This window comes from Equus asinus, chromosome 5 (genome assembly GCF_041296235.1).
Source record: "Equus asinus isolate D_3611 breed Donkey chromosome 5, EquAss-T2T_v2, whole genome shotgun sequence".
Lineage (NCBI taxonomy): Eukaryota > Metazoa > Chordata > Mammalia > Perissodactyla > Equidae > Equus > Equus asinus.
In genome coordinates, this window is record NC_091794.1 from 89,828,084 (window position 1) to 89,900,172 (window position 72,089).

Genomic DNA, 72,089 nt, shown 5'->3' on the forward strand with positions numbered 1-72,089 from the left:
CCAACTACCCAAACCAGGGGTTTAAAATTTCTTAGGGAAAGAACACTAATATTTACTACGTATAGGGCACTGAATGGTTGGCCTTACTACATGTCAGAACTCCTTCAGTTCACCAACCACTGTAACGTGTACATTATTATCATCTTCCTCCCTAGATGTGGAAATTCATTAAGTGATTTGTTTTAGGTCAGTAAACAAAGCTCATGGATTGAACTCTAGGTTTGCCAGGTTCCATGTCCTTTGTACTACAAGACAATATCCAGGCATCTCCTAAGTATGAGGAATACTCCTTCCTTAAATTAAAGCAGGAGAGTAGAATTAAAATGTTAGGTTCCGGCGACACATGAACTCAGGCTTGATTACTAACCATACTAACTATGTGATGCTGGGAAGTCACTTAACCTTATTAAGTTTCAGTTACTACTTCTGTAAAATATGCTATTACTGGACAATTGTTTTCTGGATGCCCACTATCCACTTCCCTTTCCTAATAACACTGTGACTTCCTTTTGAGGAATTAGTTTTTTTGGGGGGGGGTGAGATTAGTCCTGAGCTAACATCTGCCACCAATCCTCCTTTTTTTGCTGAGGAAGACTGGCCCTGAGCTAACACCCGTGCCCATCTTCCCCTACTTTCTATGTGGGACACCTACCACAGCATGGCTTGCCAAGCTGTGCCACGTCCGCACCTGGGATCCGAACTGGCGAACCCCAGGCTGCTGAAGTGGAACGTGTGAATTTAACCGCTGTGCCACTGGGCCGGCCCTTATTTTATTTATTTATTTTTTTACTGCATACTGGTCAAGTATTGGGACATGTGACTCAGGCTGACATTACCTCCCTAGAATTCGAATCTTGAGTAGAGAGAGAAAGAAACCAACGTGGCTAGAGTTTACTTATTCCAGCAATAGTGCCTAAGCAGCTAGTCCTGGCTTCAGGACCATTCCTATGGTCTACCACTACCGTTTCCAGTTCTCTGCAGCCACCCTGGTTCCCAAGCCAGATTTTCTAGCCTTCACACTAAATCTCTGAGCTCCTGACATCCTTACAATCAATTCCTTTTTATCTACATTAGCCAGTCACTTGGTTGCTCACAACTAACGAACTCCAAATGAAATACTGCCTCACCAGGTTATTGACAGGAGAGAGTGGGATTCAAAAGCTATAAACAGACACTATCTGGTCATTACAAGTAAATTCACTATGGACTGTAAACCAATATATAAGCACGGTCATGTTGTAAATATGGTAGAAATGACATGAAAGAAAGATTTGCCCATTGATCACCTCCCAAGCCACCTCCTGGCAAAACTGTTTTATAGTTAAAGTCTCACATCCTTAATAAAAAGCCACCTTAACATACCTGACATGGGTCTTCACTACCCATTCTACTCCAGAAAATGTCTCAGGAGTTTTCAATTACCTGAAAATGGAGAAGCAAGAGATCAGTCGTTTGAAGAGGGAGTTTTAAAGACATACAAAATAAAAGATAGAGATCCTGCATGCAGTTTACACATTACAGGAGAGAGACATGCAACTTTAAAGAAATTTTAAGTAACATTTCATTGTGAATATCAATATGGGGGACCTAGAGGGGCTCATCTTTGTACATTTTAAAATAGCTGAGCAGAAAGCTTTACTTTGGGGAGCAGCAGGTCTAAACTACAGTCATTGAAATTTTACAATGTGTCATTTAAGATGTCAGACTTTGTGCCCAGGTTACATTACAGTTCACTTGTGATGGGCAGGATTATTAAGAGTTATGGCTAATTTATGCGGCAGCATATGGTTTTTCTTTTTACAGCTATTTTTATTAAACAAGTTTTGCAAAGTTTTAACATTAAAATTAACAGCTAAAGAATTGTTTATGCAAGTTGCTGTCACAGTTTATGTAAAAGAGAAATATGTGCTATTAAAATCAGACATTTAGGTTACCTTTGGTTTTTTGCGATGCATGTTAGCTTTACACATCCTGATTCTCTTGCGATAATTTTCCTTTAAAAAGGGGGGTATAGAGTGATCTCTTTTCATCAAAACAAGACATAATGCCCTGAAAGCTGACTTCAAACCATGGTTGAAAATTCAGTTATTTACACTTTATCACAATCTACAAATACATTTTTTTGTTGGTGTGTTTTAAAAAGAAAAAAAATGTCCATCATGCACTGCTGCAGGCAGCTTGGCACTTCATACAAGAGGATTTTTCACCCCCGAGCAGTTTAGGTGGCTCCCTTAGGGAAGGCATGAGAACCTGAGAATTAACACAGAGGAGTGGAAACAGGGTCAACCAATTCCATCATTTCCTCTCTTGGTCTCTCAAGAGGGAGTTCAGGGCCAGCCTAGCATGCCAGATCCTGCCCCCGCCCAGCTGACTGGTTAACAGCATTTCTGGGATTGGAAGGGAAACCCTTAAGGGAATCCAGGGTTTGCTAAATTGTTTTATCAAAGGCAGGTGGTGCTATCCCTTTCCAAGCTCACAGAGATTATTTCGTGTCACTCTTGGGGCCACCTAGGGCCTTTACAGAAGGTGCAAACTAGAGTAGCTGGCACTTTAAATACTGAGGCCTATGGATGGAAACCATTCCAAGTTTCGGCTTAGTGGGCTTTCTCTCTTCAGAAATTAGAGTTGTGATAGGATTGGATAAAACTGTTTTCAACAACTTCCAGGGGGTGAAAAAGCTTTTCAGGTTATTTTTAAACTAAAACTTAACAACTCCATAAACTTTTTTTTGGTAAACTTAAAATAAAATCCCCCCCACCACTTTTAAGAATGTCTCCAACTTTTAACAAGCCCATTAACTTTAGAGTTAATTTAAATTTATTTGAAAGAGAAAACTATTTTATTGTCCACCCAAAAAAATGACAATTCATCACATTTACTTTGATTAAAAAAGGACTAAACTTTATTGACAAACTGCTGCAGACATTTTGACATAAGTTTAAGCTACCTATTTAGGCAGACTTACACATGTAGCATTTAATCTTCCAAGAACAAAATGGGAGGACGGTACAAATCCAATTAGGACTTTAACTTATGTACAAAGTGGATTTTGATTCCTTTTTCGTCCAGCTGCAGTGTCCCTTTTTATATCATGCTAGTGTTGAGACATACTTGACTGACTACCTTTCAACAGTTCAGTATTGACAACCGTCAACTTAAGAAAATCATCAGCTTTTGGCCCCCGTGTCCAAGTGAGCTTTTCATGGAGTGCAGAATCTCAAATGGACAAAATACTTTGTCTTTTTAAATACTGAAAATTTTAATTATTAGTACTATTACTGAAAGATCATGGCTAAAAAGCTCTGCATCAAATTCAATTCAGGTGGCCAGCCCCTCTCCCCCAATCAGCCTCTTCAAAACCTACTCCCCACTAAGTATCTCTCAACACTGTATGTCTGGGGCTAGATTTCAAAACCCACATAATGAAAAAGTCAGTTTTACAAACCTAATTTTGTTGTTTTTTTAAGTCAATTAACGTTAAAAATTGCATCAACTATTTAATTCATGAGGATCTTTCATATTAAAATTTAACCTTAAGATTCAACCGCCATGTGCTTTTAAAGGAAACGTTTTTAGAGACGTCTGAGCTCACTTTTACATGGTGGCACCTACTGCCGTTAACGTTTGTGATTTTAAATCTTAAACAGCCCTGAATTTTGAAATGTAGCCTAGTTTGGGATTCTGCAACTACAACTTTACGGGATGCCTCAAATCAAAACTAAGATAAAGTTAACAAGCCTTAACTTCAGAACCTTTAAGCAAGCAATGTCACTTTTGAAACTAACAGGTTTGTGGTGTTTTTTTTTACTCAACTTCTTTTTTTTATTATAAAAGGTACATTTCTGTTTATATTTAAACAACAAAGAAAAAAGCATCTACACACTTAAAAAATTAATTCGATATTCCTAAATCTATTTTAACTCATTTTAAAATACTACATACAGAAGCCAGAATGCAGAGTTAAGAATGGAGTAAGGTGGGGAGAAGAAGGGGACCACGAAGAAAAACACTTAGACAATTACTTGTCTGTTGTGGGTAAAGCAACAGGAATCCTGGGAGATACAAGAAATCAGTAACAACTTTGCTCATAAATGATATTTTCCCCTCATGTTTGTTTTTAATAACGTCCATATGGGTGCTCTCTGTATGCTCCCTTCACTGGCCTAGCTGGAGGGGCCTTCAGCGACGGCCTGGTCCCATTCCAGTCGTCTTGGCCTGTAGAGAAAGCAACAACAGTTATAAACTATGTGCCAAAGGCATTTTGGGATGAGCAGGGGCAAGTCATCCAGTAAAGATCACCAAAAAACACTGCTTTGCTTCCCATGTCTTGCCACTTCCCAGGTGGTCTTTGTTTTTCACTCTGCTTGGCCCTCCTGAGCAGCTTAGGCAATTTCCCAACTGTAGGGCAGCTCTGAGTGGACGGACAAAAGGAAACATTTCAGAAAGGGCTTAAAGTAATCTCCAGCAAAGAGGCTCCCCACAGGCAACATGATCTATACTCCAGTCCCTAAACCTCGATAAACCCAACACTGCTTGAGACAGTGAGGAAATCCATCTTGGTGGGTCTGCAGTGCCCTTTCCTGTTCCCACAGTAATCTAGCAGACAGCTTCAGGTAAAGCGACAACATCTCGAAGTCTTTCAAATCAGAAGGAGGTAGCTCCCTTTCCATCCAACAGCAAGTCTGGCTTCCCTGTGGAGAAGTAAGCAAGGGGCACATTTCATGAGGCCCCCTACCACAGCAGAGCTGGTCTACCGCTCTGGTGGAAGGAAGTAAAACCAAATTTGTTTACAGCACTGATAAGGAGAATTTATTATCTCCTTTCTTATGCCACAAAGTCCAGAAACACCAGACAACATGGCTGAGATTCTCAAATGGTTTTCCTTTGTGACAGGAAAAAGCCTGAGGGAGACGATTACTTACTTCTAGAGCTGACCTCTTATGAAAATGAGTTTTATAAGCTTCATAAGTTTATTTGTTCCACTCACCCCCATACTTTGTCCATGCCAGTTCATTCCTTAAGTAGTTCTCCAGCTGCCTACATTCACAAACATCTGCCTCCATCACTATAGGTCTAAAGCCCATGAGTGGATCTAAACTCGCACAGAACCCTATCTAAGCCTGTTTATACCCTTAGTATAATAGATATGTCCATCACTGTCCAAGTCGCTTTTGGGTACCAACAAGACAGTTTATTTTTCTAATTCTGTTTATAAAGGCAGAAATCAGAACAGATGAACTGTGGCAACATCATACCAGGAGCACAAGGAGCAGCCTGCCTCTTTCAGTCCAGTCTTTTCTCCAGCAAAACAGAAATGCAATTTAGTCAAACACATACAGAGGCCTCATTGTGCTGCCTCACGGATGGAGGGAAATACCCGGGGGCAATCATACTGCCCTTCTAAATAGTGGCATATGAGCAGTGCAGTGTTACTGATGGCACCTGTCCAGTACCATTTAGCTGAAACTGGTAAAAACTGTCTCCCTGGACAAGCAGCTGATTGGCTACTACCTACTGTGCTGAGGAGTCGAGCTGTTTGTCTGTCAGGGGGAGGCCCTAAGAAGCTCTCCCTTTTCCAGCTAGGGCTAAGGTGAGACTGTCAACTAGTATCTCAAGATGAACTGTCAAGTGCCGAGCCTCTTGCCAAGGACTCTGGAATTCCTTTAGGTATGCTGAAAATACCTCACATTTAAAACACTGCTCTCTGCATCCACTGCCACGTGGCACTCCCTCTGGGGCCCATTAACACAGAGCCATAACTGGCTCTTGAGGACACTCTTGAGCAATATGTTTTCAACCAAACCTCAGTGAAGGCAGTTTGGTCCTGCTGCCATTCCAGCCTCTAGCTCTCTTGGGATCAAGTACTTAGTTGAGATGTCTCCAAGACAATAAGGAGTTTGGTGCCAGTACTGAGCTGAATTGGCCCCTACAGCCTCTAATCTGAACCTAACAGACACTCTTCTTGCCCTCAACTTGCTCTGGCTAGCTACCATCTAGGTATCTAGATCCCTTTCAACTACTATGTCCTCTACATTGAGATTCTCTCCAATGAGATCCAAAGTTATTTTTTAAAATGAGGTGGGGCAGAAGAGTAGAGTTGGATATGATTAAATTCTTATTATCCACCAATATGGCCTAGGTATCAGCAGCAAAGGGCCAGCAACATAACTCAGGCATAGCCATCTCCTGGCCTAAAGTAAGAAAAAACATCAGCTTAAAAGTCTTCTGCTGCAACCAGGCCAAGCTGGACCTGAGCCCTGGTTTAGGACATGTGCATAGCACCCCTGCCTCACTTTAGGAGTCCCTCTTTCTACTACACACCCCAAAATTTAAATAAGAGGAGGACTCCTATTGTCATATCTACCAACATCTTGGCCTTCTAAACGTTTCCCCTTAGGTATATGACTGTCTGACCCCCAATAACCCAGTCACCAGCATTCTCTCAGGCACTTACTTGCACATTCTGCCCCACCACAGAAATAAAGACATACCATATGCTTCATAAGAATCTTGAACCTCCCCATGTCCATAGTCATAATATTCTGAGTCCCTGAAAGCCAAAGACAGGGTGTTAGAGAGCTATATAGCAACTACGTTTCAGTTTCACCTTTCTCCCAAATACTTCCATATTTCAGTCATTTTACTGTGCATGTAACACAGGAAAATGCTCACTCTGCCCCATCTCCAAACCACAAAATATTTCCACACATGCATATACTACGTACTCATAAAAAAAACTGTGACAACTATACCAAAGAAAAATGGATACCACATAATTTAAAGTGAAAGGGCTCAATCCAAAATTTGCCATCTTAACCACAGTGTATATACACATATATTCATAGGGCTCACTGGAACAAATAAACAAACATAAAAAGAACTGTTTTGTCCCCACTATAGAATGAGGAGACTCCCTTTCAATGAATCACCGATAAGACACATACACACATACACAAAAAACATTTTTTAAGAAAAGTGCAGAAAAGAACCTAAGTTATGGTAGTGGGATTCTAGTTTCCTTTTAAACTTTTATGCAACTTTAATGTGGCTGTGGTATTTTTTAATAATAAATCCAAACAATTTAAAGGCATTTTCCCCTTTGTTTCTATGTAGTTACAGCTCAGGAATTTTTCATCTGCTAGTCCCAGATTCTGCACTATAATTTAAGGTTCACAGTTATACAAACTTGCAGACCCAGGTATGTGCCTTACAGATGTTAAAAGCAGAGATACCCTCAAAAGGTGAGCCTTATTCTTCCTTAGAGGTGTGCTTACCTAAACCTCTCAGTTCCTCCAACTCCCTCCGCCCACCCCTAGGACATGAAACAACACTTATTGCCTGACTCACCCTTGGCTCTGGCTGTAATAGCCTTCGTAGCCTTCGTAACTCTGTTCTGCATATGTGTCATCATATCCCTAGAATGAACAAAATGCAATACAAAGTCAGAATCACAGAGCGGACGGAAGACAACTATATCCCATGCGAGTGCAGCAGGCTCTGGATGAAAAGAACAGGAATTCCCCTCCAAAATGTTAACACCTGTTGTGGAATAGTCAAGACAGAAAGGATTATTTTTTAAAAACTGAAACAAAACAACCAATTAAATAAAAAAACCCCTTCAAGTGAGGGTGGGAAATAAGGTATAAAGTTGAACTTCAGTATTATCAGTAGAGTAGTGGAAGACCCTTAGTAAAACACTGTACATCAAGCCCAGCTTATTTCCTGTTTAATCTACCTACACATAGTAAACCATGGTTAAAATGGAAAAATCTTATCATAGTTTAACATTCACTGCAAGAGAAGAGGGAAGATTCTGTATCTTACAAGCAGTCCCTGCCACCTACATCAAGGCCAAGTTTGACACCTTCCTCTGGCAACCTTCTAGGTATTGGGAAATGGTACACTGTACAAACTTACATATTCTTCATATGTTTCTGGTGCAGGTGGTGGAGGCAAAGGTATTCTCTGGATGCCTGCTGTCCGTGCTCTTGGTGCTGGAGCACCCCTCACAGTAGGTGGGGGTGGCACTCCTCGAGTCACAGTGGCACCTCTGGTGATGGCTCCTCTCACTGGTGTACCACGCACCAAAGCCCCCCGAGGTGGTCCAACACCACGGCCCCTGCAAAAAGAAAGTTTATTTTAAATGGAGATTTTTATGAATAGGCTACTTTTGTGTTCACATTTGTTTGCAAACTCCGGAGCCAGACAGGTTTTATGATGTCTTAGATAGACCATTATTAAAACAAAGAGAAATGTAGAGGTGGGTAAAGGACCCACACTGGAAGACACTCCAGTTCCCACAGTGGACCTGTGAATGTCTCATCAGTGGACTGCCTTGCAGAGTCTCAACACTCCTTAGAAGTCAGTCAGAAAAGATAAAATTCTAAAGTGAGAGACCATTTAAAAATGCTAGAACTGTCCAAAATCAAAAGACAAAAGTTTTGGCAGGACTGCTGCACTTGACTATGGCCAAAATGCCCAAGATCTAGAATTCCACCCTTGATATAACATACAAATCCTGAGACCCCATTCAAGTTGGAGATAAGAGCATCACTAAGAGAGAGATGCTATTAGCAGTCAAATTTACATCCTATTTCTGATAGTCTCCATTATTTTTACCTGGGAACAGGTGGAGGAGGTGGTGCAGCTCCCCGGCCTCTCACTGGCACCCCACGTCCGCGAGAGGGCTCCGGTACTCCATTCAGGTAGGAGAGCTCTAGAAACTGCTCCTGGCAGATATCGTCCATCATATCCTGAGAATGAAAGATAATGAGGAGTGTTGTACAATATCTCCACCTTCTGCTGAGAAGTCATCTAGCCCACATGAGCCTTGGAAACTAAGAATAGCTTTGTTTTTTTGAGGAAGACCAGCCCTGAGCTAACATCTGTGCCCATCTTCCTCTACTTTATATATGGGACACCTGCCACAGCATGGCTTGCCAAGTGGTGCCATGTCCGCACCCGGGATCCGAACCAGCAAACTCCAGGCCGCCGAAGCAGAACGTGCGCACTTAACCGCTGCACCACCGGGCCGGCCCCTAAGAACAGCTTTGACAGTCCAGATGAAGACTCAGGTAATTCATTCTCTGAAGTCAAATGGCAGCCTACCTGTCCATCACTTTGAGGAAAGTCTTGCTGGCAGACGCATTATTCAGATGAAGCTCTTTACGATGTGGCCCCTGCCTAGCTCTCCAGGTATCACCTCCTTTCAAGCCATGCTGAACAACCTGTAGTTCAGAACCTGGCGTACTCTTACACAACCATTCCTGCAAATAGTTTCCTCTTCCCAGAATAGTAAAAGCCACTACCACTAATTAAGCTCTGTGCACTGGGCACTATATAACAAGCTTTATAGAGATTTTTCAGTTTAATCTTCAAAATAACCCTGAAGTAAGTAGGCAGATCTTCCCATTTTATAGTTGGGAAAACAGATTCAGGAAGTATTAAATAACCAGCCTAAGGACACAGAGCTACTAAGTGGCAGACTAGATGTGAATTCAGAATTACCAGTCTCCCTCAAACTTGTCTTGACGCCAGAGCCTCAGCACCACCCTTAGAAGCACACAACCGTCAATCACTGAGAATATAGTGAGGGCACTGTATTTTTGGGAAGAGGCATTAGTATAATCAGATCCAAAGACTGAAGATGAAAAGTCTAAATAAGAACTCTAACCCTTCAATGAAATACATCAATGAGTGTTTCAAGACGAGCAATTAGTTCTTGACAGCTAGATTATGAAACAGATGAGTGCCAAAATAGAAACTTAGAAAAAATACTTAACTTTATCATGAAATATGATATATTTCTCTTTTGCTTTCAACAGTTTCCTTTATACCCTAAGCCTGCTTATGTCTGCTGGTATGAAGTGTTAAAAACTTTAATAACTATATATAGTCTCTATTCTTGTTTTTCCTTAAGATTATTTTGTTTCTTATTTTCAGAACAGTGTTCCAAATTCTTTAATCCACCAGTACTCCTCTAAGTGAAAGTATGTTTTCACAAATTTACAAATCTAGGTATTCTGAAGTAACATTTTACTTTAAATACACTTTACTTTAAATATATTTTAATCATGTTCATCTGTAAACTTGAAAACATATCAATATTCAAAAGTTTTTTTTTTTTGAGGAAGATTAGCCCTGAGCTAACTACTGCCAATCCTCACCTTTTTGCTGAGGAAGACTGGCCCTGAGCTAACATCCATGCCCATCTTCCTCCACTTTATACGTGGGACACCTACCACAGCATGGCTTTTTGCCAAGCATTGCCGTCTCTGCACCCAGGATCTGAACCGGCGAACTGTGGGCTGCCGAGAAGCAGAATGTGCGCACTTAACTGCTGCACCACGGGGCCGGCCCAATATTTAATTTAACTATTATTATAACAAAGCCAGAGAATTTTATTAGAGGTCACAAACACTGTAACTTTTTCATTTCATATATACAGTTTTAATACAGGTGAACATTTTTTTTTGAAAGATTTTATTTTTCCTTTTTCTCCCAAAGCCCCCTGGTACACAGTTGTGTATTTTTAGTTGTGGGTCCTTCTAGTTGTGGCATATGGGATGCCACCTCAGCATGGCTTGAAAAGCAGTGTCATGTCCGCGCCCAAGATTCGAACTGGCGAAACCCTGGGCTACTGAAGCAGAGTGGGCGAACTTAACCACTCGGCCATGGGGCCAGCCCCCCGGTGAACTTATTAAAAGACTCACCTATTTACTAACAATTTAAGTTCTGTGAATTTACTGAACATTTATTACTGTATTCTTATGACATCTTTCCTAACAAGCCTGCAGGAAACAGATTAGATGCCCCTTGAGTCCAATTATTACCAAAGCAAATATCACCCCATTAGCTAAAATGCCACATGTTGAATAATTCCTGGTAAATTATATCTCACACATGACAGTCAAGACATGTTCTAACTTTCCCAAATTAAGGACTTTATTATGAATTGCATAAAGAATACTCTATTATCTATCATATTTACACATTTTTTATATCATCTATCATATTTACCCATTTTTCATGAAATGTTGCTATTTTGTTGGACATGGACTACAACTTGAAGAAGTACAATGAAACCTATGTTTCTACAGTTCTCTTCGTTATCATCTAAAATGTATTTTTAAAAATGTATCGAAAGGCATTAAAGTCTTCACTAACTTGGAAGGCCAAGAATACCTCCATCTTGATTCTATGTCTTAAATAATTTCTTTAGAACTCTGTTTAAATTTAAGCTACACAGTCCCATAGTTCTGCAAGGCATGATGAGTACTTTTTCAGTAATTTTTGCATTGTAGATTATTACTTGCTGACAGAATCAGACAGGTGCATTATAAAAAACATCCCATATAACATTTTTTAGGCTACCTTTAAAAATCACTTACTAAAGGAATATATAAAAGCTTTCATAAAGCAAAGAATCTTCAATCCTGGTAAGCTGAAATCACTGCATTAACTTTTTATATTTAAATTTCTATAAAACTTATTTTATGGAAACTACATTTTTAAAAAGCAAAACTTGTTAGTCCTGAGTTCAATTTCATTTTTAACTCATTACTGGAATGTAATTAGATAAATCAAGTTACAATGTGTAAGAAGCCTATTTTGGCATTATAGAAGAAAATCTTACTAAAATAAAATGAACTATTAGAAAAAAAAAATTACCTGTCTCCAAAATCTAGGCTTTAAATCATTAGACTATATTGCCTTTTTTGTCCAACTGAGGAACTCGCACTCACTCTCACAAGACAGTCTAAAATATTACCTCTTTTGAAAAACCTTCCCTTGATGCCACCACCCTTACTTCCTCCACTTTACCCAAAGCACCACGTAGTTTTCCCTACCCACTTACCACATCTTTCTAGAATTATCTGTCTTTCTCACTAGACTGTAAGCTCTTCAGGAACCATTCCTGTATCTTTAGACCCAAGGCACAGTATTAGGCATCTACCAGATAGGGAACAAACGTTTGGGAAGAACAAGGAAACTGAGGCTCAGAAAGTGAAATAACAACTTGTCCAAGATGATGCAGATAAAGCTCCCAGTCCAGTGCTCTTCCTACCATCCCAGGAAGCCTCTCTGGTACAGTTAATGGTTCTAAGGGGAAAATGGAGGACTCTGGTAATGGATGCAAAAATAGGCTCACTTTTTTTCTTCACAAGAAGGAAGAACTGAGTCAAATACCATTTGCAAATCTTTTCACATATTTCCTGATGAGAGCCATTCAGTCTTACTACCTGAAGTATTTTTATATATCCCAGGTGACACAGCTTCAAGAACACAAGATTCTAGTCACCACAGAGAAATGCCCCACTCAACTCTTCACTCCCTCCTACCTTACACATTACTGCTCCTTGAGACTCACACTGGAGAATCAAGTGACCAGCGACAGTCCATTTGCTCAGATTCTTCCAACTGCCAAATCAACACTGAGGAAACCCAGATCTTCCAGGCAGGCATCTTTTTCGAAGATCCACTTACATGGGAGCCTTGAAAACCTATCCTTTTTGAGAAATATGCTGAGACTGATGACAAAGAGGAGATGACCATTCCCCTGTGGTCCTTCAGAAACTGAGTGGCTCAGGATGCTTCGATACAACACCTCAAAAAGAGTAAAAAGAATTTCCTCAAGGGAAAATTTGCCAGCTCTGAGTTTTTCTCTGGGATGTTTTAAACTGGCTGTTTCAGAGTGAACACTCTAATGATGAGTACTTGGAAGCGAAGCAGCTGCTGAGGCATCTGAGATAGTGCTGGCAGCCTTGGAGCTCAGCATTAGAGGCACACACTGCCTATAAATTTTTGCTCTACCGATTCTCACATCCTCTGACACATTTACTTCCAACTCCCTCATTTTACATAGACAAGAAAACCTAGAACTCTCTCTCACCTCCCCTTAGCTTTAGTGAAGAAATATGATGCTTACTCAATTCTAGTTGAATAGTATTCCAAATGCTTCCTAAGGTTCCAGATTCTCCTGTGGTTATTAAATATTCAACAGTCGTATGTTAACTCTGACAACCACCAGGGCTTGCTAAAAAGGCCAAAATTGCATCATTTTCCACTTATTCAAAGAACGAACCCTCTGAAACGTGACAGGTAACATGGTCTGTCTCAACTCTTTCTGGGCCTTAGTTATATTCTGAACGGAGCTGCACATCAGTTTGTTTCAACATCATCAACAGTCAAGCTTGTAACAATCAAGCCTCCTTCAAATCAAACTCTACTTGAGCAAACTCCTTCAGGAGAGAAAGCCCTACATGTACCCAGGTCAGAATTTAATCCAGTAACACTTTACATATATAAGCTTCTTGCTACTATCCTCTAGACTCTTTAGTGTCTAGAACACAAACCCTTGAATGCAGGGGGTTTATGACCCTCTTAGTCATTTTCCTATCATAACCTCTCGGTTACACACTAGTACCAAAATACTCAGCTCAGTGAAGACCCTGATAAATCTTTGTTAACCAGATGTTAGCATCCCAGACACATGTGGATTCAGGATACTGACAACAGATACTGGTATACAATTAAAACCACACTGGACAAGGAAGGGTAGAGTGGCCTTGGGGCACAGTGCTTTGAGAACTAGGTACAAGTAATGGATGACCTCAGAAATATAAACACAAATGCAGAATTTGGTATGCAATTTCGGGTTATCAGAGAACTTGGTTGATAACCCCTGCCTTGGCAACAGCACAAAATCCCAGATCTCTCTTGCTCAAAAGACACAGGATATGGATTTCCTTACTGGTACTAGAAACTTCTTGACTTCCTCCATAGCATGGGCCATAAGAGCATAAGCCTCACATGGCGGTCCAAAGACTTCAATGAAGACATGCAGATCCATATTCAAGTGGGCATATTTGGGGTCTCCACCTTTGCGCAGCTCTTCCTCCTATGGAAAACAGAGAAAAACATCACATCACACGGATTAGAAAATGATACCTTCACCTCAAGGCAAAAGGAACATCAAGAAATAACCTCAACATCTAAGAAAAGCAATAAAAGTGTAGGAAGAAAGTAAAAAAGCTCTGGAGAATAGTAATTTAGACAACCTGCTAAATCTGCAATTGGTCTGCTGCTGAAAGTTAACTGTTGTCTTGAATCCCCCATGTATTCACTGGAGCTCTTATTACAAGGTATAGAAGAGACAAACTTAATACTGGTCTCCATGCAGATAACTGCCCTTGTCAAGCATTCATTCATTCATTCATTCATTCATTGCCAAATTAATCACCAGCTCTTCTTATCTGCGTAAATAGTCTGGGAACTCAAGTTCTAGGGGAGGAAAGAAGTCAGGACAAAGAGAAGGAAATCTCATTAGCTAGAATAACACACCTCAGCCCTGACTGTATTCATCTAGTGAGAAATGTGACTGGACAAAAGAAGAGGGTCTGAGAAAACAATGTTCATCAATTAGGCTGCATAAAAGGAAACCTGAGTCAGTTTTTAGGCTGCAGCAGTATGTCTCATTTAAAAAGCTTATCCTAGAAGGCTAAGACTGTTCTGTTTTGGTGGGAAGTTTCTTGGCACTTACAAAGAGTATGGGGCTATGGCATGAAAAAAACAAAGATTAGGTTCTGCTGTCAGGATTGCTCAGAGTTCCTGTTGGAATACTTTCTTTTAGTGGGCCTCACATTCCAGCTGGCTGTAAAACAAACCAGCCAACTAATCCTCAGATTCACCTGCACTCACAACACTATTGTTCTCACTTTCCCATGTTACCAGAAAGGGAATATGCTGTTCACATTTTACTGTCTTTAGTCTGGCTAAGTTTTAGAACCTCCTTCCAAGCTTTCACAGATACGCTTACTAATGCCAAAGTCGCTACTGCTGTTTCCATTACTATGCAGTCAAAAGTCAGGAAGAAAACAATCACCAGGGCACACCTTGGTTCTTCCAGGGTTGCCAATCAAGTAAATTAATTTGGTCTATAATCTCTTAACATCCAATGCTAATTTAAAGGAGTCACACTCTGTACATATACAAGTGCTGGCTCCCATAAGGCAGCCATACTGGACTCTGGCTACTGAAAAGGTATGCAGGTATCCTCTTGCCTCACTAACGTGAGCTTACCTTGGCTTTGTCTCTCATCGAGCCCTTTCCCAAAACAGAAATCTTTGCACCAGTCTCTTCTTGCAGTCTTTTAATTGTATTCCCTTGTGGTCCAAGGATCTTTCCCACAAAATTGAACTGACAGAAAATAAAAACAGATTTCTAAATACATATGGTCCTATAAAACATTTCCGTGTGTATTTATCTCATTTGTCCTCAACAACCCTCTAAAATAGAGTATTACCATTTCCATTTTACTGAAGGATATTCTGATGAAGTAATTAGCCTAAGGTTATACTAAAAGCGGCAGTTCCTAGACTTGAATTCCGGTTTCCTGATGTAGTCTGGTGCTCCCTCCATAATATCACACTGTAACCCTTTTTACTTCCCTTTGTACTTTAACATACATAAACATTTTTAAGGCAGTTACCTCAGAACAGAAGAGACATATGGCACCTTTGGTAGCACTGGTTTAGTAAACTAAATATAACTGACTGCTTTCCCAAAAAAAGGAAAAAAGGAGGAGAAGGAAAAGGAGAAGGAGGAAAGGGAGGAGGCAGACGAGGGTGGAGAAGGGGGAGGAGAGAGGGAGGAGGGGAGGAGAAGAAGAAAGCATTTATTTAAAAGTAAAACTTTGAGTAAGAAATAAAATTAACTCATCCAGTCAAGGATTTGTGTTATATTTCCTTTATTTAGATTTCAGGTCAAACTTCTGACAGAGAGCAACTCCTCGGGGTTCACTTTTTTCCCTTTGAACTTGGAGCCTGAACAAACATTTGAGAAAGAAACACTTTCTTCTCTCTTTTTAAGGAAGATTAGCCCTGAGTTAACAGCTGCTGCAATCCTCCTCTTTTTGCTGAGGAAGACTGGCCCTGAGCTAACATCTGTGCCCATCTTCCTCTACTTTATACGTGGGACACCTGCCACAGCATGGCTTGCCAAGCGGTGCCATGTCTGCACCTGGGATCCGAGCCAGTGAACCCCGGGCTGCCGAAGCAAAACATGTGAACTTAACTGCTGCGCCACCCGGCCGGCCCCAAGAAACTCTTTTTGATAATAAAACGATGATTATATTTCCTTCCTGGATGTAGCTAAGCTATTAGTTATGGACTTAGATGTTTCAACTGCCAAAAACAGGTACTACAAGTATGAGAGAAGCTTCACAGGCTTAAGTTTCTGATACATCACAATCTCCAGAAGTCTTTATTACAGCCCATGACTCTTGCATCTACAAAGATAACTCAAAGAAGTGAGGCCCTTTTTGCCTTACCTTGGGATACTGCTTGACAGGTATCAGTACCCGCTCCTTCAACTTCATGTTCTTGTGAGAAAATAAATCCAAGTAATTCTCCTCATCATCCTTTTTTGAATCCCCTTTCTGAATCTTCTCAATTTCTGAATAGGACAAATAGAATTTAATTTACTTTTCTTCTGGTAAATAAAGGCAAATCTCCAAGTCTGCTTACAGCAATAACATGGAGTGCTGTATAATGAGACCAAATAGTTCAGAAGAATGTGCTAATTTTAGATACAGACTGGCTGAAAGCACCAAAGTTATACGAAGCTGACTAGAAAACCCAAAGCCTGCTTCTAACAATAGCAGTTTGCTCTTCCACCCCCACCTGAAGACTGTACATGGGACACATTCAAATGTTTCTTAAGAATAAATGGATTTTTACAAGACTAATGGGGTGAGGATGGGGAAAAGAAATGGACTAAAAAAATAAAAAATCTGCACCAAGAAAAAACACAAAGTCATATATTTATGAAGAAACAAAAGTCAGTAATTTAACTATATGATGGAGCGTCCAGTTAAAACCCTACTTTGACAGTGGTGCTTTGGATAGTAGTAGCCCTTAAGAGTTTGAAAGACCCGGCTCTTAACTCTGCCACTCACTAGTTGTGTGAACTCTGAAAAGTTATTTAATTGTTCTGAATTTTGGTTTCCTTATTTGTGAAATGGAGGCAATATCTACCTCATGAGGTTGCTATAAAGACAATAAAATAACATACATACACACGCTAATTAAAGCCCATTTCTTAGGAAGAGCTTAATATACAGTCAACATTATCTAGCCCAAATTCAGTTTATGTCCTAAAGTAAAAAAAAAAAATGCACCAAGATACTTTGAACTCGCAGGTAAAGACAGTTTCATCAGAAAGAACTTGAATATCCAAAACAATTTCCTATCATTGGGGAATTTCATTCATTCAGTGATTGCAAGTTTGAGAGCTTCCTGTGGAGAGGCAAATGAAGGGAGAGATACAGGTATGATCATTAACCTCTACGCAACATTTACTAAGAACCAGGCATCTATCCTGCAAAGCACAGGAGATACAAGAGAACAAGTCAGATATGGTCCCCATCTTCACTAGGTTTATACACTAGTTCCCAGTCTATGAAGCTGGCCATGAAGTACAGTTAAGTAAAGTGACAAGAGTACCAACAGAGACGGGGCAAAGTGTGCAGGCAATGAACAAAAACTAAAAGGTTATATAGTGCACTGCGAACAGTCAAAATAAGAAATTGATACTCCCTAAAATCACTGGAACATTCTAAATAACACAGAATTTTCTCCTCATAATATTCTCACATTGTGTTTCTATCTTCTACAACTTTAAGGCAAAGGTTCTCAAACTTGCCTGCATCAGAATCACCTGAAGGACTTGTTAAACTAGACTGCTGGGCCCCAACTCCAGCCTGGGATTTGTATTAGGGATTTACAGTTCTAACAAGTTACCAGGTGATGCTGGTATTGCTGGCCTAGGAACCACACTTTGAAAACCAGTGGTTTAAAGGTATCCAGATATACTACCTCAAACACATTCTGCAAATCTACACCTTTAACTGTTAGTTTAAAAATAACTGTTCAGACTAAGTTCAGCTGTGACATACACAGATGAAAGAAAGTTATTTTGACTCTGACAGACTTCATAAGAGTTCAGAATTTCAAACTGAAGAGTTCTGTTTATTAAACAACCTAATTTCAGATGTTATAGTATTTGGTGAGCTAACTGACCCACTTAGGCCCAAGAGCACATACTCCCTGTCTTTTTGACAATTAATACTGCTCATTATATTGATTATTTTTTTAAGGAAGAGCCCTGAGCTAACATCTGTGCCCATCTTCCTCTACTTTACACGTGGGAAGCCTGCCACAGCATGGCTTGAGAAGCGGTGCGTATGTCCGTGCCGGAGATCTGAACAGGCAAACCCCAGGCCACTTTCCACCAAAGCGGAGCACTCGAACTTAACTGCTATGCCACGGGGCCAGGCCCAGCATACTGTAAATATTCTTAACTAAACCTTTACTCCTATGAGAAGAACTGTAAATGACAGTGCTCTTCACACTCCTATGTTTCATTGCTTGGAATAGAAAACAAATTTGACCTTAAAATTAACAGACTAAATGCTTCATTCAACATCCTGTTTGTTTGCTGTTTTCCTGGTGGTATATCCTGACCTCCACCCCTTCCCACCTACTGCTAATAGTAACTTTTTCTAGCCACTAGTTTTGAGACTACCATCTCTGTATACATCTCCTCTTGAGCTTCCAGGCTGGAAAACTGGGTGCTTAACCATCAAAAGTCCTAAAGGAACAAGTCACATTTCTGATCTGAAAACATCACTGAAGAGATTCTAAAAATGTGGAACAGGGGCCAGCCCAGTGGCCCAGCGGTTAAGTTCACACATTCTGATTTGGCGGCCCAGGGTTTGCCAGTTCGGATCCCAGGTGCGGACATGGCACCGCATGGCAAGCCATGCTGTGGCAGGCATCCCACATATAAAGTAGAGGAAGATGGGCATGGATGTGAGCTCAGGGCCAGTCTTCCTCAGCAAAAAGAGGAGGATTGCAGCAGATGTTAGCTCAGGGCTAATCTTCCTTAAAAAAAAAGAAAAAGTAGAACAAATTACATACTTCATTTTATCTATGTCCCTGTGTATCCTAATTGCTATCATCTAGTTAGGCCCTTCAGCTGCATTTTATACCACTTTCCAGAAACTTTACTTGGTCAGTGCAGGAAGATAAGACTCAAAGTCTGTTAATCTGCTGTACTCCTACAGGAAGCAGGGCTGCAAAAATTGAACCCAGCAGAAAGGTTTGTTTATATGCATTGTAATGCACCCTGTAAATTTAAGGCTTTTCTATAACATGGATCCTTCTGCAATATTTTGAACTAGTCAGATCTTAAATAGAATCCCTTTCCAATTTATCTCACAATTTAAAAAACAATATTAAAGTATTTTTAGAGAATTCAAAGAATAACAATTTAAATAAAACAGAACTGAAAAGAGAGAATCAGGAGGAGTTTATCAGACAAAACAAAAGACTAAGAGGCAACCCGAGCCTTCAAGAGGGTCATCTTCCATGTCCGGAAGGGGAAGGACTGAACATTCATTCAGTGCCTACTATGTCTCAAATACTGTACAAATATTACCTCATATATCCTAAAAAATTACTCAGTGAGGTAGCTGGTACTATCCCCATCTTATAATTGAGGAAACAAACTCAGAGAAGCTAAATCTCTAAGCCACAAAGCTGTTACAGTACCAGAATAAGGATTAAACCTAGATTTTCTCTAACTTCAAACCTCATGCTTTTATTATTGCCTCTCAACGAGGGGATTGTAGGGGAAGGGGGCACTTTATTTAAATAAGAGTGAGCTGATTTTGTAAAATTCTAGGAAGTTTATACCCTTAGACACTGTCATGTGCTAAAAGCAATGAAAGGGCTCTGTGGGTGCCTCAGATGTTCAGTTGCCTGATCTCGCTTTTCTTTTTCTTTTCAATTCTATATTTCTCTCCTTGGCCTCACTTCTCTTGGAGAGCCAGGAGCAGGCTGTAATGGGAAGGAAAAAAAAAATCAAAGAGAAGCTTCACCAAAATGGCTTGCCCTCAGGCAAAAGTACTTCTAGACAACTTTGTTGAAACTGACTCCTTTGAATGATCTTTGCCTGGGCCTCGGGAGACCCTGGATGTCCTAAGAAAGAAAAGCTCAGGTGTAAACAACACATAGAGGGACCCACTTATTTCCTAGCCAGATGTCTACAATAATCCTATCTTATTTCCAGTGCCTTTTACATGTCTGGAATTTTGTATTTATAACCAGAAATATCCTCATTTAATAGGTAAAGAGCCCTGGGCTCAGAAAAGTTATATAACTTGTCCAAGATCACACAACTAAATAGCGACAGAGCAAGTATTTAAACTCAGGTTACTCTTTACATCAGTCAGCAAATTCAACTTATCTTGTGGCATTTCTTTTACTCTTTTACTGTAACTTAATTTTTCCGTTTTTGGTAGGTCCTATCACAACCAGACTGTAAGCTCCGAAGGATGAGGACTGCTTCTTAAATGCCTGTCTCAGAGCAAAAAGCACGGGTTTTGAAGCTAGACGGAACTGAGTTTAACTCCTAACTCTGTTACATGCTTTGTGTGTGACCTCAGGCCAAGTCATTGGACCTCTCTTAGTCTTCCCTTCTTACTTTTAAAAAGGAAGATAGAGGAGAGAGAGATTTAATGAACATGGAATGTTAATACTAGAGAAGTCTGTAAAAATTATATACAAATTTTATCAACTGGACTGGCTTAACTAAACAGATTACCACTACATTCATTAACTGAACATATGATAAAGGCTGCATAAAGAGGAAGACAATGGTCAAGCTTTCAGGTGTCCAGAGATAGTGTTTGTAGGAGGGCAAGAGTCACAGGATATGTGCTTCAAAAGGTCAGGGGTCACGCCCTCCTCTAGATTGTCAATGCACTTGGTTCATACTTCTAACCACAGTACTCCTTCCCCTGTTAATGATTTCTAGACCCCTTCCATCACTAAACTGAGTGTCTGCCATTCTTAGTACAATGCCTCAGTCACAACAGGCATCTAGAAACGTTTACTGAGTGAAAGAAATGGACTATTAACATCTCCAAATTTCCGCAATGATTCATGCGACTTTATCATCCTCAAATTTATAATTCTCTGTCCTATACCTTTTCTGTTGGCACCACCTTTTGGAATCACAAGTCCACTAAGCTTACTATCTTTGTATTTAAAAATTTCTATTCTTTTTACTTATCAAATTACTTACTGTTTTAAGAAAGAGCACAAAGCAATAGGTTTCTTAATTATTTTTGGGTCATGGTCCCCTTTGAGAATCTGAAAGCTACAGACTAGCTCCCCAGAAAAAACAGACTCTATCTTGCATACAATGTTGACTGATGGTGGGTATTGGTTCAAAAAAATCCCCCAAAGCCTGAGTTAGGAGCCCTCTAAAGAGCTCAACTCTAACATTTCAGGATAGTGGCAAACTCTCTTACGGCATATTGACCATGGTCTCCCAAATCTCTTCTTAGGGCACAACTTAAGAGTTTAGGGCTTTTTTAAAACAACTTTTTGAGATAGTTGTAGATTTATATGTTGTTTTAAAAAATAAGAGCTCTCATATACCCTTCACCCAGTGTTCTTCATAATATTTTGCATATCAATAATACAATATTGTAACCCCAAAATTAACATTAACACAATCTATTGACTTTACTCAGATTTCACCATTTTTCATGCACTTCTTTGTGCGTGTGTTTAGTTCTATGGAATTTAATCAAATTCATGTCACCACCACCACAGTCAAGTTACAGAACAGTTCCATCACAAGGAACCCTTGTGCTACGCTTCTATAGCCACAGTCACCTCCCTCCATCTCTCCCTCATCAACTAATCTGTTCTCCATCTCTATTATTTTGTCTTTTCAAGAATGTTAAATTAGTGGAATTATATAGTATGTGACCTTTTGAGATTGTCTTTTTTCACTCATCATAATTCTCTTGAGATTCATCTAAGTTGTTGCAGTTATCACTAATTCACTTTTTATTGCTGAATAGTATTCCATGGTATGGATGTACTACAGTTTAAGTATTCACCTATTTGAGACATATGGTTTGTTTCCAGTTTTTGGCTAAATGAATAAAGCTTCTATGAACATTCATGTAAAGGTGTTGTGTGAACCTAAGCTTTAATTTTTCTGGGATAAATGCCCAAGAGTGCAATTGCTGAGTAGTATGATAAACACAAGTTTAGTTTTGTTTAAAAAATGCTTTATCAGAGAAATATGTACACTAACAATATTTTAGTTAACCTTGCTAGTATTATGTTCTATAAAAATAGTATTGTACTGCACGTATGACGCCTTACGGGTCTTACTTTTTCACTTAACATTAAATTTCCAAGATTTTTCCCTATTGTTGCATGTCACTGTATTTTTCATTTTCACTGTTGTATACATATTTCATTTTGAAAACCTCACGGTATCCAGCCAATGATGAAACAAGTTGCACCATTCTGTGAACAAGGTGCACCACTTTATGAATGAGGCATTCACGTGCAAAAGTTTCTTTGGGCATATTCCTAGGAATAGTGTTGCTGAATTTTAAGGCATTTGAATGTTCAGCTTTCAGATGAAATGCCAAACTGTTACCCAAAGTGGCTGTACCAATTCACACTTCCACCAGCAATGTTTAAGAGTTCCTTCTAATTCACATCCTCTCAAGCCCTAAGTCTTATTTAACTTAATTGTTGTCAATGTAGCAGGTTTTCATTATTTTCCTGTCTCCAAAATTTTTTTTTCTCATTTATCTTCATTTACTCTTTCAGCTACTTTATAGTCAACACGTCAAGTTGGAAAAATAAATCCAACTGGAATTAGTTTGGAAAATGCAAAAAAATCAACATGTTAATTTAAAAGTTCTGTCATCTTTATAACACCAGTTCTTCCCTGACCTCCCTACTCCCGCCCAGGACATGGCATATTTTTCTTTTCAGATCTTCCTTTATCACCTTCAGTAAAAATTTATTTATCACATACTGATAATATGTGATCCCAATATTCCTCATCTATAATATTGAGATAAAAATTCTTCCTACCTCACAGAATGGTCAAGGAAGATGGAATTAATGAGTAGTATACCTTATGGCACATGTTAACATGCTCTACAAAGGTTAAATATTATTGTTATTGTTTGTTATAATTATTTATATACATTTTGAACTCATTTTTATTGCTTATCCCCAGGTATTTGATAGTATTCTAAAAATGAGATCATTTCGTCAATTCTTTCCTAATTGGCTACTGCTCATGTATCAGAAACCTACTGATCTGTACATCTTTATTTTGTAACTAGCCACATCACTGACCACGTTCCTGGGTAAATAACGACGAAGTTATTGCAAATAGTGATAACTTCTGCTTCTTTCTTTCCTAATATTTATACTTATACCTATACTTGATCTATATTCCTTTGCAATTCCACTTTCTGGTTTTAATAGGTTTTGCTAGCCCTGTAGAATGAAATGGGACCGTCTAGATATATTTCTGTAGTATACTGTAAATAAAATAAAGGAATTAACTATTCTGACGTTTCCATAGACTTTGTAAACATTCTCCACTGGGTGCTTTTGGAAGACAGATTTCTGAGTTTCCTTTCAAGATCTTCTGAGGATTGTTAATCTACTCAAAAATGCTTACTTATTCCTGAGTCATTTATACTAACATACATTTTCCTAACTTTAGGAAGCAGAAAAAGAACACTGATATACATAAAAGCACCTTACGTATATTACGTAAATATTTAACACAGATAATGTTATTTTTGTTTCAGAAAACAAGCATGGGTATCTTGAACCCTTGCATGTCTGCAACTGCTTTTAATCGTCATCATAGTTGAATATCAATTTGGCTAATACAGAAGTCTATATTTAAAATTGAAATCCCTCAGAATTGTGTTGATATTTTTTTATCATGCAATGAAGAGGAATATTAATTTGTCAAATATTTAGTAAGAGGCCACTCTGTGTGGCACTCTTCAAGGAACAGGAGAGACAGCAGTGAACAAAGCAGACAAAAGATCCCTGCCCTGGTGGAGGTGGCATTCTAGCCACGAAGGAGAAGGGGTGGTCAACAAACACACACATAACTACAATACATGGTGCATCAGATGCTGATAAGTGCAAAATAAAGTAAAGCTGGGAAAGGGACAGAGAGCTGTGTGGTGGTAAAGCAAGAGTGGTCTGGGTCTTGTGGCACCTCTTGGGAAATGGGTAGAGGTACCTGGAGGAGTCAGGGTCCCAAGTGCTAGGCTCTGCTCTCTGTTTCCTTCTTCTTCTGTATCTTGGCCTCGTCATCTTCACTGCTCTGTTAGCCAGCACTCTGATGCATTCAAATAGATTTCCTTTTAATATTTTGTCCAATTAATACAAAATATTTTAAGTTCAATTTGTTGCTGGTACTATAGTGGGGGTAGAGAGGATTAGGTGTGTGGATCCAGACTTGGACTGACTTCAAATCCTAGTTATGCCGTTTCCTAATTTTGTTACCTTAGCCACAGTATTTAATCTCTGTGTGCTTTGGTTCTTCATCTGTAAAAGTGAGGATAAGATAACTTCCTCGAAGTATTGTCATGAAGACTTTAATATTTGATGTAAAGTGCTCAACCAGTGCCTGGCACAAGAAACGTTAGCTCTATTTTTCTTACATGTATCCTTATCAGAGCTTAGATACTACCAGTCTGTCTTCTCAGAGTCTTACTTCCTCATAGTTGGTTGACTTCATTACAATCCCTTTTCCAGATCATTCAAAAATACCTTAAAAGCTGGGTCCAATATATATCAAGACTTATCCATGCTAAGAAGTATCCATATATTCCAAATCTGTTCTCTCAATAAGCCAGCATTACCACAATCCCATTTCTCCAATTAAAATTTCAGTTTGCTTAAAAAAAAAAAAAATCAAAAGAGCCCAAGTTAAAAAAGTTAAAAAGCACTCTCTTGTAACAGAAGTTACGCACTGAGAGAAGCGTGAAAATTATAAGTAACTTTTAAGGATCAATAGTTTTTTATGTTTATCCTAAGAAACTACCTTTTACTTAAAAGAGAAACACCACGCTGGGCACCTGATGTGGTCAGAAAGGCAAAAAAACACCTTGTGTTTTCATACCTTTTTCAGAATCATGGATTTACAACTACAAGGAAACTGTGGTGACGTGCTATCTATTGACAATAGGTCAAAATGTCAGAGAACTGAGCTAGTGCTTTTAGACATCATTTAATCCTCACAACTCACCATCCCACTTTACAGATGAGGTTACTGGGGTTCAGAGAATTTCCTAGGAGCAGGTAACTAGTTAATGGTCAGAATTTCAAACCCAAGCCAACAACTTCAAGTTTGAAGGTTTGTTACCCTATTTTCACGCTTTTAATCTGGACTGATTAAAGATTTGAGGAAATAAAAACTAGACTACCACATCAATCTTTACCATTTAGTCTGACATGCCTAAATCTGCATGTATTTGCTTTCAGATTCAAACACCTGGTGTTTGCTATATGCAAGACGTATGAAAAATATAAAGATAAAAGGCAATCTTTGCCCTCAAAGAGCTTGCCAGAAGGACACAATGAACGGGTAATGTTTCAAACAATCTGACTGTGTTACAGAACAGCAAAGCACTGAGCTGAAAATATAAGCAGTTTATAGAAATATTTTTATTCTTGAGCACTGCGCGCTTTGTTCATTGTGTTTAAAAGTAAAGACCCTTTACCAATGTTGGGAGATAGAGAACAAAGGGAGGGAAATGATATTTTCATAACCATCCGTTCATTCTATCGACCTTGCCAAAGAGTCCAACTACTCATTCAGCGTTGAAGGCTGTGAATTTTTACTCGCTTAATAGAATCTAGGTATCATAAGAAATACTTATTAAAACGTTTTAACTAGAAGTGAGAGCAAAACAGACGGCTTTAGGGAGAAATCAGAGCGACTAGGTGATTGGCCGGCGCCGAGCAGGAAAGGAGCGCTGGTCTACAGACAGAGAACAAAGACGACTCCTACTCTTCCTCCTCTGTTTCACTCCTGAAGCTCAAAGGAAAACACTAAAAAGACCAAGCCTTTCAGGTAGAAGCGTCGTGCAACTTCTCTCAATTTTTGTCCACCTCACTGGAAATGTCATGCACACCACCTTTTCCCTCCCTCTAATCATCTCATTTCACTGTCTCTAGGGCTATTTTTCCTCTCCTTGAAGGATGAGCCCACGGTATAAAATAAACGGATCCAACCTTCCGGCTCCGTAGCAATTATCATTTTATCGGCCGAAGTCGGAAATCGGAGTGGGGAAACATCAAGCTCCAATTCCCACAGGTTGCTCCTGCCTCGGAGCAACTTCAGCTTCAGGACCGCTAAGTCCCCCCCCACCCCGGCCCCTGCGACCGCGGCGCGCTGGACAGGGCACCTGAGCCTCACCCCGGCTCACCTGGGCTCTCCCTCCCCGCCCCCCACTCCGGCCCTCCCCGCTCGGGCTGTCTTCACCTCCTACACTCTCCCTTGAGGCGCCTGCCGCCACCCGAGATCAAAAGAGCTTTCCCTTTGTGGGGAAGAGGGAGATAAAGGTTCATTTCTGGAAGCATCGGAGCGCTAGCGGCGCCGGGCAGCTGCCAGGGGTGGGAGGGGAAAGGGTCGGCAAGGGGGCGGGGAGCTCGGCGCTATCCATCAAGATCTTTGCGCTAAGAGATCGCTAAGCCCCCTTCGGGCCTCCTCTGCAGCCTAGAAATCCCCCCCTCGCCCCTGCGCGGGGATGGGAAGGTGGGATCCAGGCTCCCGAGCATGAGGATGAAGAGGAGAGGCGAAGGGGAGTTCACGACTACCTTAGACCCGAGGGGGCGGGAAGCGAGCGGAACAAAGCCGCTGCCTCCCGTGCCCCCGGACGCCCCCGAGGGACCCCGGAGGCCGGCTCACCTGCGGTCAGCAACTGCATGGCGTGAGTGAAGGACGGATCCAGCGAGTCCTTCTCGGCCATAAGTTCGGGCAGGTACTTGTTCTCCGGCTCCATCTTGACGGAGGCAGTGGCTGAGGGGGGCAGCAGCGGGGTCGGCGCCGGACCGCCCACTGTCGCGTCGGGACCCGTGGCCGAGGGCGGCAGCAGCGGTGGCGGCTGCGTGGCGGGCGAGGCCCGGGCGCCCCCCCGGGAGCCCCCTCCGCCTCCCCGAGACCGGTGAGGCAGCGGCGGCTGCCGAGACGGCGCCTGACGCACTGAGGGGTGGGCACCTGAGGGGTCCATGGAGCCGCTGCGGCCCGAGGACCGGCTCATGCGGCCGGCGGGGTCGTCCCGGCGCTGCATTGGGGAGGATGTGCGATCGAGGGATCGAGGAAGCGACGCGGCAGCGGCGGAGGCCCCAGCGGCGGTTGGCGGGGGTGGGAGAGCCGGTGCGACGGCGACCGAAGCCGACCCGAGCGACCCAGCGAGAGAGAGCACCGGAAATGAGGCGGCGCGCGTGCGCAGCCAGCCACCGGCACCGCCCTTGGGTCTCTCCGCGGAGAACAAAGTCCCCGGTCGGGCCACGGCGCTTGCGCACCGCCTCGGAGCCCGAAGAAGTCGCCTCCCCGCTCCCTTTTTCCGTCCGAGCCCGCCAGGCCAGAGCTCTGTGCGCGTGCGCGGGTGGCCGCGGGCTCCGTTCGTTTTCTTTTCCACGTGACTCGGCGCTAGCGGGACACGTGTCTCCTCCCCCTCTGGCCGAGTGCGCGGAGGGGGCGGGGGCTGTGGAATGTCTTTGTCTGCACGCGGGCCCGCGGAGTGTGGGGCGGGAGACCTGTTACTCGCGGGGCCACGCCCCCTCCAACGGCTGAGCCGCTGCTGGGGGGGGGTGGGGGCTGTGCTTAATAGAGTGGATGGGGGCAAGGGGGAGAGGGGGCTTCTCTGAAGCATGGAGATAAAAGGAGACCCGCCTGGGAACCAGAGAGAATTGAGGCCGTCTAAACAGGAAGGGAGGAAGGAGAGAGGAAGAGACAGGGCACAGGGGAGACTAGGGGTGAAAAAGCAACCGCTGAGGGAGAGTCTGACGCAGGGGTGAGGGGTGGAGATGAGGAAAGAGAGCTTGGAAGAGAAATTGAGGAAGGATGGGTCAGTGGGAAGACTGAAGGCTATTGCAGGACTTGAACTAAGAGGTGAGGTTCAGATTAGAGACCTGAAATCTAGCAAAGGGCACCAGACCAAAGCAGGTTACCCAAGAAGTCGTATCCCACGGTTTCCTGTATAGTATGCTCTAAAACATTTGCCGTTGTTGATCAGAGAAGTCGTCTTAAAAGATGAAGCGTTTTAGCTCTTTACATATAGTACTGCTTTCTGCTGACTTAAGTGTTTCTTCGCAAAAAAAGTGGGGTAGAGGCCAGGTCCTTGATCCCTGATGGTTGCATCATTAGGGTGGTTCCTTATACGGATGTGAGTGCGAATCCTGCCTTTGTGGGCCCTTCACAATGGATCGTTTCAGACTTGCTCAAAGAAACAGACTCTTACTACTGCTCTCAAGGCCAAGGTATATAGTCGACAGTCTCCCACAGCATTCTTCTCATCCTGGAGGGCTATATGCAAAAGGAGCCTAGGTCTCTACTCTCCCATAAATTCTCAGAGACCTGGTGCCTTCTCTAACCCTTCCTTCCCTCCACAGATTTTGCTTCCCCCCATTCAAAGCGCTTACTCCCGTCCCTTTCCCTTCTGGATCAGTTCCCCTAAGAAGCCCACGCTTTTCAAAAGCATTTCTGGAAATTGTCCTCTGGGTGCCTGGAAACTGTTGATTTTTGGATCTGAAACTTAGAAGCCTTCAACTAGAGAACATTCAGGCCTGGTTACCTTCTTAGGGATGGGGGAGAGAAATCACCCATAGAAATGAGAACAAAACACAAATATCTCCATAAATTATCACATATGTATTATATGTGTGTATTTCCAGTGTCTGGTGCAGTATTTTAGTTTAAGGTCACATACGTAGTTTATAGTCAAGTAGGAGGAAGAAAAAGAATGCTTTTGAATAATTGGAATGGGAAATGTGATGTGACAAATGCCCAAAGATAAGTGAACATTAAGCGCAATTGCAGTTCAAAGCAGAAGATAGATTTCGGTCAGGGGAGAATGAGTTCCAGGCAAACGGAAGTGCGGATAGATGAGCAGAGATGAGATTGTCAGAGACGTGGCTGAAGAATCGGAGTAGCAATCTAGTTGCGGACTGTGAAGAAATAGGTGGATTGAGAGAGCACATGTATGGAGGAGGGGAAAGGGGGCAAGGAGAATTTATAGCTCCCTTGCAACTCATTTCTGCTGCCGTCCTTGAAAATCCTGCTTGAGTGGTGGTGTTACAAATGGCTGAAGTGTCCTTGCTCTGTAATGAGATGCCCAGATGGAGGCACCTTGAGTTGAGGGTAATAAAACTTTGATAAAGAAGCATCTGAGAAGGAGCTGGATAGTAGTATCTGTGGATTTCTAGACTAGAATCAACAGTCTTTCCAGATGCCTGTCAAACCTTAGTTTCTCTGAGGGTGGGGTTGAGGGGAGCTTTCAGCTCTTCTTGGTGAGACACACGAAAGGTAATCTCTGAGGCGATGGGTTGCTGAAGCTGCGATGTATTTACCAAGTAAGTAAGGCAGCAGCCTTCCATTGTGGGCGCCCTTCCCTGGGACAGGGAAGAGTAATTCCTGTCTTGAAAGCCTAGAGGTCTGGAGTTTATTTTGTGTTGACTATGGTATGCTGTTCCAAGTTCACCTGAAGGTGTTAACAGCACAGCCTTGTGAAATGACTCTGACTTTGGAATGAGACAGACAAGTTCAAGCCCATCAGTGCCTTGACCTTGCTTTCTGTCATGGGGAAAACCACAACCTGTCTGAACCTTAGTTTCCTCCTCTTTAGAATGGAGGTAATGACATCTACCTTGTGGAATTGTTGTGAACGTTAAATACCAATATAAACCTCCTGACAATAGAGCTTATAAGCAGAAGTAATAATTATTATTATGCCGTTTAGTTATGCCTAATGAAGATTTTTGGGTGCTTCCTGTTGGTTGTGGATCTGAAAGGCCTTCTCTCTAATCTGTCTCGTTTTCACTGACTATAGCTTGACTTTGTTTCAGAGAAGGGAGATGCCAAAAAGACTAAGCTTCTTCTACCTTATTTCCTCCCATCATTTAGTTACTATGGTGTAGGATGCAGGAGCAATTGAGAGCATAGTGATTCAGATGGAGTTAGGTCTGAAGCTGGCTCTTCCTCTTACCTGCTGAGTGATCAAGCACTTTACTTAACCCTGCTCAGCCTCTGCTTCCTCCTCGTGATAAAACAGGGGTCATAACAATACCTACCTCAGGGCTGTTGGGATTAAAAGAGAGTGTCTTTAAGCACTCAGCACAGCAGCTGGCAATTAGTGGGTACTTGATAAGTGATAGTGGCCATTGTTATTACTACTACAAACAGATTTATTGAGTACCTTATTGCAGACTTTCACTTTCATGTGAGTCCCTAACTGACCGGCTGAAAAGGATTGAAATTTGCCTGTAGCTGCCTGACCTGTGTGATCTCCACGATCGGGTGTCTGCAGGCCCCACCTACCTCTCCTGCTTTGCAGCCAGTTCCTGGCAGGAGGGCTCCCGCCCTGGGCAGCAGTTTTTCTTCCAAGAGTGTAGTTCATCTGTTCAACCTTAAACACCTACTTGGTGCCACATATGTGGAGGGTGGAGAAGAAGACAGGAAGACCAAGATTCAACATTTAACATTTTTTCCTAAGTTTTCTTTTTATAGCAAACATATATACTTCTAGTTTAAGAAAAATCCAGAAGCTAGGCATAAAGTGAGAAGTAAAATTCTCCTCAAAATCTTGTCCGTTCACCTGACTGCCCTTTTCCAAAGATACCCACTATTCAATGATTGCTTGTGTAGCCTTCCGGACATTTTAATACAGCTGTGTGCAAGTCTGTATTTTGTGCTTTAAACACAAACTGGAGTATTCTATATGAACAGTTTTTAAAGGAAATATTCTGGTTACCTTTCCCTGTCAGTATATAGAATTCTACTTCATTTTTAATGGTTGCATAATATTCCATTGAGTACTTATTAATCACTTCCCTTCTGAAAGAAATATAGGTTGATTCCAGCTTTTCAGTACTGCAAATCATACTGCAATGAGCATCACTGTACAGAACATCTTTGTGCACTAATATCAATATATCTATAGGATAATTCCTAGAAGTGGCACAAAAAGACTGTGCCAAGCAGCAGGGTAGGCAGCATCCTCTTCTCCCACCTCCTCAATAAATTTTGGAATTTCTGTCCAATTTCTATCTAGTAATCTATCTATTTCTAAATCCTATTCAAATCCAAATCCTATCCTCAATCAATTTACTGTCTTCCTATCTTTTTAGTCTTCACCAATGTGGTAGATGAAATGGCATGAGATTCAACATTGAATAAGAGAGTCTATGCCCTGAAGGAGCTCACTGTTTAGTGAAGGAGACAAATACGTAAACCAAGAGTTACCAGGTAGGGTGAACAGTGTTAGAATAGAGGACTACACAAAGAGCTGTGGGAATGCACAGGAAGGAGTGACAGACCAACTGCCGACATGAGTTAGGGAAGTTGGATCTTTGGGAAGTTGCAAGGTGGAGTGGGGGCAGGGCATTTAAACGTTGGGAGTTCAGCAGTGCTTGGTCCCATGCCTGTACTGCCTCCTCCATGTTCACGGCTCTGGAATTTAGATCTCTAGCCCAAACTTCTGAGTTCCCAATCCAAATAGCCCATTGCATCCCTGACATCTCCATTTGGATGCCTCAGAGGCCCCTCAAACTCAGCATGTCCCCAGCAGAACTCAAACTGCGGCCACTAGCAGTGCTGCTTCAGGGCCCAGATGACTTTAATGAAACTGAGGTCTTGGGAGAAGCTCCTCTTTCAGGACCCAGGCCTGTTCCAGCACCTCAGAACTTAAGGAGACATTCCCTTTCAGGACCATGCCCCTTGCTTGCTTCACTCTAGTCCCGGGGTGCTCTGAACATTCCCAGAGAAGGCACCTTTGGTGGGGGCAGTGGGCAGGGACAGAAGGGATCAGAGCAGGGCTGATGTGCTCAGTGACTTGGCCCCACTGCTTTGTCTGACAGCCGTATGTGAAAAGTCCCTAGAAGTGTCCCCAAAATACTTGAAGGGGACTTTGCAGGGACAACAACAGGAACTCAGGATTATTGGTCTTTGTGTGGCTTTGTTTGAATCCACATGCCACTGAGGCCTGTGTGATATTTGGATTATAGTAATCTTTTTTCTGCCTGTCCTTTCAACCAGAAGGTGAGCAGCTCATGGGCAGGAACCATTTCTGTCTTTGTATAGACAGAGGCTGGAACAGAACAGGCATTTGATAAGCGTCTGTTGACCGAGTAAATATCTGCAAAATAATTAAACTCTCGTTCTCCCCGTTGCCTCTACCACCGACCTGCTCTTCCTTCAGTGTTTTCTGTCTTAGGGAATGATATCCCCCACTCACCACGTAGCAGGAAATCTGGGAGTCATCCTTAACTTCTCTCCACTGCCTCACTGCTCTACCCCCGCCACACACAGTCCATGCCTAAACCCTGTTGTTGTTCACTTCATAAATGTTGCAAATCCCATCCGTGTTTCTCTATCTTCACTACCTCTGCGTCCATCTGAGGTGCCATAATGCCTCACTTGAACTTCTGCCGCCTCCGAACTGGTCCCCCACTTCTGCTCCTGTGCCTGCACCTTTCTCCATTCTCCGCCCGGAAGCCAGCGTGATATTTTCGAAACACACGTTTGGTCATGTCTGTCTGTCTGCTTGTCTGTCTCTATCTTATACACACACACACCCACCCACCTTGTTAAACCTTTTTAGTGGCTTCCTTTTGCCCTTAGGATAAAGATCAAAATCCTTACCACACCTGACCCAGCCCTGCCTGCATGGCTAGCCCGGCCTGGCTTTCTTGCCTTATCTCATGCCATTCTCCTCCTCAGTTCCTGTGTTCTGCAACCCTGGCTTTTTCAGTTCCTCAAACAAGCCAGACTCCTGCCTCCCCTGGACTGCACACTTTCTGGTTCCTTCGCCTAAAACTCCAATCACTGCTCCCCTCCCTCCAATCCAGTCCCTCCCTGCCCCACCACCTCTTTTCTTTAGATACTGTAATTCCTACACATCCTTCAGATATATGAAAATGTCACTTATTCAGGGAAGACTTCCCAGATCCCCAGGGTGGGCCAGCTTAGCTCTCATTGTTACATGTTCTCGTGGCTCATTCCTAATACCTATCACATTTAAAATTTACTTGTTTATGTGATTATTTGAGTAACATCTACCTCTGTCACTTGAATGTAAGGCCCACGAGGGCAGGAACTTTGCCTGTGGTGTTTAAGCTTATGTCCCCAGCACCCAGCACAGTGCAGGCTGAATTGACTGATGAATAAAGATTGGTTGGCTCAATGAAAAGAAACAGGAACAGCACATGCAGAGACATTAAAGCATTATAAAACTTGACATGGGTCCCTGAGATGGTAAGTCATGTAGTATGACCTGGATTGGGGATGCATAGAAAATGACAGGAGATAAGGTCCAAAAGGTAGACTATGTCTTGATGCTCAAGGAAGGAAGTAGAATGTCCATGGGGAGCATCAAGATAACATGGTCAGAGTTCTAGAGTAGAGAAGGAAACCGAATATAGAATGTAAATATGTTTTAATTTGCTTGCCTAATTTAAAAAAATTGAAATAGTTGCCAGTGCGTAAACGTTGGGAGATTTCACATTACAAAAAATTCTGGGTTTCTAGTTTTTCTTGAAACATCAGATCTTCTAGAAACCCTGGGTTTGTACTCCTCTAAGCAATGATTAGCTTCCACCTTTAGAGGGCACTGCCTCTAACTCCCCAGGCATTTTTGCTACCAGCCTGACTCTCTTAAGTATTTGCGTTAATGACCCAGTTTTAGAGGGATCATTCTGGTGGTGGAATGGGAGAAAGGATTGGAGCAGGGGGGGAAGGGCAATGGCAGCCAGAGGAACCCAGGGAGAGAAAGGAGTTCACATTGAAGTTGGAGACACTTAGACCCCAGGGACACTACATCTGGACTCAGTCATTCAGGCCTAGGCTTGTAGTGGAGGAGGGGGATAAGCTTCAGAGCCTAGGGTCCATCTTCCGCCATCAGAAGTTTTGTTTGGGCTACAGAGAAGATAAAAACCAAACAGGAAATCTGCTGTGATCCTGGCTCATCTGAGTGTAAATGAATGGAAACTTCGGAATTTTAGCAAGATAAATGCTACCTTCTTCTGAGCCTGCCCTTGCCCTCTCCATGTCCCGAATAGATAAAAGATGAATGAGACCATGGTCCTTACTATAGAGGAAATTGACAGTCTTTTCGGGGAGGAAGACATTTAAATAACTAAATAGTGCTAGATAATAGACTAGAGAAGCATTTATTCATTCAACAAATATATTTTGAGTGCTTACCATGTACAGACACTGTGCTAGGTGCTGAGGGTATAGTCACAAAGAAGAAAGATATGGCCTTTGCCCTTGTAGGGTTTATATCTAGGTGGTTTGGGAGTTCAGAATATGATGGAATTAATTCTTAAGGAGGTTTACATGGAATGGGAGTCCTGGAAGGCAAAGCATTTGAGCTGGGCATGGAAGGAAAAATAAAATTTTGCTAGGGCTTGGGTTAAAGCATAGAAGGTCCATTCTAGTCAGAAGAAAGAACAGGAAGAACTAGTGAGAATGTCTGAAATGTTTGAGGAATGGCGAAATATCGAGTTGGAGTGATTTTTGCAGAAAAGAAGGAAGCAAATTATTTAGACCCTAAGTTGCCTTTTAAACTAAATGCCATTGGATTTTTTTCTAGAAATTGAATTCTCTAAAATGGAACGATTTCAAAAATAACTAAAATGAGAACTGAATCCAGAGGTGGGAACACTGTTGTCCCAGTGTATAAGGTTTCACTGTAAAATAAGGTAATAATTTTAAATGAACATAACACTCCAGAGCTTACATGTTGAAATGAGAGGTTTTTGGATTGCTCTTTTCGAATTGTCTTCAGAGCCTAAAGTCCATTCTTTAGATTGTTATCAAAGGTGACAAATTTGTGTCCTTGAGGTTAATGTAATTTAGGGAAGCAAATAATTCAGAGCCAAAGTTAGTGAATAAGGTAAAAATCAAGTTGGGGGGAAAGATTTTGAGTAAAAAAGTAGGTGTGACCAAGGAGTAGTGAATTGAATTTTCTTGTGTAACTTTTAAAGTGATCTTGAAGTCAGTTCTAAAAGATGAGATCTCAAAATACTTTTGAGCAATGATGGCGCTGTTAGTACAAGGGTAGACACACTCGCCCAAAGTGACTACTTCAAGGACAGCACTTGTTTCATTCATGCATGCATGCGTACATGCATTCGTTCAATAGATATGTATTAAATACCTACCTAACAGATGCCAAGCATTGTTCTGGGTGTTGAGGTAGGTGGTGAACAAGATTGACAGGGTCCTGCTTTTGTGCTGCTTTCTAAATAGGGGAGATGGATAATCACCAAGTAAACAGGGTAGAAAGAAGTTTTAGAAAGACAAAACAAGATAATGTGATAGAGTGACTGAGGAGGGCTGGGGTTGGATACTGTAGGTAAGATAGTCCAGGAAGGTCTCTCTGAGGGGATCCTGATGAGGGGGAGGAAGCCAGCCATGGCAAGTGCTGGAGGAAGAACACTCTAGAAAAAAGGAGCAGCAAGTGCAGGGGCTCTGAGGCAGAAACTGGTTGAGGGAATTCTAGGAACAGAAGAAAGGCCATCTGGCTGGAGAATAAAGTGAGCACACGGGCTAGCTACAGAAGTGAGGTAGGTGAGTTAGGTAGGATCAGAATCCAGTGTGGCCATGTAGGCTGTGGGAAGGAGTTTTCTCTGCCTGTTATGTAGAAATTGGAAGAAGAGCAGAAGCACAAAGACCAATTAGGAGGCTATTACAGTAAATATTCAACAAATATATGTTTTTTTAAACATCGGCACCTGAGCTAACGTCTGTTGCCAATCTTCTTTTTCTTTCCTTCCTCTCCCCAAAGCCTGCCCCCCCACCCAGTACATAGTTGTATATTGTAGTTGTGAGTGCCTCTGGTTGTGCTATGTGGGACGCCGCCTCAGCATGGCCTGATGAGCAGTGCTATGTCTGCGCCCAGGACCCGAACCGGTGAAACCCTGGGCCACCGAAGCAGAGAGCGCTAACTTAACCACTCGGCCACGGGGCCGGCCCCTCAACAGATATTTCTTTAGTGTCTACTATGTGCCAGGAACTCTGCTAGATGCTAGGGATATAATAAGATGTGGGTTCCTGTCCTTAGGTGGCTGATGACAGTGATAGACACAGATAAATAAATTGGCGATTGTCTTTCAGTGTGGTAAATGCTGGGACAGAGGTAAGCACAAGTTGCTGTGAGAGTCCAGAGGAGGGTCATCAGTCTGGGGGGTTAAGGAATGCTTCCTGGAGGAGGTGTCATTTAAGCTGAACTTGAAGGACCTCACGAATTAGCCAGGTGAAGGGCTAGAGAAGGCCGTCCTAGGCATTGAGAGGTCTTAGAGGGGAACTAGGACTTGGTGAGTTTGAGGACCCGCAAGGAGTTTAGCATGGCTGGATCTTAAGCATATTTCCTGAAAAAAGAAATCAGTCTTAATTTTTTTTTTTAGTGTAAGCCTCTTGAGTTTGCATAGCAAAGGCATTCAAAGGTTTTTCAGCAGCAGAATGACATGCTTCAGGGGCCTGCCTGACTCTCAATTGCCTCTCTCCTTAATCTCCTCAAATCAGTCTTAATAAGAATCTATTGAGCTGTAACTTTGAACCTGATATTATACTCAATGTTGGAAACCACAAAGCATGCTGGTTGAACACCTCTGTACTTTCCTAACCAGCTGAAAAAGAACAGAGGAGGAAAAATCACTACTCTTTGAGTATTGGAAAAGATCTACCCGGGAAACTGCATAAGACTACTTGGATCCTACCATCCGTGAGGCTGCAACCCAGGGGTACAGTGGAATAAAGAGACGTGGGGCCCGCTTTAAGCTTTTTTATAGACTCTTGAAAAATCCACTTTATCCAAGGATGGGACCAATCAGTTGATTTTATGCTTCAATAAGCTGACTCATTGCGTTTGTGCCTAACTTCTAGGGTAGCTGTGCGTAAATGGATTCCTTCTTGGCACAGTTGGCCTGCGTTTCTTGGGATGGTGGTGCACTACATGTGCAGTGAGACTCTTTCCTGGGACAAGCTCACTAGGCACTTGTGACTTTCGGACACCTTATCTGATAGGACAGGCTGTTCCTTCTTCTCCCCCACAATACATTCCTTCCTAGGAACTTAGCACCACAGGAAAAAATTAGCCAACACCTGCGTGTATTCAGTTTATTTAAGTCTCACAACAGTTCTGTGAGGCTGGTGCTGTTATTCCTGTGTTATAGTTGAAAAAATAAAAGCACAGAGAGGTTAAGTCACTTGCTCAAGATTATCAAGGATTTGAACCCAGGTAGTCTGACCCAAGAGCCCCAATTTTTAAACACTACACCATAGGTGTGACCGATTTAGGAATTTAAAGACAAAGATACAACCACAAACCCCTAAAATTATATAAATTGGTAAATATTGTCCTCTAGTTCTATAAAATTGGACATAACTATGCCAAATTCAGTGATTATACAGTGGTATCAATACAATGGCTACAAAACACGTTTACAAGCCATAAAAACACAATGTCTTTGTACCATTAAGTTGACCTAAATGAATTAATTTGTTCTTAAACTATTATAATATTAAGTTGCTATGATAAAGCTCATGTTAAGCAATTGTGCTTGGTTTCTTAAAGTTTATCAAGTCTTTTTGGGGGAGGGTGGCGAGGGAAGAGAATGATCCAACCTCCTAAAAAACAGTCTAAAGGAAACTTAAGTTGAAGTCTTTTCCTCTTGGTAAATTTCCCTATTACAAACACAGACTTGAAATCTTTCATTTATTTTAGAGCCCAACACCTATAATGCCTACTACATAATAACTATTACAAACCACAATTACTAACATTTGTTAAAGGACTTAGTATATGCTAGGCTCTATGAGAGCCCTTAAGTCGAGGAGAGAGGACTATGGTTATGCCCACTTTACAAAGAGGAAGAAACTGAGGCTCAGAGAGTTTAAGTAATTTTCCCAGATCACACAAGTGGTGAATTAAGGTTCGGAACTCAGGATTGTCTGATTTCAAAATCCAAACTCTTAGCCTACAAATAGTTGTAGAGATTTTCTCTAAGAAATAGATACTTATTTAAATGCACGAGAGTGATTATTATATTGAGAGTGTTTCTCTTACAATTTTGAACAAGTCAGACTCTCCCTTTCATCCCAAGCTGCTCCTCAGTTTAATCTAAGTTATCAGATTAAAATATGAAATAAGATGCGTTAGGGCCAGTTATCTTTCTTTCTTGACTTCAACAAAGGGCCCACCTGACACTTTGTTGGTGTATTACAGAGCCTATCATAGTTTTTGAATGCTGCAGAATTACCAGGTTGTCATTAGCAATGGTTCTTAATAGGAGATACAAAACATCTCTGTGAAAATGGCTGATATAGGCATAGTGGACACATCCTCCACTAGATGGAGTAACGCAATGAGAGCTGAGAATGAGTGATAATTAGGCATCAAATAGCATAGCAAAAACCAAGTATCTTAGGTGGGGTCTGCCCATATAACCTAAAAAGATTGTTACAGAACAAGAATGTTTTATTTTCTTGGTTTTGTTTGTTTTGATGAAAATGCAAGGTGTTGTCAAAGAACCAAAATATGTTTTTCATGGAGAGATGGTAAAGCCACCAGCAAAAACTTCCAATTCGTATGTCACATCTTAAAACAAATTCTGGATGGCATAGAAATGGCTTAGAGAATCACAGCCAGGTAATTCCTGAGAATGCCATCTAGGAGACAGCAATCTGCAAAGTCAGGGTGATATCAAAGGATGTGGTGTATGCCTTAAACAAGGAACCAATATATGGTGCTATCTTATTCATCCCCAGAATGCAAGGGTCCAGGGGGGAAGTGGGAGTGATCGTTTGCACAATTGTACTTGACAACTCACCCATGGAATTTTTTCTTTTTGTCCCTGCAACTTTTGGTTCAGTGGGTTTGGAGGTCCTATTTCCCAAGGAATGCTTCCTCCGGGGAACACAGACATACATTGGTTCCATTATATTGGAAGAAGCTGAGACTTCCCCCTGGTCATTTTGGGCTCCTCATGCTATTGAGTCAGTGACAGAAAAGGGGTTTACAATATTGATTCTGATTATTAGGTGGAAATTAGGTTGCTGCTACCAACAGGGACAAGGAGAACTCTGTTTATTCCCAATGGATTCACCAGGATACCTCCTAGTACCCCTGTATCCAATAACCATCAGTATAAAACTGTAGCAAAGCAATAAAGACAGGACCACAAAGGGCATGAATCCTGTGGAAATGATGGTTTGGGTCATTCCACCAAGCAAATAATCCCATCCAGCCAACATGCTGGCAGAAGTAAGGGGAACTTGGAATAGATGGTGGAAGAAGACAACTATGAGAACCAGTTGAGCCTCATGACCACCTACTGAGGCAGGGTCTGTAGCTACTGTGTGTATCTTATATTGATTTTTTCCTCCTTCTTCCCCACTTCTTTACTATCTGGCATGAAAAACACTGGTGGTGGCTGACTTTACAGTTCAGGCTCCAGATGGAAGAATAACTGAGCTGACGTCACCTGGCTATGATGTAGTTGGTAACTGATGGACTTTGTGCCTCCGTATGTTGTCCATCCCCATCCATTCTCTGCCCTTGTTTGCTCTGTGCTCTGGGAAGCTAAGCTCCCTGGACTGTATCACCTGGGCTCCTTGCTCACTTGGGTTCCACCAATGGGAGACACTAACAAGAGATTGGACGCAGAAGGAGAGAGATTTTCGGGTTTCCTCCGGCCCTGTGCTGCATTTTCTTATTTTCTGGCAGTAGCTGTTTCCTTCCAAGACAACAGCTCCTGTCAAGAGTCCTTCTTCCATGGCTTGGGGTGTCAGGGGGTTCAGGAAACTCTCTTCCCTCCCCTTTGCCTCTTCAAGCAAGCATGGTAATAACTTTTGCTGTTGCTAGCCCCTGGCTACCTCGCCCTCCCTTTGGTTCCTTTAACCGCGCCTGCACTTCTTGAATAGTCCCTTCATTAAAGTTTCTTGAATCATCTGCGTTTAGTTCAGTTTCCTGCTGAGACTCTGACTGATGGATCAATCATTAAAGGTGAGATGCAAAATTCTCAAAGTAAATCCGTTTATTATTTAAAAATAAATCAAGCCCTAAAACATATTAAGAAGGATGAGAGATGAAAGTTAAGTCATTCTTTACTAAACATTTATGGAGTACTTCATTAGGTGCAAATTAGGTGTTGGGAATGTCGAAATTAATGTCAGTTGCTGCCCAGAGCACAAGCTGAGCGGGAGGCGGAGTTGTACGCAAACTGCGAGGTGCGATGAGTGTTCTGTAAGAGACTGTCAAAGTGCTGTGGAACAGATTTGAAGTTTACTTCCTTATTTCATTCCTTAGATTTGTTTTAATCTCCCTGCCCCTCGGCTCATAAAATGGCCACTTGGGGGGCATGTAAAATCTAAGAGAAACACAATTATTTAAAAAAGACTACTTTCATATTCTATCTTAGGATAGATTATTAACTCCCAATGTGACAGAAAAAGATCTGGAGGGGTACCCACCAAAGTGTTCCCAGTTGTTGCCTTTGAGAAGTGGGAATAAGAGAAAAATTTTGTCATTACTTTACACCTTTCTAGATCATTTTAATTTTTTTCAATTTTTAACTTGACATATAATTAAATATGTAGTATAAATGAAAGAAAGAAAGGAAATAATGCTTATGACAGACCTCAGAGAGGAGGATATTGATACTTAAAGATACTTAAAGAATGAGTAGGAGGAAGTCATGGAGTAGAGAAAGGGGAGAGGACAAAACATAGTCACAGACTATCTTATCCTTGTTTCAGTTTGTTGTAGTACTTCCTTCACATCTGCCCCTGTAAATTAATTTATTGATAGCATCTTGTCAGAGAATAAGTATGTGTTGAGTCTGTGCTGTATGCCAGTGTAACAGATACCAAGGCAGTATAAGTTAGAATCCTGCTCTCAAAGCATTTATAGTCCCAATGGGGAGTTAAGATACTCCCAGAACAGTTAGAGACAGCCCATGGTTAAGTGCCAATGGGTTTGGCCCATGAAAGAGCAGGAAAAGCTGAGTACCCTGCCAAGGTTTGAGCCTGGGAGCCTTGGAACAGTGATGCCATTTATAAAAATGGAAAGTTGGAAAAAGAGAGCTGCTTTGAAAGCAGATATACCTATAGTGAAATATCACAGCCTATGTAAATTAACCTTTGGCTATGCAAATGAGCAGGGCTGCATAAGTAATATTTGGACTGCAGGGTGCCAGGAACTATAATAATCTTTACCTTTTATTGAATGTAGACTGGGTGCCAGGCACTGTGCAAAGTCATTTGCATACATTATCATTTAATTTTCACAACAACTCTATGAGACCATTATGACCCCTATTTTTCAGATGAGAAAAGTGAGACTTAGAAAGATTGGGTCATTTGCTAAGGCCTTACAACCAATGGGAAAGTGACAAATTAGGATTTGAACGCAAGTCTGTACAACTCCAAATCACTATGATACTATGACACGATGTTGTGTCATCCAGGAGGATGTAGGAGATACCAACTCTGCCTTCAGGTATAAGTTGAAGGCATAGGCAGGTGTGCCAGCAGGCATTGACCAACTCCTCGGACAAGCAGCTCTCCATCACCACCACTATACCAACGTCATCGCAGAAAACTCGAAGAAAGTGATAACTGTGCACTGGAGTGGGCAGAGAAGGCTTCAAGAAGGAGTTGAGTTTTGAGCCAGCTGTTGAAGGATGGATCGAATTTGAATAGAAGAGGAAATGGCAGTCCAAGCAGAGGAGGCTACAGATGAAGGGAGAAGGGATGGACATGGATGAGGCATGCATGGAATGGAAACTCTGGATTGGGGCCTGATGGAAAGTCAAATCTAGAAAATCAGATGTGGAAGGACTTGAATGCCCTCAAATCTGGTGTAGGAAGGAAAAAGTCTTAATAAGATTTTGAATGGATATGGGAGGGTGGTGGAAGGAGAAAATCTGGCATACTTTTTTTTTTCTGCGTTTTGTCCCCAAATCCACCCAGTACATAGTTGTATATATTTTTTTAGTTGTGGGTCTTTCTAGTTGTGGCATGTGGGACGCCACCTCAGCATGGCCTGATGAGCGGTGCCATGTCTGTGCCCAGGATCCGAACCAGCGAAACCCTGGGCTGCCGAAGTGGAGTGCATGAACTTAACCACTCAGCCACGTGGCCGGCCCCTGGCATGCTTAACATGATCTTTTTAGGTAGGCTGCAATATTCAGGATGGATTGGAATTAGCCATTTAAACTAGATCAGACCTGGGATGATATTGGTCTAAAGTGGCGAGAGGGAAAATGGAAAAGAAGGAGGTGGATGTAAGAAATGTTTCGAAGGAAAAAATAGGGATGCTTGGCAACTGAGTGGATTCAGAAAGAGAAGAAAGGAAATAGACAAGAACCTGAGATTTAATGTATGGGTGGCCGGGGGAATAATGATACCTTTGAGATCAGGAGCAAGAACAAACTGAGCTTGCTTTTGGTGACTGTGTTGTGACCTTGCTCTGGGAGAGAGCAGATGGAATGCAGAGAGCGAAGGACAGAGGAGTAAGCCAAGGAGAACGAAGAGCCTGGGAATAAGGAGAGAGGGAGAGAGAGAGAAATATCAGAGGATCAAAGAGTCAAGAAAACCAAGGGGGAGAGGGGAGAGGTCTCAAAAACGTCAGAGGTGACCACTAGGGTCAAACAGAATAGAGATAACAAGAAGAATCACAACAGGAGAGAGACTGCTGGCTTTGAGAAAATCAATCTGCTGCTCCAAAGCAAAGCACTTTGAGCAGGCTTTCGTCTCGCAGTAAAAACTACCAAATAAAGTGAAGGATGCTGGAAAAGAGGTGATGATTCTGTACCAATGCAGCTAATATTTCCCGAGCACCTTCTGTGTGCTCAGGCTCAGCTGATGGCTGGACTCTACCCTGTTGATGAGGTTGGTATTATTAATGTCTTCTTAGAGAGGGAGACTGAAGCTCAAAGTTACTTAACTCTCCGAAAGCCACATAATGGAAGTAATGGAGCTGGAATTTCAAACCAGGTCTTCATGATCTTAAAGGCCCCACTGTTTTCCACCTCACCAGTGTCTGTGCTGGAGTGTGCACTGGTGGCTATGAATAATAGTATGAACATTTACTATTTAATGAGCACTTTCTGGGCACTAAGTACTGTGCTAAATAGTTTACGTATATGAATTTTATTTTATGACAGCCCTTTGAAGTAGGTATTGATAATCCCATTTTACAGATGAGGAAATTGAAGCTCAGAGAGGTTATATGACATGACCAAAGTCACACGGCTAGAAAGTGGTTGAAGTAGGCTGTGTATGAAGCTGCGGGCTTCTATTGCCTCCTGAGAATTTCTTAAAGGAAATTCGTACTTGGAACCTAACAGACGACTAGGTAGTGCTCTGAAGCTTTATGAGTCATTAATTGTATAAAGCCGGGATCACATGGTTCCTGGGTGATTTTCAGCGGCTCCAGTGCTGAGCTTCTGGTGGCAGACTCTGTACAGCATCAGCATCATTCAAGGCTGCTCGACTGAGTTACAGCACTTTCTCTTTATCTCATTCCTTGCTTCATCCCAGAGGTTGAGGACAGTGTGTGGCTTTTGAACTGGCTTTTCATCAGGATGGAGAAAACATGAGAGTTCATCTGCTGCCTTAATTGTTGGAAGTGTTCAGGCAGAATCAGGTACTTGAGGCTGGCTGGTGCCTCTTCCTGGCAGTTGCAGTGGCATCACTTTTCCTGTCTGAACTCGGTGGGGAGAGGCTGGCAGGGTTGACAGAGGCATCTGTCTGGCAATTGGTGGCCTGTGAGAGCTCTAATTGTCTCCCAGTAACCTTAGCTGTGGCCTGGGCAAGACCTAGAGAAGGCTCCATCTTAGTGACAGCAGCCTGGGTGGGAAGGGGACATGGAGATTTCCCTGCAGGGTTCTGGACAGAAGTAAGAGTGAGCTCAGCTGACACTGTGTGATTGGTAGGCCAGAGCAAGGAGGGGGCGTTAGGCCAAGCGTCTCTTCCCCTTGGTCGTTAGTCAGAGGGCCTCAGGGAGAATCTCAGCCTTCCTGATCTGATAGAATTCCGAGCCTCCTGCTGTATAACTGAGTGATTCTCTCCGCACATGGTCAACAGCAGATTTTTCTCAAGGTGAAAGCAATTAGGCCTTCATCCCTTCCTCCCCCTACCACTAGAAAGAAAAGGAAGATGGAAGGGAAGCCGTCCTCGCTTCTGCCAAGGTCAGCCAGGGCACCCTGGCTTGTTCCAGTAATTGGCTCCCCGACCTGCTCCTGCCTCTCACAGGCTGTCACGGTCTCAGGCATTTTGGCGTCCCTCAGCGCTGAGGCAGTGAAGAGGGAAGGAGCTGCTGCTTTTACACTTCTCTCCAGAACAAGAGAGTGTGTCTCACCCTACCCTGAACAGGGAATCAGAGGGAGCACTGTGAGCCGGACCTGGGCAGCGCGTGTAAGTGGGGCTGAGCTGCCCCTGCCGCTCTCTGGAAGAGTCAAAGCCAGGCAAGAGAAAACTCTTCAGAAGGTGGAAGAATTCATTCGTTTGGTTAACAGCTATGCCAAGCACTTTGCTAGGAGTTCCTGGTCCCTGTTATCTTGGGGCTGAGGAGAGCAGGGTGAGTGCAGGAGGTGGAGGGGTGGGAGGGGTAGTGAGCGGCAAAGGAGGTCAGGATACTACCGCGACTCCATCAACAATAGAGTCCCATAAGGCTGCTTGGAGGAAGAGACTTTTGAAAAAGGGATAAAATCTCATGGTAAAATGTTTAAAGGTAAAAAGGGTAAAAATTGAAAATAGAAGCTTCTGATGATCTCCTAGCATCCTTCCTAGTGTTAACAGCTGTTAATACAGTGTTGTGCACTTTTCCAGGAATTTTCTGTATGTATCCAAGCATAAATACGTATATATGGCACTCCTTGTAAAAAGGGATTTCAGGGGCTGGCCCCGTGGCCAAGTGGTTAATTTCGTGCCCTCCGCTTTGGTGGTCCAGGGTTTCGCCAGTTCGGATCCTGGGCACGGACATGGCACCGCTCATCAGGCCATGTTGAGGCAGCATCCCACATGCCACTAGAAGGACCCACAACTAAAAATACACAACTATGTACTGGGGGGCTTTGGGAGAAAAAGGGAAAATAAAATCTTTAAAAAAGGGATTGTATTACACACCTATTCTGCTGGTTGCTTTTTTCCACTTTACAATATATCCAGTGCATTTCAGTAGAGAGAGCTTTGCCTCATTCTTTCTGAAGGCTGTGTGTGGTAGGAGGAAGTGATTTTTGAAAGGTAAAACCTGAAGAATGAGTGAGATTAGGAAGGCAAAGGGGTGGCTCCCTATGGAACAGAATCTGGGAAAGCAAAAACAACAGAGGTCTCCCTAACTACACCTCCTAACATCTCCCCTCCTCCTCTGTTCAGAACCCCCTCCCTCTCCACGATGCCACATTTTTCCCACTCTAATTTGCAAAGCAATTCAGCTCCCTTTGTCTTGCCCTAGCCCTGGGGAGCTTCATTCTTCATGTAGAAGCAACTTATTAAGTATTTTCCTAAACAAAGAGCCATCTACCCGGAGAAAAATTATGCCACTCCCCTACCAGACAAAAGTAACTGCAGGCAGTTGTGGTTTTAAATAGCAATTATGGGGGAAAAAAATCTGTTACACATATAAAGCACCTGGCAGTTCACAAATGGTGGTTATTTGTTACTATTATTATTTTACATTTGCTGATGGATGAGGTGGCTGCTGCAAGGACCCGTCCTTCATCCTGGAGCACCCCCCTCTTGCTTGGCAGCGTTTCAAGTGTTTTATTTGTCTTCGTGCCCCCAGCTCTCAGCACAGGGCCTGGCACAGAGCAGACAGGCAGAAAATGAGTGTTGGTTGGAAGACTCAAGGGCTGGAGTGTGCTGCTCTGAGCCGACACTGAGTCATGGATCCTGTGGGACGCTGTGATCTGAACCCCAATATGGATGCTTTAGAACAATAGAGATAAAAACTTTAAAAACGACCCTGGGTGACTTCACCATTAAGTGGGGCCTTACGCCTCTGAAACATCATATCATATCATATTACAAACCGTAAAATATCGATAGTCCTCGGATCAGTGCTGTCTTTGGTTCTTTTGTCTTTTAGGAGAGGGAATAAGCTTCCCCCCAATATTTGGTATAAAATAGAAACAGTAATGTACATAGATTTTAAATAAGCAACTGGGTGAATTTTTATACATGTGTATACCTTTATAACCACCACCCAGATCAAGATATAGAAATTTCCAGCACCCCAGCAAGTTCCCTTAGCTCTCTTTCAAAAATATCCCCTCCCACAATTGAAACCGCTATTTCTGACCTCTATCACCATTAACTAGTTATGCCTGTTTTTGAGAGTTTTTTTTTTTTTTTAAGATTTTATTTTTCCTTTTTCTCCCCAAAGTGCCCCTGGTACAGAGTTGTGTATTTTTAGTTGTGGGTCCCTCTAGCTGTGGTATGTGGGACACCGCCTCAGCATGGCTTGATGAGCAGTGCCATGTCCACGCCCAGGATTCAAATCAGCGAAACCCTGGGCCACCGAAGCAGAGCATGTGAACTCTAGCCACTCGGCCACGGGGCGGGCCCCATCAGGTTTTTTTTTTTTAAACATTGGCACCTGAGCTAACAACTGTTGCCAATCTTTTTTTTTTTCCCAACTTTTTCTCCCCCAATCCCCCCAGTACGTAGTTGTATATTTTTTTTAGTTGTGAGTCCTTCTTCTTGTGGCATGTGGGACACCACCTCAGCGTGGCCTGACGAGCGGTGCCATGTCTGCACCTAGGATCTGAACCAGTGAAACCCTGGGCCCTGAAGTAGAGCGTGTGAACTTAACCACTCGGCCACAGGGCCGGCCCCTGGATCTTCTGAATAATGCTGTTATAAACATTCTTTTACACATCTTTTGGTGGCCTTAAGCACATATTTCTCTTGGCTATATATATGCGAGTAGAACTGCTAGGTCATAGAGGATATGTATGTTTTGCTTTAATAAATACAGCCAATTTTCCAAAGTGGTTGTGCCAATTTACACTCCTATCAGTGTTGTATGGGAGTTCCCTTTGTTCTGCATCCTTGCTGACACCTGATATTGTCAATCCTTTTAATTTTAGCCATTCTGGTGGACTTGTAATGGTGTCTCATTGTTTTCATGTGTTTGCCCTAATAAGTGATGACATCGTTTTCATATGTTTATTTCACATGCTTATTGTCCTTTTCATATGCTTATTGGCCATTTGGATGTCCTTTTGAAGAGTCTGCTCAACCTTGATCCTCTCACCCAGAAATGTCTCACTCACCATCGCTGTGCTGCTCACATCCTTGTGCTGCCTCCAGGGATCCTGCTCCTAAACTCTGCACCCACATATCCAGCTGGCGCTTTGATATCTCCAACAGGATGACTCACATGCCCCTCGAGATCCACATCCCAGACTGAAATCTTCACCTCCTCTTCAGTCCCAAATCCATTTTCTTTCTTTCTGCTCAGGCCTGCTTCATAATCTGGCCATTATCTTCACTCTCACTGCCCTTGTTAATGTTCAGGCTGCAGTCTCACATATCTCAAGAAATGTGCACAGTCTGTTTCCTTTCCCATGCCCCTCCTTGCCCTGAGACCTTCTCAAGTCTCAGCTGACAGTTCACTTCCTCTGGGTTAGGTGTTTCCTAGGCACTCCTCCAGCACCGGTTCCTTCCCTTCATGGCATTTATCATGCTCTGTGGTAATTACCAGGAGCATTGCTTGAATCCCTGCATCAGACGTCTGTTGTTTTTGCCTTCTCGGCATTCATTCCCCGCTTCCTAGTACATACTCCAGTTTTCCCTGGGAACCATCCCTCCTTTCTCAATCCGTATGGTCTTGGTGGGGCTGTTCAGAAGGGTGTACATATCACCCAGGCCTTGGCTAGTCAGCATCTTCCATCCTTAAGCCCCATAACTGGGTCACTGTTAAGCATGGAATCAAGGTAGTTGATCAGAGCCAGTCTTAAGATTTTTACTGGGACAACTGGGAAAGAAACATTCTGTTTCTCGGGGGGTTACTGACAGGCTAAGATGAAAGTCTGGAGCCAATGGCAGCCATCATGCCACCACAAGGAGAAAGACTCCCTGAGAATGGAGGAAACCCAGAGGAGAGCAGGGTCCAGATATGAAGAGACTGACTTCCACTAACATTTTTGAGTCCCTGGACCAACCAGCCTGAAGCCCATCCTACCAGTTGACTTTTCCATTAAGTGAGCCAATAAATTCCCCTTTGCTTAAACCAGTTAGAATTGGCTTCAGTCACTTGCAACCAAAAATGTGCCGACTGGTACACTCCCCGCCTAGATGGGAGACTCCACGAAGGCAGCAGTGCCTGGAGTGGAATAGGAATTCCGCAAATAGGGGTTTAAGGAAGGAAAGAAGAAAGGACTCCTCCTCTTCACTTTGCTGGATCCTTGCTCCCGACTTCCCCTTGTCCTCAAGTTTACCCTTGCTGGGCCTAGAGTCACTCCCTTATTCTTGGCTGTGGATCTCTGCTCCCTGATTCCTCTTTCAGCTTACCTGCCTATCCCACTAGAGATGCTGATGGCTCTTCCTCAGCCGTGTTCTCTAGATTTTCTTTGCTGGTCAATCCTATCAGCCATACATTCTAGGTGGGAGATGTCTCCTCCACATTACTAGAGCACATAGATTCTTCAAAAAAGAACTCCTCACAGCCCTTTTACGTTTTTAGTGCTTTGAAGGATTTTTGAATTATATTCACTTAGCTTTATTGTTAAACTATAGAATAGCTGGGGCCAGCCTCGTGGCACAGTGGTTAAGTTCGCGCAGGCCTGGTGGCGTAGTGCTTAAGTTCGCACACTCCGCTTCAGTGGCCCAGGGTTTGTGGGTTCTGATTCCGGGTGCAGACCTACACTTGTGAAGCCATGCTGTGGCAGCATCCCACATACAAAATAGAGGAAGACTGGCACAGATGTTAGTTCAGGGACAATCTTCCTCAAGTAAAAAGAGGAAGATTGGCAATGGATGTCAGCTCAGGGCCAAACTTCCTCACCAAAAAAACCCAAAAAACAAAAAACCCACAAAACTACAGAGTAGCAGTTGTTAAAAGCGCAAGTTCAGGAGGCCAACTCAAGGGTTTGAATCTCAGCACTACCGCTTACTGGCTGTGTGACCTTGAGGCAGTTACTTAACCTCTCTGTGCCTCAGTTTCTTCAACTATAAAATGGAGAGGAGAAAATTATGGTATTATTGTGATAATTAAATGAGTTGATTAATGTAAAAAAACTTGTTTACACTGGGGAAAAAATGCCACATAGGACATTTCACAAAGGAAGTAAAAACAAGTCCAGGTTTCCAGGTGACTAAAGATGGCCTGTTGGCATTGGCAAATGCAGCAGGAGTGTCTTACCAGTAACTTCTAGTGAATTCCTTTGTTTTCTCTATTTCATCCATAATGTGTTCTTAATCTCACAATGACATCAATAATGAAATTATTTTCAAGTGTTTGGCATCTCATGGGGGTTTGAGAGCCAGAGCCGTGACCAAGTGACTTGAACTACAAAAGAACGACAATGGTGTTTGCTGCAAAAACTGGGGAGGTAGCATTCTTTACACTGTACAGAGGGTGTATTTCATTTGCATAATAAGTTAGGTTCACTGTGATTGCAGCACATGTATAAACATGTTACAGAGAAGATTCAGGAAGTCCTCCAGCCACTACCTAACTCTAGGTCTGCACATACCTGGGACGCAGTAAAACACTACAGTTTTAAGAGCATGGGCTCCGCAGTTGGTCATACCTGGGTTTAGGTCTCATCTCTGCTTTTTGCTTGCTTGTGTGAACTTCAACTAGTAATTTATCCTCTCTGAACCTCTGTTTTTTCCTCTGTAGAAATAAAGTATTTGTTCCCAAGGTTATCTCATGGCACAATCCAAGGGGTGCCAATCACAATGTATCCTATATGTTGATAGCACCTACTTTACAAAGTGGTTGTGAGGATTAAAAGAGACGGTTTTTGTAAGGCAGTTAGCTCAGCGATGTGCACATAGAAAGCACTCCGTAAATATGAGCGGCTATTATTAGATATTTTCCGTGCAGAAGTACTTCTGATAATAATCATCATTGTAGCAGGAGAGTGTAGAGTCTGGCGAGTTAATGAGAAAGGCTGTCTGAGGAAATTCTAAGGTTTACACTGGATTTGAAGGCGGGGAGGAACCCTATTTTGGCAAAGAAGATTAGGGTGAGTGTTCTGGGAAGGAAAAGAGGGAACAGGTGTCTGTGTGACCAAAATGAGATTCTTGGATACCGTTTAGCCCTGTCCTCAGGACACTGCTGGGCCCTTGCCAGTAGTGGGGAATCCCAGAAGCTTCTCTGGCTTGGCTGCAGAAGGAAACAGACATCTCCTATGGAGAGAAAGGGAAGCCATGGAGCTGCTGTCTGTGATGCCTGAGATGGGGGCCAAAGTGACCAGCGGACAGATCTCTGTGGGGACAAGGGAGCTGGGAGAGTGAGGGCCTGAGGGTCAGCCCAGGACCCTCTGGCTATGTAGCAGCTGGGCTGGAAGCTCCTTTCTCCCTGCAGAGTCAGCCTGGGCTGGTTCAGTGGCTTCTTCCCGGATGCTGAGAGTCCCTGTCTCCTCTGCGCCCTCCTTTGGGGGCTTCTCTAGAGAAGGAGAGAGAGTGCCGTACAGAAAAGACCAAAGGGAACCAGGAAAATCTTAAAACTCCAGTCTGAGTTTCCAAAAGGTCATCATGGGACCGTGGGAGAGACAGCCAGCCAGGCGGGGCTGCTTTCTTGCTGAGTCAGCTAGTTCCTGTGTGGCCATCCAGATCCACACTTCACCCTGTCCTGGGTCTGACTTGTTTCGACACTTCGGCAGTCTCCTTTGCCTTCTGGCTTTTGGCTCAGCCAAGGCAGAGTCTGTGGATCAGAGGCAAGAGGAGGGAGAGGTCAGGGTGTTTTCCCCCTGGCTCCCTCCACAGGCTGGCCATGTGCCTTGATTGACAGTCACTGTTCTTCTCGAGGGGGCTTCTTCTCCAAAACTCCATCCCTCTCCTCTGGGTTCAGATGACCCTGTCTCCTCTGTCCCTTCAGGCCTCGGGGTGGTGACAGCTCCTCTGTTGTTACTAGCCCTGGGTCACCATCCTATCCCGTGTGATTCTCCTCCACCGTCATAAATAAACCTCTTCAAATTATTCTAATTTGAATGTGCCATCTGTTTTCAGTTGAGATCCTGACTGATACATTTGCCAAATAAGGATTCTTTTGACGGTCTTAAGGTAGAGAGAGAGAGAATGTGAATTATTGCCTCATCATTGTCTCATGTGCCTCGACCTTGAAGGACAGACTTTAGACATATTTGTTGAAGTGTCTAGGCAATTTGCAGGCTTCAGTTTCTCACCATCCTTTGGCTCTATCTCCTTTGGGTTTTCTTTCCACTTAGGCACTCTCTCCACCTAGCAACCCCCAGCAGCTCCAAGCTTACATCCTTCCAGTGTCAACTCCAAAGACAGGTTCATCTGTTTCCCAATGGATTCCACAAAGTTCCGGAATTCTCATGGACTCAGCATGGGTCACAAGTCCACTCTCAAACCAATTGCTGTGACCAGAGGGATGGAATAAGCAATTGGCCAGACCAGGGTCACATACTCTCCCCTGGAGCTTGAAATAGAGGTGTCAACTCCACCCAAATCACATGGCCTGAGAGTGGGGGAGGGTGGTTCTTGAAAGAGAGTGAAAGTACTCTAACCAAAAGAGGATGCAAGGATGCTGAGTAGGGCAAAACCACGAGTCTATTCAACTTGGCTGTGTGAGTTTGGATAAGTGATCTAACTTCTGGAACTTTTGTTTCCTCTTCTGCAGCAGTGCTAAGAATGTCTGATGATTATTGAGCAGCTACTGTGTGCACTAAGGGTTTTAGATGAATCTTTGTTTGGCAGGTACCATTATTTTCCTCACTTTACAGATGAGCAAACCAAGACTTAGAAAAGCAAAGTAGTTTTCCCAGGGTCACAAAAGCCTAGATGTGGCAGAGATGGATTCTGAACCCAGATCTGTCTGACACAAGAGCATGCACCACTATGGCAAACTGCCTCTTAGTTTGCAGTCCAGCTTGCGGGGTTGTTGTGAGGATTAAAAGAGATATAATAAAAATAATATAGCCAACATTTATTGTGCTCTTATTATGGGCCAGGCCCTGGGCCAAATGCTCTACGTAAATTCATATTTAATACTTGCGACAACTCTCTCAGCCCTGGAAACGCCTAGCACAGCCCCAGTAGGAGCTCAGTGGTAGCTTCTCTCCCCCTGTGCTCCCTGACTTTTCTCTTCGTGTTGGTTCAAGCATCTCCCCAGGGTTCTGGGTTCTTCAGTGTTGCACAGGGTCTCTGAGCTATTTCCCCTGCTACCTAGAAGCTGAGAAGAGCCAGTCTCAGGGCCCAAAAGAGATTGGAGAAGTAGGGGTGGGGGGGACAGGCTCAACCAGGGGAGAGCAGGTGGAAAAATAGGCATGGGGAAGTGATGTGATTAGCATCATCAGATCAGTGTTTTTCCCCTGAGCAACTCTGGACACTTTTAAACATCTCCGGAGGATTAGGGTTTGCCCCAGTGGGGAAGTGAGAGGTAGTGGGTTGATGAGTCCGAGGCGTCTCAGCAAGCTGTCGCGAGGACCAGCTATGCATTCTGGTTTCCCCTCCAGTCCCCCGGGCTGCTTCCATCCTGAGGTTAGTAGCCCATTATCTTTGACTCTTCGTTTCTTCTCTTTGTCCCGTTAGGTGCCAGGACCCCATGATTCTCCCACAGGATTGTTATTACCTGAGAGGTTGTTTTTTGAAAGCTTTGGCCAAGTTTTTCCGTTGGGACTGAGAGTAGGGACTGTATCTTTCATTTTTTTGTGTCTCCAGCAACTGAATGCGTGTTTAATTGAACTTAATAATAGTGATAATTTATTCAGAGCCTCCTATAAACTGGTTGCTTTACTGATCATTACATTTAATCCTTGCAACAACCTTTGTTAAAGCCACTGTTTTTATCCCTATTTTACAGAAGAGGAAAGTGTAGCTATGAGAAGTCAGGTGACTTGTTTAAGGTTACAAGGCTAGCAAACGGCTAAATGGTAAGCTAGTAAGTAGCTTGGCCCTCTTGAACTCCGGACTTGCATGTCCAACTGCCTATTTGACTTATCCTCTTCAATGTCCGTGGGCATCTGAAAACTAATATGTCCGAGACTGAGCTCCTGGTGTCCACTGCCCCAGCCTGTTCAGTTGATTGAAGCTGTATCTTTCAGTTACGCACAAAAACCTTGTTATCCTTAATTTCCCTCTCTCATGCACCCTAGCTCCAGTCCATCAACACTCTCTGTCAGCTCTGCCTTCAAAATACCTCCAGGATTGACCACTTCTCACTCTCTTTACTGCTTTCTTTCTGGTCCAAGCCATCAGCATCATTCGCCTGGATTATTGCAACAGCCGCCCCCTCACTGGTTTCCCTGCTTCTGCCTTTGCCCTCTTTAATCTATTCTCAACAGATTCAGATGCCACGCCTCTGCCCGAAACCCTTCAATGGGTAAATTGATGAGTCAAAGCCAAAGTCCTTACACTGAGCTACAAGTCATTATCTGAGCTGGCTTCCTGAGACCTCTCTTACCTCATTTTCCAGTCTCCACTCACCCCTCCCCCACTGCCCCAATCACTCTGCTACACTCGCTTGTCCTCAGAGTCCTGCACTCTCACTTCAGAGCCTTTGCATACGCTCTTTATTCTGCCTGGAAATGTCATCTCCCAAATACCCACGTGACTTGCTTCCAGATCTGTTTCAGGTCTTTACTCCAATGCCATCTTCTTGGTGAGGTTTTTCCTGGACACAATATCCAAAATTATACACCCTACACTGATATTTCCTATTCTTTTTCCCTCTATTATATTTTTCTCCTTAGGACTTAGCACCATCTAAGAGAATACATATTCTGGTTTATTATTGGTCTTCCCACTAAAATATATGCTCCTTTTTTTTTTGAGGAAGATTAGCCCTGAGCTAACTACTGCCAATCTTCCTCTTTTCCCTGAGCTAACATCCGTGCCCATCTTCCTCTATTTTATACATGGGATGCCTACCACAGCATGGCTTTTACCAAGCGGTGCCATGTCCGCACCCGGGATCCAAACCAGCAAATCCCAGGCCACTGAGAAGTGGAACATGTGAACTTAACCACTGCGCCACCGGGCCGGCCCCTGTATGCTCCCTTATAGCAGGGTTTTGGTCAGTTTTGTTCACTGCTGAATCTCCAGCTCCTTTAACAATGCCCGGCACAAGGTGCTTGATAAATACTTGTTGAATAAATGTATGAATGAAACGAATTTAGATGGAGAAAGGAGCTCTGTTGACTCATTCCAGGGCACTATGCTACCTCTCTAAACTCCATGATCCAGAGGTAGCAATTTGATGGTACTCACACCAGGCCCCCAGTGCTGCTGGGGTTCTTGGGGATTAGTCAATAAATAGCACATTCCTTGCTTGAGAAGGTTCTGAACCATTTGCAAAATAAGATGAAGAAATAAGGCATATGGAGTCCGAAATAGCCCCCTTATTATGGATAAAACTTGGAGATAGTGGCCTATGTCTGTGGATAGGTGCACTTCCTAATATTGACCCCAGAATCAGACCAACTTAACCACGCATTCACTGACAGTGCCTGATGCTGTAGACCTTAAGGCAGAGAGAAACAGGCAGGATGCCTCCTCCAGGAGGAGAGGAGCGTGCAGAGCTGCACATGCCAATTCTTTATCTCAAATTCATAGATCGATTACGTCACTTCTCTCCTTTAGGGGAGGAGTGAGTTGGAGGCAGAGAGAAGCCAAGGGTATTACGTCAATGGATGCCTTTCCCATGGAAGAAAAACGTCAGGAGGAAATGATGACTGTTTCCCATCTAACAACCCCCAACCCTTTTTAAAAAAAATAACAGCTTTATTGATATATAATTCACATACCATAAAATTCGCTTTTTTATACAATTCAATGGGTTTTAAGTTGTATTCACAGTTGTGCAACCATCACCACACTCTAATTCCCGAATATTTTCATTGCCTTAGTGCTCTTTGAAACACAAAAGTTTTTAATGTTTACAAAGTGCAATTTATCTATTTTTTTCTCTTGTTGCTTTTTCGTTTGATGTCATATCTAAGGAACTATTGCCTAATCCAATGTCATGAAGATTTACTCATATGTTTTCTTCTAAGAGTCTTATGGTTTTAACTCTTACATTTAGGTCTATGATACATTTTGAATTAAATTGTTTATGTGGTGTGCGTAGGGGTCCAGCTTCATTCTTTTGCATGTGGATATCCATTTATTGTCTTCACACTCTTGTCTAAAATTAATTGACCGTAAATATAAGGGTTTATTTCTAGACTCTCGTTTCTATTCCATTAATTTATTTACTGCACATTGATTATTTTAGCTATGTAGCAAGCTTGAAATTTGTTTTGTTTTGTTTTCAAGATTGTTTCAGCTATTCTGTGGTCTTTGCATTTTCATATGAATTTCAGGATCAGCTTGTCAATTTCTGCAAAAGAGCCCGCTGAGATTTTGATAGGCATTGCATTGGAAGTGGAGAACAATGTGGGGACCATTGCCATCTTACTCCTCAGAATGCCATCTGTTCATTCCAATCCACGAAGATGAGATTTCTTTCCTTTTAGGTCTATGATCCATTTTAGGTCTTCTTTTATTTCTTTCAGTAGTGTTTTGTAACTTTCAGTGTACAAGTCTTATACTTTTGTTAAATTTATTCCTAAGTATATTATTCCTTTTGATGCTATTGTAAATGAAGTTATTTTCTCAACTTCATTTTCAGATTGTTCATTGTTAGTCATTATGGACTGAATGATTGTGTCTCCACAAAATTCACATGTTGAAATCCTAACCTCCACTGTGATAGTGTTAGGAGGTGGGGCCTTTGGGAGGTGATTTGGTCATGAGGGTGAGCCCTCATGAGTGGGATTAGAGACCTTATAAAAGGGACCCCAGAGAAAACAGAAGTCTGCAAACCAGAAGAGGGTCCTCGTTGGAACCCAACCAGGCTAACATCCTCAACTCAGACTTCAGCCTCCAGAGCCGTGAGAAATAAATTATTCTATTATAGCAGCCCAAATGGACTAAGACACTAGTCTGTAGAAATTCAACTGACTTTTGTGTAATGATCTTGTATCCTGTAATCTTGCTGAACGTATTTATTAGTTCTAATAGTTTTTCTTTTTTGTGGGGTCCTTAGGATGTCCTATATGCAAGATCATGTCATCTGCAGCTGGAGATCATTTCGCTTCTTACTTTCCAGTCTAGATGCCATGATCCCCGACTCTTCTCCTGTCTTTTATTCTTCTCACACATAGGCTTTAGGCTAATCTTCCTAGTGTTCTGCTTTCAACTTGGAGTAGAAGTTGGAGACCTATGTTCCAAGCCCAGTTTGGCTGCTGATCCATTCCTGTTTCTTCAGGTACAAAATTCTTTGAAGAGATGGCAAATTAAAATGAGATAATATATATGAGAATTCTAAGTGTTTTCCCTGCATCTACTATATACCAAGCCCTATATTCAACAGGGCAGTCACAATGTTCATCTCTAGAGGGCACCAATCACATAGAAGACAATGTGAATAATGCCCCCTGGAGGTGTGCAACAAGATTGTTCTGATACCAAATGCTTATCTTTAATCCTCACAAAAAATGTCATGAGATGGATGTGACTAATCCCATTTTAGATATGAGAAAACTGGGGTTCATGGTAGGAGTTAAGTGATTTACTTAAGGTCATACAATTGGTAAGTCTCTGAGTCTAGATTTGAACCCAAGTCTTTTTGATTCCATTATATCTAATTGTCTTTTGAGAAATATTATTTTGAAATTTTAAACAAATTTTACCTTGAAAAAGTAATACATGCTCATAGTAAAGAACTTAACAGGACAAATAGATATATAGTGAAAAAAGTTCCTTTTCTGTTGCCATATCGTCAGTCCTCTCCTCCCCAGAGGCAGCCGTTATTATTAGTTTCTGGTGTTTCCTTCCAATATATTCTACACATATCTAAATACATATGTCTGTAGTATACACATCCTTATTTAAGACACACACACTCACACTTATTGACTGTTACACATCTTTTTTTTTAACTTAAACAATGAATCTTGAAGATCATTTCACAACAGCCCATAAATATCTACCTTTATTCTTTTTTTTCTTTTTGAGGAAGATTAGGCCTGAGCTAACGTCTGCCGCCAATCTTCCTCTTTTTGCTGAGGAAGACTGGCCCTGAGCTAACATCTGTGCCCATCTTCCTCTACTTTATATATGGGACGGCTGCCACAGCATGGCTTGCCAAGCAGTGCCTTGTCCACACCTGGGATCTGAACCGGCGAACCCTGGGCTGCCAAGGTGGAATGTTTGAACTGAACCACTGTGCCACCAGGCCGGCCCCTACCTTATTCTTTGTAACAGCTGTATACTATTCCGTTTTTCCAAATGCCTCTGTACCGAGGGATATTTAGATTGTTTCCAGTTTTTTGCTATTACCAACAATTCTGCAGCAAACATCCTTGTACGGATTTATTTGTACATGTCAAGCTGCCTTGGGAACACTTTGAAAAGGAAAAAGAACCATACAAGGACAAGGGCTTTTATGAGTAGGATGATTGCAGTTGTCTTCCTGCAAGCCTGTCTCGAACCCCAAGTTCGGACCATTAGTGCTCTCAAGTGGACAAGAAAGCACTCCATCACTTGCTCTAGCAGTTGGAATACTGCGTCTCCCGCGAGCCTCTGGCTTATAGTAGACAGCACAGATCCAGATGGGTTTGCCGTCATTAGTCTCAGCCTAGCTAAGGCCGGGTCATGGCCTGTTTTGGGGTGGAGGGCTGAGCTACTGATGCTGGTGTGCAGCACACTGATGACTGCACGGCTGGCCAGAAGTCACCCCTCTGGGGATGACCTTGGCAATCAGGATTCACTGGGTGCGTAGTTTAGCTAGATCAGGCTCTGACCTGTTCTGACCAGGAGAGGGCAGTAGTGAGCTGCCTAGCAAGTCGGGCAGGCTCATGGAAGGCTTCTCCTCCCTGTACAAGAAGCTTCTGTCTGGAGCAGCTCCACAGAGGGCTGGACAGCCAGGTAAATCTCACTATTCTTGAAGCAGGAAGATGTGTTAGAGGAAATCTGGCAGAATGTGCGTGGAGGACAACATAGGAGAAATAAAATCAAGGTAACTGCCCCTCCTAGGAAAATAGCTTTATTTTTTCTCATAAATATAATGTAAACACATTATAAAAATTTCAAAGAATACATAAAAATACACAGAAGAAAAGAAAAGCTGCCTGAAATCTCATGGCCTGAGATAACCACTGTTTACGTTTTTGACAATATTCTTGTAAGCTACTTTTTTTTTTTTTCACTTGGAAAATGCTGTGAACATCTATCCTTGTCAATACCTTTAATGTTAGAGGCCTCAGGACTTGTGCTTACATAGAGGCTTCTTAAATTTTTCCACCCAAGTTACCCCAAAGGCGGAGAAGATGAATGCATTGCTGGGTGAGTGGTATGTGAGACAGTGCATGTGGTGTTGGAATAAAAGAGAAGGGGAGAAATGTCTGTGAAATATTGGGCTTTTACCTTAAAAATTCACACAGATTTTGCATTACACCTCCTAACATTTTGCATTCTCCTCCATGTTTATTTTTATTTAAAAATATTGTCTTTTCTCCTCCAATTCTTCATAATATTCTATTGTATGTATGTATTAAATACATCTATTTACAAAGTATTAAACAAAACAGTGTTGGACATTTAAGTCATTTCCAATTTTTCTCCAATACAAGCACTACTGCAATGAGCATCCTTATGCATATGTATTTTCTCTTGTCCGATTATATCATTAGAATAGAGTTCCAGAATGGGCACTTTGAAAAATTAAGATATTCCTTTCCTCCTCAGTGCATTTGAAAAATTGGTACAAATGAGATGAAAAAGGTGCTGATGGAGAGAGCTGCTGTCCAATTCAGCTCCCTTTTGTAGTCCTGGCTGGGACCTCCTGGTGGACTGGCTCTAGGCCTGGACCCAACCAACCCTCTTCTGCATTCAGCACGTACGGATCACATGGCTTCTTGGTGCCCAGCATTGTGCTAAGCCCTTCTTTCCACCTTATCTCATTCAGTCTTCACAACAACCTGGTAGGGTGGGCATTATTATGCCCATTTTACAGAAGAGGAAGGCAGTTCAGTGAATCCAGGTGTTTTGGTCAAGCTAGTAAATTGGATGTGTGGGTGTCTTGATTCAGGAAGCCAAGGTCTTTGTCAGCCTAGTGAACAGGACACCTTGGCTGTAGACTTGTTCCTAGGATGGTTGTCTAAACCTTTTATTTACAAATAAAAACAAAACAAAACCCCGAAAAACACTAGAGCTATTTTAAGTTGTTTGTTTTTTTTTTTTTTAAAAAGGGAGGGAAGTGGTGGTGGAGAGAATTATATGCATGTAGAGAAATCTCATGGAGCCCAAAAGGAGAGGTAATTAGTCTCATGAGGGATGAGGAAGCAGCTTGGTCTTTCTCTGGCTCTGTCTTCTGTCTTGTTTTTTCCCTCTCTCTGGGAAATCATGGCCTCCAGCCTCTGCTTCCATGTGTGTATCAACCTCATTCTTCTCCTTAAGCAGATCAGCTTCTCTGTCGCTCCATGAATGTGACCTTCTCCCAGCTCCCCATTTTATATCCCCTCAGTTTAAGCATGTAGCTCAGGCTAAACTAAGACCTCTCAGTCCTAAACCCAAATCCCTAGGAGAGAGAATGGGATCTGATTATGCTGCAATACATGTCTGCTTCTGGCTCAACCAGTTGTGGCCTTAGGGGTAGGGTTCAGTAGTGCCAACATGGCTGCTAGTCGAGTCTGTGGGTAGGGGGCAGTTCTTAGAGAAAGGGGACCATTATGGGCTGGGCAGATTCCTATAAAGGGGGATGTCTATGTCTACTATGATTCCCTATCTATGAAATCCAAATATTAATCTGCACCCTCGGATGTAAGTGATGGACACCCAACTCAAGAAGACTTAAACCAATAAAGGGAATTTACTGTCTCTAACACAATAGTCAAGGGCTTGGCTTCAGGCACAGCTAGATCCACTTGCTCAAAAATATTGTTAGGAACTCATCTCTTTCCATTTCTCAGACTTTTTTCTGTTTTTCTTCATTCCTGGGTAGGCTTTCTCCTCCTAGGTAATATGGCCACTAGCAGCTCTCGGCTTATATTCTCATGACTTAGCTTCCTCTGTGGAAAGCAAATTTCCCTTTTCCAATGGTTTTAGCTTTGATTGGCTTTGACGGAGTTATAAGCCCATCCTGAACCAATCACTGTGGCCAAGGGATAGTTGCCTCTGATTGGATAATGCTGGGTCACATGACCATTCCAGAGCTGAGGTGGGTCAGCCATATTGGGTGGGGGAAGGAGGGAGTGGGGGAAAAACCGGGTGCTGTTAACAGATTCCAGAACCTGCTGTTTTAGAACAGTGGGTTGAGGTTTGCACCAGTAACCTCCTAAGAAGAATCCTGGGCGAGGGCGAGGAGATGCCTTACATTCTTTTATTCGATACACGTCTATTGAGGGTTCTCTCTGTGCTCAGCACTGTAGTAGGCTCAGCAGATACGATAGTGAGAGACAACAAGGTCCTTGCTCACATGGAGCTTAAATTCCAGTAGAATACCAACAAATAAATGTTTCTTGAGCACTTGCTACGTACAAAACACTGTGTTCCAACTCCACTTCCTTTCCCCTTCCCTCCATAGAAAAAGAGAAAATGTGGCCTTTCCCTCTAGGAGTGTACAATATATCAAACAGATAAAATAGTGATAAATAATAAGAGCAAATGGTAAATGAGAGTTATACAAACAAGAGAGTGCTCTGAGAGAGAGGGCTGGGCTGAGGAGGAATACTACTACTGACGGCAATGGTAATAATAAAGGCTAACATTTCCCTCAGTGCTTACTGGGAGCCAGGCACTGTGCCAAGAGCTCTCTGAGCAATATCTCCTTTAATCCCAATGACACCTCTATGAAGAAAGTACCCCGTTTTACAGAGGAAGGAACTGAGGCTCAGAGAGGTGACGTGACCTGCTCAAGAGCACACAGCCAGGGAGTCACAAAGTTGACACTTGAGCCCACGTCTGTCTACTTCAGAGCTTATAACTTTATCACATAGTCCTGGGCCTGGAAAGAAGAGCAGGAGATGTTGGGCCTGGAAATGTGGGCATGTGGTATAGCTGGGGGGCAAGGAGCCAGCAGGAACAGACTTTGCTCTTTCCTCCAGGGGCCTTTCTCTGCTTCTCCGTACACATGGCAGAAAGTGGCTGTCCCCAGCTTTGGGTCCACTGCCTACACCTGACTCCCTGGTGCCGATTACAAATTGGCAGCCCCACAGGCCAAATATTATGCACAAGATGTGCTTAGCCTGTGGCATTTAAAAGAATGAATTAGTGCCCCATGTTCAAAAATTGAGAAATTTCACATAAAAATCTGGAAAATCAGAATATCTGAGAAGTCTGGGCCTATATTCCCATGGCAACTGTCTGTTAGAACAGAGGAGCAGCTGCTGCCTTAGATGAGGCAGGACTCTCCATTAGCCACAACTGCCCCTTCCCCATTGTCCCTCATTAGACTGTTTCATTCATTTTCATTACTGATGTGACCCTTGGGGGCATTTGGACTAGAGTCGCCATGTCCTAGTTTTAGAGTCCAGGAGATAGACTTCAGCCCAGCTTGGGTCAGATGTGCACCTCTGGTTCAAAACACTATGGTGATAGCAGGACAGGCTTCAGTGAGGTCAACGGGGGGTCTAGGACACCTCTTTAGCAAGGTCTATTGCAAATAGTGGGTCCTCAGGAAAAGGACTACAGTTGGGTAGACACTCCAAGATGACTCTAGTACAAAGTAGGAAGAAATTGAGGCCAAGAGCCCACTCATAAGACATGTAATAACCTAGGCTTTACATCATGATAACAGCTTGAACTGAAGCAGAAACAGTGGGGATGGAGGGAAAAGCGGGAGATTTATCGGAAGTAAAGAGCATGGTGATCTGTGGGCAGGGCAGGGATGGGGCAAGGGTGGCGTTTGAACCTCTGTCTTGGGTAACAGGGTGAAAGGTGGTATCATGCATCAAGATTGGGATCACAGGAAGAGGAGCAGGTTTGGGGGAAGAAAAAAGTTCAGCTTTGGGCATGTTGAGCTTGCTGTGTCTGGGGTCATGCGAGTAGAGCTGCTTGGTAGGCAGGTGGCATTTGGGGAAAGATCTGGGCTGCAGATATGGTCTGGGAAGTCACCAACAAAGAAGTGGAATTTAAAGACCTGGGCATAGATTAAATCGGGTGCGGGGGGGCAGTGGGTATGAAGAATAGGAAGGGAAGAGGGCTAAGAGCAGAACCACGAGGAGCAACATTTAAGGAATGGAGAGCAGCCCATTACCTGTACCAAAAAGTGCTGGTCACAGAGGGAGGAGGAGAAGCAGGGGGCTTCTCACAGAAGCCCAGGAAGGAGAGTTTAGAGAACAGAGTGGTGAACAATGCCAAGTGTGGAGAGAGGGCAAGAAGGAAAGGCCTGGAGACAGTCTTTTGGATTTGGCAATTAAGACATCATCCATGAGTGTGATGGCAGCGGAGTGGTTGGGCAGAAGTCACATTGCAGGGGCTGAGAAATGAGTGGGCAGGGAGGATGGGAGGCAGGGTGTCGACTCTCCCTAGGAGTGGGGAGTGGAGGGAATGAGAGAGTTTGCCCAAGGGCAAAGAGTTTGTGTCAAACAAGAATCCATGGGAAGGTCTGGCTGCGGGCTAGAGACCAAGCTGTAGCTAATGTCTTGTTCTGGGTAAGGGAGGGCCTGGGAAGGACTCAGGTGCCAGGTGCTGTCTTGTCTGTGGAACCGGAATGAAAGCTCATCCTAGGGGCCAGCAGAGGGAACTGCCCTAAGAGGAGGCCTCGGCTTTGTGGCTGGGTTTTCCCCACTCTGCATCTAGTTTCCTTGATCCGCTGATTATCTTGGGCCGGTTTTGCTGAATGACTCAGGAACTTGAGCAAGCTTTGCTGTACTCAGTTTCACAGCTCTGGGGGAGGGGAGGTCGGAGTCTTTCCTGATAACTAGGAAACAGTCATCAGATATTGAAAGAAGGACAATTAGGCCCCAGCTTCAGAAAAAAAAAAAGCTCTCTAAGCACTAGAGAATTCTAGTGCTTGGATCTGGGAGCAAACAGCTGATACTGGGATGCTTTTCCTCTCTGCCTCCCCCTAAGTCTTAAGAAAAATAACAATATCCACCAGTTATTGAGTTCTTTTACCACTGCCAGGCACTGTTCTCTGGGCCTACAGGCTTTATCTCTGAAGTCGGCTACTCTGATTAGCCCTTTTGACGTGAGGAAGTTGAGAAGTTAGAGACGTGAAGTGACTTGCCTGGGGCATCCAGCCAGTAACTGGAAGAGCTGAGAATTGACTCTCCCCCTATGCAACACTGTACTTCTTAGGATGTCTCTAGGTGACCCAGCAAGGCTGTGGGATTGGTGAGCGGCCTCCTAAATGAAGATCTTAGGCAAAAGTCTGGAAAACAAGTTTCCCTCCAGCTAGAATTTCTACGGGGAAGGAAAGGACAGGATCCTCTGAGCTCGTTCTGAGGCTCCTTGTCACCTGAGACCCCCTTCCCAAGCTCCCTCCCCTGAGCTTCAAAGCTCAGGGATAAAGGGCCTATTCATGGGGCCTCCCAGAGCTGGGGCTGGAAGCTGGCCCTGGCATCAGCCAGTGGTTAGTCCCTCCCTCCTGGAGACTGCCTCCCTGCCTCTCCCTCTGGACTGACACCTGGTATCTCTTTCCTGTGTCCCTGGGCCCAGGGTGAGTGAGGCCTAGGCAGTCACAGTATCACTTTCTCCCTAAAGTGTCCCTGAAGCAGGGACAATTTTGTGTGCTGCCTGCCCCTGCCGCCAGTGCACACTTTCAAGGGTTCCTGTGGAATCCAGGCTCCGGTAAACACTGGAAGAGGAGGAAGCCGGCCAAGCAATGAGCCTGTGATTGCATCAGGGCTGACGCACTCCCTGCCTTTTCCCCTACCTCAGTCTCAGAGGAGCCCTTTGGGGCCAGGCCCAGGCGCTCTCTCCTTCATTCAGCCCAGGAGAGAGGCTAAGGTCACAGTGAAAAAGGGGATGCTGGAGTGAGAATGCAAACCTCAAGCTGCACCCTCCTTGGACTGAGAAATAGCCAGGCCATTTGGAAGTTAGAGAAGGCACAAAGGTAGAGTAGCCAGAGGAAAGCCCAAAAAAGGTTGGGAAAGTAATGTTTACAGAGTGCCAACCGGGTGCCATGTGACAATACTATCAATAATATCTGAGTTAGAACACATCTGGCACTGGAGCTCTACCTCTGTCATCAGAAGTAACTGGCATTATTGTACGCTGGCACTGTGTGGTTTACCTGTGTTATCTAATTCTAGCAACACTCTTTTGAGTTAGTATGATTATGATTACCCTTTTACAGGTGAGGAAACTGAGGCTCAGAGGGGTTAAAGTTCAGAATTATCCAAGATCGCCCAGTTGGGCATTGGAGAGTCAGGGTTTGAATCCGGTCTGTCTCCTCTTTGCTTCATCATTATATATTAATTAACATAATTTTTCTCAACAAGAGTAAGATAGTTATTCTTAGCTTTGGTTTATAGATGGGGGAACTGAGGCTCAGGAAAGGGAATTGATTTGCTTGAGGTCATAGTGCAAGTCTCAACTCACCCTTAATGTGATGCCCTCATTGCTGAACTCTTGTGGACCCAAGAGGAAGGAAGCCTTGCTGGAGTGTTCCTAAGAGCCCTTCTCAATGCAGGGTGGGTTTCCTATCGTTTCTCTCCTCCCCACAAGGTCACTTCTCTGGGCAATGAAAGAACCGGCACCTGCCTCTGTGAAATCATCTACCATATTGGCTTGTGATCATGCTGACCCAGCTTTCCCTCTGGACTGCCAGCTTTCTGAGGGGCAACTCTGGCTATTCAGTCATCTCTCTGTACCTGCTAGTGCCTGGCCCGGAGGAGGGCTTGTTTGAATGAATAAATGGATTCACTGAGGAGCTGGGATTTGAACCTAGGTCAGTTGGGCTCTGCCACAGCCATTTCTACTTCCTCACCCTGCTGCAGGCCCCTTTCACCCAGAGAGGCCTAGTTACACAAGCTGAAAGCAAACAGCCAAAGCAGCAGGCAAGCCGACTTAGATCCTTCCCCTTTCCTCCCCTGTCCTTTCCCAGAAACCATGGAGAAACGTGAAAACTCAAATGTGCCCCGAACCAGTCTCAACCCCCAAGTCAAGGAATGCAAAAGGTGAGGAGTCGCCATGGTAACAGCAGTGCCAGGTGTGTTGGTGAATACTTAGTTCCTGCCACATCAGGAGGTCTGCCCAGGACCTGGCTGAGGGTTTGCGTTTTCTGGTAACGGGGGAGCTGCCTTTCATTTGTTCCTCTTAATGGGACGTTACAGGAGACTTCGGCTTTTCATTACTTCCATTTTCTTATAAGTGAAAGGGGAGGAAAAAAACCCATTTTCTTCCCCCTCCCATCCACTCAGAGAAATGCCAGAAAAACACCAGCATTCCTATCAGAGGCTCTGCTGCCTCTGGTCATGAAACCCCATCATCACTTAAATCGCTCTGTTTTAAAGATTTGTGAAAACTGCACCAAATTGATTTTCCCCATATTACTTCTATGTGTTATTTCTGTGGTTTCCCTTCTTCAGTGCTGCAGTCCCCAGGAGCAGGAGAACAAGTCTATATGGAAACTGGAGGTACTCTTATGTGGTTTGGGAACCAAAAAATAAAAGTGTTTGAGGGGGTACCCAAATCATTTTTCTATCTTTTACTTACTCATGTCCTCATGTGTTTATTTTTACCTTGGGTCTGTCGCAAAGGATTTGGTTCACAGATTCCAAAGTTAATTTAGCTTTAGGACTTAATCACTGTTCAGCAGAGATTTTTACAACCAGAGAGACAGAAAGAACCTTAGGAGTCACCTGGCTCAGAGGTCCCAGACTTTTAGATGTCATCAATAGTCAAAAGTTTAAAAAATGTGAAAGAGTACCCAGATAGTGTTGTCAGCTTTTAGTTTGACCAAACAAGAAGATTAAAGAAAACAACTGTCAAGTACCACAACCATCACATCATACAAGAAAGGACATTTTAATACCAGAAAAATGGAAGGGTATACTCTCAGAATGAAAGACTGTCCCTTAAAATGATTAAATTTAGCATCTGAAAATTCACCTCTTTATCCTTATTTTTCTTCTTTCCCCATGCACTAGCACCAGTCTGAGGGTAGACATTGGAGAACCACTGGTTTGGTTTACTATTCCTACCAGTATGTCTTGGAGATGGTGTCTTGGCCTCTGCTTGGATGCTTCTGGTGCCTGGGGCACTCACTGCCTTCTCTCTTTGGATAATTCAAGCCGTTCCTTCTTCATCATCACCCTTCTCTTGCCTGCCCTTCTTCAGGCTGGTTAATGTTCCTCCCACAAGCTCCTTTATCTCCCTGCAGCTAACCCTTCAGCAGCACTTACCGCACGGTGTTGTAGTTGCCGACTGGCACGTCCTCGCCGGGACAGAGTCTACAGGTGTTCACTGTCGGATCCTCAGGCCCATCGCGTGGCCGAGGTTCATCAAGAATTGTCGACTGAAGGAACGTCTACTCACCGCACTAATGATATCATGAAATAACAGTAATAATAATCACGAAAATAACTAACATTTCTTTAATGTGTACTATATCCTAAGTACTTCAAGTGATTTTGGTCAGGAACAGGCTTTTATGTCAAGGCATTTGGAATAAGTTGAAATGATAGTTTACGAAGCATGTTGTTTTAAAAGCAGCAGTTTCCCTGGGAATTGATCCTACAGAATTCCCCTAAAAAGGCTCCAAGATGTATGTGCAAAAGTGTCCATTGCAGTACTGCTTGTAATAACAAAAAATTGGAAACAATCCAACTATCTATCACCAGGGAACCTGTTAAGTAAATTATAGTTCAGCCATTGTATGTAGGCAGCCTTTAAAAGAATAAGGTAGATCTAAATGTACTGACATGGGAAACTGTCCAAGACATAGTGTTAAGAGAAACAATTCCATTTCTATTAAACACACACACACACACGTGCATGCATATATGACTACACAGAAAAAATATGAGTATACAGAGAAAAATCTGGAGGAACAATGTGATACAAATTGTTAATAGTGGTTCTTTTCCTGGGTATGTTTGTAGGGGACTTTTACTTTATTGAGCATTTATCTCTGTAATTAAAAATTTTTTTACAAGAAGCATCTCTTTTTTTTTCAAATTTAATTAATTAATTAATTTTTGAGGAAGACCAGTCCTGAGCTAACATCTGCTGCCAATCCTCCTCTTTTTGCTGAGGAAGACTGGCCCTGAGCTAACATCTGTGCCCATCTTCCTCTACTTTATATGTGGGATGCCTACCATAGCATGGCTTGCCAAGCGGTGCCATGTCCGCACCTGGGATCCGAACCAGGGAACCCTGGGCCGCTAATTGGAGCATGCACACTTAACCACTGCGCCACCGGGCCAGCCCCAAGAAGCATCTCTTATTTTTTAACAGCTTTATTAAAGTATAATTTACTTACTATAAAATGCACATATCATTTTTAAGGCTGGGGGCACAGATTTTCTAAAACAACTAGAAGGAAAGGCTTCTGACATTGGGGCTAATCTAATCTTTTGCCCTTTTGCCTGCCTTCTATTCCCTTCCCCACATGGGTCCTCCCACCTCCTCCCAGGCCCTCAATATCTCTGAATGGCCTGGGAAACTCCTTTTCTTTACCTGGGCCTATAAATGGAGAAGTTGCACTAGATGAGTTTTGAAGTTCTGTCAGACGTTAATTCGGTGAGCTCAAAGTCCTTCTGCTCTCTCTCCTACTGAAACTCATTTTTAGGGAGGATCTGATAATCTTGTTCTCATTACATGGAAATAGCTGGTGAGATCCAGTTTATTTTTCTCTCTTGTGATGTTCGCAGTTTCACAAAAGATGAACTGTCATTTTGGCTTTAAACCGAGAAAGAAACCTTCAACTGTGTACAAGCTGATGATGGGGTTGGGGATATGTTTTGGGGGGCAGGGCAACCTTTTAGGATCCTTGAAAAACATAACAGTAGTCAAGTTAGGATTGTTTGTGTGGACATGGGTACTCCAGGTGACCCCTAGGTAAAGTGGGACCCATTGTGGGGAGAAAGTCGAGATTCTGGCCATGGAGCCTGACAGAATTAAGACAACTCTGGACCATTGGGAAAGGAGTCCTCTCCATTTCACACTGTGACCTTGATTGCCCCATTTAACCTGGTGCTTTCATCTCTCAGTGTGTAGAAACATAATCACGGCCAGAGAGCATATATTAAATATCTATACACACACAGATAATCTAAGTCACTCTGAAAGAGGTTGCCATAATGAAAAGAGCCTACACTGTTAAACCAACATCCGGAATGTAGGTAGATTGTAACCACATTCTCATTAGGAGAGGCAGATGGCAGTGGTTGAGGGAGTGGGGCCTGGGTTCAAATCCTGACTCCATCATACACTAGCTGGGTGACCCTGGTCAAGTGGCTTCGCTGTTATTCATCTCAGTTTCCTCATATGTAAAATGGGGATAACAATAATTTCCTCCTCCTAGGATTGTTGTGAAAATTAAATTAGTTAATACATATACAGTAAAGTGCTTAGAACAACAGTGCATGGCAAATAGTAAGTGCTCAATAAACGTCAGCTGCAAACATCAGTACCTCCTAATCCCTTTGTTGTGTAGGGAGATTTGCTGCTTTTCTTCCAGCAGCTCTTGTTACAGTTATTAATAAATTCTTTGATATTTTCCAGCTGCCAAACGGGGAAACTAAGTCTCCAGGTATTAGAGAATGCTGTGAACTGAATCCAGCAGGCAGGGCAGCGCCCGAGGTTAAAGAGGGGGCCTGGCGTGTGTCCCTGATTTTCAGCACCGCCTTGAGCAGATCCCCGCCCTCTCGGGGCCTGAGTTGCCCCATCTTTAGTAAGATAAAATAAGGAGCCTGAGCTATGTTTGTAAACTTTCCCTTCTCCCTCGCTGCCAGGTCTTGAAGTCGTTTTCTTTCTGGATTTCTGGCTGCAATCCAGTGACACCTGACGGCGGTGGCGAGGGGGATCCTGATAGCTGATTGGCCGCGGCAAGGATCCTGAAGGAGGCCGCGGTCTGCCAGTGCACCCAGGCCCCAGCTGTGACTCAGCCGCCGCTCTCCAGCACGGGGAGAGGGAACTCTCCGCCCGCCCGCGGACCCACCCCCGGCGCGAGCCGTGACGTCTCCCGGAATTCACAGCTGCCCTCTCTCCCCGCTGGGCTCCCCCCATCGGCACGCAGGAGGCTCTTCTGTCGCAGGCGGGAGCTGAGAGCAAACTGCCGGGGTCGTGCACGACTCCCCGGGGCTTCCCGCAGAAACTGATTCGCAAGCGGGGGTGGGGTGGGGTTCCGGCAGCCGTTGGTAACCCGCGCCCTGTCCCCTCCGCCTCCGCCCCAGTAAGAGAGGGCTGTAAAATTCCGGAAGAGAGATTAGAGGCAGGGGATGGGTGGGGCAGTGAATCAGTACATTCCTTTCTCCCCCTGCCTGCTCCTCCCCTGTTATCACTTTGGGTGGGTTGGGTCCTCTTATGGCCTTCTCCTGACCGGTCCACTGGCAGGGTCCAGACAAGCTAAGCAGTGCTGGGCGGGAACCTCCCAAACTCAGCTGAACTTTGTAGAGCCTGGATCACTTACTTTGCAGTTCATGACCCCATTTGGTTTCGGGTTGGGGAATTTTGGTCCTTGCTGCCAACTGGGTCCCTTCCACAAGAGTAGTTCTTAGGCCTGTCTGTGCATTTGTTAGTAGCTCCCATTAATTGAGCAAGCTCTTGCTCCGAGGCAAGGTCTGTGCTAGGTCAATCAGTCTTATGTTCCTAAAACTTTGCAAGGTAGGCATACCTTCTCTCCTGTTAGGAGCCAGGACTCTGAAAGCTCAGAGAGGTTAGGTAACTTGCTCAAGGTCACACAGTGGCAAAGCCAGGAGTAGTCCCAGCTCTATTAGTTCCATAAATTTTCCACCACACTCCGTGGCTTCCTTTAGCACACTGAAGGCAACACTTATTAGGGGGTGGCGAAGTAACATCTATGGACCACTTCCCACTGTGCTAGGTACTTTAAATATATTGTCTTTAATCATTTACTTTTTTCACAACAACCCCCTGAGAGAGATACGATCACCATGCCCATATTACACAGGAGGAAACTTTCGTTAGGAATTTCAGGGGCAGAGCTGGGATTCCTGTACAGTCATAGTACAAAGCCACAGTTAATGTTTGTATAGTGCTTGACAGTTTCCAAAGCCCTTTCAAGATCTTCATTTCAGTCTATCCCATTTCACAGATGAGGATGAAGTTTCCTTCATGAAGTTAAGCCATCTGGCCAAGGTCACAAACCTAATAGTAAGTAGCAGAGCCTGCAATTTTGAAATAAACTCTATAAAGCCAGTAGTAGCAAAGCTCGTTCCATTTAGTCATTCCACAGTGCCAAGTACCATTCTAATAGTTGTAATAATAGCTAACACTTATTGAACACTTACTGTCTGTCCACTGTGGTGCTACCTGTTATATACACTAACTCCTGTAATGCTCAAAACTACCTTAGGAGGTGGATACTGTTAGCTTTTCCTTACAGATGGGGAAATTGAGACTAGATGAAGTAACTTCCCAGAGTTAACAGCAACTAAGTGGCCATGCAAGGATGCCACATGAAACAGTCTAGAGTCCCAGGGTAGGAAGAAGGCATCTGGGTTGTGTCCCTACCTTTGTCTAAAACCACTTCTCCAAGGGTTTTTGTTTCTTTGCCACACCCCCATTACTCCTTTCTAACCTGTGTGTGTGGCAGGCCCACATAGCTCCCGCTCTCAAGGAGCTAACGCTCTATGAAATCAGTCAAGAATACCACCAGCTTTGCCTCACAGGGGCGCTGGGCAGATTAATAAGCTAATGGCACTTGGAATGCTTCAGCAAAGGCACTGGATAAACTCAGGGCACTTATTATGTGTGAAACTCACTGCCAAGGGTGGTTCACGCTGTAATAAGGTGCCTGCAGCCCCTTTCCTGATCTTTTTGAGGTGTGCAGCCTTACTTGGGAAACTGTGTGGATGAGGTCACTCACGTCAGAGGTGAGAGCATTTCCCTGCTGTCCGCAGGGTGTGGGGAGTTGGTGGCATTGCCGTGGTCTCAGGCCTTTTGCTCTCAGTGGGGGGTGTTTCCAACATCTCGGAAGGGGTTCCAGCTTACGCTAAGGGACACCAGTTATTGACTGGAGTCAGACACTAACATCGCACTTACTTGGGCTTCGGAGGCAGACACTTGGGCTGAATCCTGCTTCTGTCATTTCATCTCTCTGAGCCTCTGATCCCTTTTAAAATGAGGATAATAATATCTTCCTCACAGGGTTATTCTGAAGCATAAACTTGATCATATATTTAAAGACACCTTCCCAGGGCTTGGAAATAGAGTAGATGCTTAATAGATGGTAGCTATTATCATAGCTGTTATCATTATCCTTATGTTATTATATTATTTACTGACATTTTAGGGCCAGGCTGAGAGCTAGATGGAGGGAAGAGCCATTCATTTGTTCAACAATGCGCTAGATTGCCCCAAGTAGGTAGGTCTAAGTAGGAGAGAATCATGAAAATAGGCATTTACAGTACAATGTGGTAAGTGCTATGATAGGGGATTGCATAAGGTGTTTTGAGACTTTAGCGGAACAATCAATAACCAGGAGACTCAGCGAAAGTTTTGCAGAGGAGGTAGTTCTCTGTATGAAGTCTGTGCTTCAAGGAAGTGGAAAATGCTGCCAGCTGGAGGCAGATAGAATGCAAGTGGCAGCTGAGCCTGTGTTCCTCACCGAGGGCCTT

General features: G+C 43.3%; 1 protein-coding gene across 1 annotated transcript; it reads right to left on the reverse strand.

Moving 5' to 3' along the window:
• Positions 1–2,874: 2,874 nt before the first annotated feature.
• KHDRBS1 (KH RNA binding domain containing, signal transduction associated 1) lies at positions 2,875–27,573 on the reverse strand. The gene is made up of 9 exons (XM_014837937.3): positions 26,839–27,573; positions 16,331–16,455; positions 15,082–15,198; positions 13,754–13,900; positions 8,620–8,753; positions 7,918–8,119; positions 7,348–7,415; positions 6,492–6,550; positions 2,875–4,215 (listed from the first exon to the last, which is right to left on the reverse strand). The coding sequence occupies exons 1-9, from the start codon at positions 27,218–27,220 to the stop codon at positions 4,118–4,120; spliced, it is 1,332 nt and encodes a 443-aa protein (XP_014693423.1). The 5' UTR covers positions 27,221–27,573; the 3' UTR covers positions 2,875–4,117.
• Positions 27,574–72,089: the final 44,516 nt, after the last annotated feature.

What these genes read in the sequence shown, in the direction of transcription:
- KHDRBS1 (XM_014837937.3), bottom strand. Translation starts at nt 27,220, where the DNA reads ATGCAGCGCCGGGACGACCCCGCCGGCCGCATGAGCCGGTCCTCGGGC. An exon ending in CAGAAACATATGAAGAATAT is followed by an intron (nt 7,416 to 7,917) that starts GTAAGTTTGTAC and finishes TGTTCATTCTAG; the next exon opens with GGATATGATGACACATATGC. An exon ending in AGATTCTTATGAAGCATATG is followed by an intron (nt 4,216 to 6,491) that starts GTATGTCTTTAT and finishes CTTTCTCTACAG; the next exon opens with GCCAAGACGACTGGAATGGG.